Below are 66,676 nucleotides of genomic sequence, written 5' to 3'. Positions count from 1 at the left end.
AACACTCGTGTTTTAAGGACCCCTATTACGATACAGTTGCATAAAATACTAGTATTGTATGAGTGGTGGGTCACAAAGTATGAGTCAGTGAGCCCTTCGGCACGTTTGAGAACCCCTGCCATAGATAACGGAGCGCCCCAACAGTAAGGATCGGAAAAAACGAATTGTTTATGTTTAGAAATGAGTCAGAAAAACAATGCGGGGCGGCATTCCCTATGAGTATTAACAGTGGAATACCTGTTTAGTTTTTTGGGGGTTTTTTATAGATGACATATACCAACTCAATTTATTAACGTACTCGGGTGTCCCTTGTTTTGTCGACAATTTTGTGGGGAATCTTACAAGTTTACATATATTTTATTACCTTAGGCTGCTATTTACTCTTACTAATAATTCTCAAGCAAACTTAGCCGTCATATAGTTTTAATAGCCTGTTACCCACGACTCCGTCCACGTAGAATATGTTTATCGCTATCCCGCCCGCGGACGGGAACTATGCAATTTGCCGGGATAAAGACTATCCTACGTCCTTCCTCGGGACTCAAAATATCTGTGTAAAGAATTTCATCTAAATCGGTTCTGCGGTTTTGACATGATGGAGTAACAAGCAAACAGACTTAGTTACAAAATTTCGCATTTATAATATTCATGGGGCTTATAAGTTTGACTTACTACCAACATGTTTAATTTAATATTTTCAAATCAATAGCTTAGCTTTTAGAGGGGGGAAGGGGACGCTCGATTTTAATGAAAATTTGAAATTTAAAGTTGAATATTCCGCAAACAGATTACTGAATCGAAAATCGTCGCCGCCAAGTCGTTCATGATTTTAAAATACCTATCCAACGATACCCCACACTATAGGGTTGGATGAGAAAAAAAAATGTCTATGGGAGCTTTTCATTTTGTCTGCATCCGTGCAAAATTACAGCTTTCTAGCACTGAGCAAAGCCGCGGACGGACGGACAGACTATAAGGGTTCCGTTTTTGCCATTTTGATTACGGAACCCTAAGAACCAGCAAGGATCGTCATAAGTAGGTACCTAACTATAATAAGGGCTATCACAAGTAACTAAAAACTTAGGGTTGTCACAAATGAATGAAACCATCTAGGACTGCCCCAAAGTCCCAAGTAACAAGTAACTAAAAGCTTGGAATGTTGCAATTGAAGCCAACTAGGGCTGTCACAATTAACTTAAAGCTTAGGGTTGTTACAAATGAATGAAACCAACTAGGGCTGTCACAATTAACTAAAAGTTAAGGGCTATTACAAAACGAGACCGACTCAGCTGTCAATGAAAGCTTGTAAAACGAAAACGAATTAGAAACTACGCAAATCCACCCGGGGGCGGCGAGCGACATGTGTCGCACAAACGGTCACCAGGACCCGAGCGGCTCGCCGCGCATTCCGCGCCCGGAATGTCTACATCGCGCAGTTAAGGCGCAGCGGCTCGAGCGGCAGCAGAGGGAAAAGCCATCATTATCATCATCCAAACTAAGTAAGTAACTAAAAACTTGGATTGTTACAAATGAATGAAACCAACTAGGGCTGTCACAAGTAACTAAAAACTTGAAGCTACCACAAATGATTGAAACCAGCCAGGGCTATTATATAAGGAACTAAATGTGTGTGTGTGTGTCTTAAGCTGTTTGTTTTCCAGAATAAATAAATAAATAAATAAACTAAAACCTTAGGGATATCACAAATAAATGATACCAATTAGGGCTACCACAAATAACTAAAAGCTTAGGGTTGTTACAAATAAAGGAAACCAACTAGGGCTGTCACAAGTAACTAAAAACTTGAAGCTACCACAAATGATTGAAACCAGCTAGGGCTATTTTATAAGTAACTAAAACCTTAGGGCTATCACAAATAAATGCAACCAACTATGGCTACCACAAGTAACTAAAAGCTTATGGTTGTTACAAATAAAGGAAACCAACTGGGGTGTCACAACTAATTCAAAGCTTAGGGTTGTTACACATTAATGAAACCAGCTAGGGCTGTCACAAGTAACTAAAGGCTTGGCCGTTTCAAATGAATGAAACCAATTAGGGTTGTCGCAAGTAACTAAAAGTTTAGGGCGAATAATTTTTTTCCTTTTTTTCTTTCTTTACATTGGCGTCAACTTATAACCCACCCTTTTATTTATCAAAAGACTTAGCTTCGGGGGTTGGAACTATTCGAGCTGCCGCTTAACCGCGTCTTTGTTGGGGCGGTATCGGCTGATTTATCGTCCGTCCGTCCGCCGCCACCCGTGCGGAGATGGCAGCTATGACACTGTGCCACGGGTTTACGGGACGGGAATTACATCCTGGTTAAAGAAGTTTTTTGAGATTTAAAATATATATTTATTTCATCCATATTATTATGGATGATTATCATTGTTATTATTGCGCATTACTATTATTATTATTATTGCGCGGTGAAGACCAAAAAGTTCGCACACCTTAACGCAGGTAGTTAAGAATTACTATTATTATTTTCCATTGTGACACAAAAATGAATCGTACATTGTATGGATAAAACTAGTCTAGCTACGTCTAGCTAGTCCTGGCTACGGCACAATTGATATCCGTCAAAGTTTAGGGTTCCGGAACCGTTGTAGCCATTTGTGTGTGTTGTGTTAGGGTTCACTGTTAATTCACAAAGAGTTACGCGCGACTCCGTCTGCGTAGAACTCTGTTATGCTATCCCGGGAATTATGCAATTTTCCGGGATAAAAACTATCCTATATCCTTCTCCGGGACTCAAACTGTATGCCGAATATAATCTAAATCGGTTCAAGGTTTTGACGTGATGAATTAACAAACAGACAGACTTACAAACTTTCGTATTTATAATATTAGTGGGATAATTGATGCACATGATAAAAGGGCTACAGGTAATTAATATTTGGAGCATATGCCCACAGGTCAACGAACTGGACTGGACCCTTTGCTAAAGATCGATTTCTTACAAATGGACTTTAGGGGATTTCCACAGCGGCGCAAAAAACAACAACAAAAAAGTTTTTATACAAAGAAAAAATTTATTTTAACGTCCTATGTAATATAATAAATATGGTATTTGACTATAAACGCTGACCAGGAATATTTAACCTGACGCGAGGGCAGCACTTCTACCTTTTATATTGTAACATTCTTTACAATTACTATACTAAGTATACCGTTAACGTCCCAGCCTATATACGTCCCACTGCTGGGCACAGGCCTCCTCTCAGAATGAGAGGGCTTGGGCAGTAGTTTCCACGCGGGCCTGGTACGGATTGGGAACTTACTGTACTGTGAGCAGGTTTCCTTACGATGCCTTCCTTCACTAAGTTCGTGATTACGATATAGTAAAGCCTGACCGGGTTTATAAAATACCTGACGCGAGGGCAGCACTTCTACGTTTTATATTGCAACATTCTTTACACTTACTATACGATACCCACCAGTCATATTGACAACGGTGTCGGTGATGTTATTTGAAGGAATATTTTCTAATCTCTCGGACTTTTTCTATGAAAAGTACTTTTATACATTGTGAATTATTTTCCTTCCATGGCTATGGATAATCTTCGGCATTTTAACGCACAAACACACAAAAATAACACTTTAAAATACCACGCGCAAACAACGTTAAACTTTGACAGCAATAGACAGCTGACATTTGAATTTAGTGTTACCAGTGCAAGAAATTAGTTCTATTGGTTTTCCGAAATATGGCGAGGTTTTTTATAATTATGGTCGGCCTTTAGATCATTGTATATGTATGATGATGATTAATTCTCGGTGCACAATTCCGACGCGCACTTGGCAGATTTTTTTTTATTTCCTACGGTATGCACTAAGGCAGTCTCGAACTTCTGCGTGCACGTTATAAGCGTCGCAACTCATCAATCAATCGGACAAAGAACGCATATTATTGACGTGTCAGTAATTACCGAATCAAAAATGGCCGCCAAAATGGCGTTATTAATTATTTAACAAAGGCTTTGATCAAAGCTTAATTTGGAAATTTGTGTTTATTTTTTGGCAATTTTAAATGAGTTTTTGCAAATTAAGTTGTTCATTGTCCGCGCAGTGCCCGGTTTAACCTAAAGGATTATGAGAGTTGGCAGCGCTCTTCATTGCCAACTACGAACGCCGGACTAAAGTGAGGTAGAGGGGAGGGGTGGTCAGATTTTTTTGAACTTTCGGAGTAATTACCTCGCAAAAAAATCACTTTATCGAAAAATGGTTTTGCAAACCCCTATTTATTTTCAATTACCTATCCAACGATACCCCACAACATAGGCTGGAAGTAGAAAAAAAAAATCATCCCCACTTTACGTGTCCATAAACAGGCACCCTATTTTCGCGAAGCTCCTATTCCGCCTAGTTAAGGCGCTTCGCGCCTTGACAAAATACTGACCTAACCTAACCTATAGTTGAGCAATAATGTTACCTGGGTTTTCTTTATTGCGGGGGCTCGGCCCACCTTTACTGTTTCGCCTATCCAAGTACCTATCAAATATTCATTTTGAATAAAAATGCTGTCAGTATTTTAATTTTAGGACATTGAAAATTAGACTGAATAATAATTAGAATTATGAATTTTATGGATTTTGCATTTTATTAATAACATTTTTAGACTAAACAATTATAGACCAAAGGCGCTTTAGGAAAAAAATGTTTGCAAAAAAATAAGTATACCATACAATATTATACCAAACAATTTCGACCAAAAGATTTTAGGAAAAAGAATTTTAGACCTTGCGAAGGGCACCCCACGACACTAGCGCCAAGTGGCCTGGCGCAGAGACAACATAAACAACTTTTTCATGCTATATTTATTATAGAACCACTTGTGTGGCTGGATGTAGTACAATAATACTTGAGAGACTATGACAAATAACACAAGTTATCTGAAGAGGGAATTTTTTGAACTTCGCTTTTTTGGTCGAAACAAGGGATTTTTTTGTCTAAATACATTTTTGATAGGTAGTTTATTTTTTTTTTGCATTTACTTGCATTGTCATCCAAACTACATAATCCGTGCCAAATTTCAAGTCATTTCGATAACATTAAAAAAGTTTTGACTGAAGAAATGTTGGCTGTACTTGTATTGTCACCCAAATTTCATTTGCATGCCAAATTTCAAGTCGATGCCATAACCGTTAAAGTTCCGTCCTTTGGAGACGATCCTGGCTGGACTACCAGGATGTCACTACCAGACTATTGTATTGTCACGCAATTTACATAAGTACACCAAATTTCAAGGTAATTCAACTACTGGTCAAATTGAACTTGCAAGATTTGATTACAGACAGACAACGGGACAGGTGAAACTAAATAAAAGCTTGTAAGTTATGCCTTAAAAAAACTCTAAATTAAAAAGTAAGAAACAAGCCTAAGAAAAACCAGAAAAATAAGACCAGTGCTGGGAATCGAACCCAGGTCCTCGGCATTCCGTGCCACATGCTATACCACTACACCACCACTGGACAGTGATACAGACACGAATTTCTCCTATGCACCACATATCTCAGCTTGTTTGTTTTCTTATTTTTATATAGTCACTTAATAGCGACATCTATGCTGTAGCCCTCATCGAGAAACTTTCAGCACCCCATTGGAACTAACCGCTCACCCGGACAAGAGATGTCGTTATTAAGCAATCAAATTAAGATTGTTTTTTTTGGAATGTTGTATTTTTTATTTCAATACATTTTTTTTTTTATTAAAAAAATAATAATTTGGAATTGAAATAAAAAATACAAAAACCATGGTGTAAGTTTCGGAAATTCCCATGGGAATTAATTTAAGATTGAATATAGTAATAATTGTCAATTAAAAATTGATCTGTTGAAAAAGGTTGCCTGGAAGAGTTCGCTCTAGAGCGATAAGGCCGCCTATTGCTTACTTTGTAATTTTTTCTTTGTTTCTTTTTATAGTACTTTCTTTTTTTGCTTAATATTTCTGGTGTACAATAAAGGGTAATTAATTGTATTGTATTGTATTGTATACCATGTACATTTTATTAAATAAAATTATTACAAAAACCAATTTGCAATAATACTAGTCCAGTAATAAAATTGATCAGAACATCTATAAAATAATCAATAAAATCAACTAACCACAGTAAACAAAAGCCAACCCAAAAACAATATAAATGGTGCATAACCAAACACCATAATTTTATAGAACCATCAATGAACCACCGTGGATCCATAATTCACAGGCCATAAAGATCTATAGATCATATAGATCCTCTGGATCTTTCAAAGAAATCATCGGAAAAAAGTCCAACGAGACACGGTACAATGCATGCCATTGTGCCTATCCCGCTCGCGCCAACGGGAACGCGCGGGTGTGACAAGGACAAACGTATTTCTTATTGAAGTGTCTCTTTCGTAGAACACTCAGTCCCACACGCCGTGTCATACTGAACAGTCGTGTGTCAAAAATTTTACATTTTTCGTCATAATTCTGAAGTGTACTTGTGTCGAGTGCCAGTGTGTGTCAAGTTTTTTGAAAAGGAATTTTTTTTCGAAGGTTGGTACCTTTTTTAACCTATAGTTTTTAAGAGTTTTAAAAATGTGTCAAAATATTATATTTTTGGAATTTGGTCGGTTTATTGAGCCACGAATTATAATGTTAACGAAGTATGTGTAACATAATAAGAACAAGCGGAGGATAGTGGGTTCGAATCCAGGCACGCACTGTTTTGGGAATTTAGCCCAATCCGCACTGGGCCCACGTGGGAACTACGGCCCAAGCCCGAAGAGGCCTGTGCCCAGCAGTGGGACGTATAAAGACAGGATGATACAATTCAAATATTCTTTGTTTCACACCACAAATCTGTAGGTATATAAAAAGTTGGAAAACCCCTAACATTGTCATTTCAGTTCAATATCTTAAAAACGGCTGAAGTAATTTTGATAAAAAAATCTCTAAGAATCATCGCTAGAAAACCTGCTTTCAAATAAAAAAACCGCATTCAAATCTGTCCACCAGTTTAAGAGCTACGGTGCCACAGATAGACACACATAGCGGTCGAACTTAAGACACCCTTTTTTGCGTCGGGGGTTAAAAATGATGATTATGACGTTGATGATAGTACACATAGAAACCGCGACAGGGTGGCTTTCGGACCCTGATGGCCTATTGACATTCCATGCTCCTGTCAAAGGAATTATCGTGAAATTTATTGCGAAAAGGTTGCACATTGTCACGCGATTCAGCCCTCGACTGAATATTTTGAATATCATAGGGATATTGTTATCTTTTGATTTTAACCCCCGACGGAAAAAGAGGGGTGTTCCGAGTATAAGTTTGACCGCTCTGTGCGTGTGTCTGTCCGTGGCCGTTATTGAGAATGGATTTTTCATTTTTTTTCGAATTGTTTAGGTTATTAGACGACAATCTGGTCGCGTTTCATAACTATAAAGAAATTTATTTTCTGTTTTATTTTTCATAAAAAGATCTAAATAATCTACTATACCTATTTAGATGAACATGTTGAAAAATCTAAAATATGGTATCACTATATATACTACGGAAAGAGCAGCAGGTCTGAGCTAATATTTGCGTTAAAACTAAATAGTCAAGTAAAGCTTTACATTATTTATTTAACATTTATTTAAAAAAAAATCACAGCAACAGTTAAAGCAAAAGTACTGCGAGACTGAGATAGAATGTTGATTGTGTTCTATCTATTCACATTCTACAAATAACTTAAGAATAGCTTTAAATACTCCGTTTTATTATTATTATTATTTCGTATGGCTTTATTTCCCGCTTATAGTTTAAAAAATACAAAAGAAACAAAGTTACAACTTAGGCTATAACAAGCACTTATGAATGCCAAAAAAAATCTACCACCGGTTCGGAAAAACCTCTGTTGAGAAGAATCCGGCAAGAAACTCTACGAGGTATATTTTTTTAAACAGATTTACAATATTATCAAATGATATGTATACATCACAAGTATTTAACTGATTGATTTGATTGATCACTTAGTCGTATGTATGAAAAATCACTTTCGAATAAATATTTGAATATCTACAACGCTGTTACCAAAACAGGAAATGCTATTTATTGAATATTTATTGAAGTGGTTTTCAATTCAAATGTATGTTTTTTAATGTTTAAGACGTTGGCAAAAATTATGCAACTCTGAATTCTTTACACATTCGCTTTATTTTAAATTACAAAGCGTGAAATTATTTAAATTAGTCATTTTAAGTCCCCAAAGTGTAAAATCAACTGTAATTTTACAAGCTTTTGTTTAAAACTAGAGTTAGCCCGCGGCTTCGCACGTGTAACGCATTAGAAGTGGCAGTTGATATGACATTCCAATATTTTACTGAAGTCCTATCGGAATACCCAAAAGTTACATCGTGGATTTCATTAACGTTGTATTTAAAGTTGACGCCATATACGCCGACGCCGACGCCGATATTATACAGATCCCCTAGGAATATCGGGATAAAAGTAGCCTATATGTTATTTCAAACGTCCATCTATTTACATACCAAATTTCATCCAAATCCGTCCAGCCGTTTTAGCATGAAGGAGTAACAAATATACATACACACACACGCTTAAAAGCTTTTACATTAATAATATTACAATACAATACAAAGACACTCTATTGTACACCAGAAATAGTAAGCAAATAAGTAAGTATTAGTAGTATTAGTTTGCAAACTGCTCAGCTCTTATAGCAGAGAAAAGTCTGAAAATTTAAATTTTTATGTTAATTTAAGCATGCCAATAACCATTTTAAATGACACCACACTTCGTACATTTTGCTTAGAAGAGGGGCTCTACTGAAACTGAAAATACGAACCGTAAAAATAAGAAAACTTAGATTTTCACGCGTTGATGTCTTTTATATGAAAACCCCTAAAGTCAATTGAAGGTCGTTGACGAAACTTGTCATATCTCAGAAACGGAGCTGAAACAAGAGCTGAGCAGTTTGCAAACTGCTCAGCTCTTATAGCAGAGAAAAGTATGAAAATTTAAATTTTTATGTTAATTTAAGCATGCCAATAACCATTTTAAATGACACCACACTTCGTATATTTTGCTTAGAAGAGGGGCTCTACTGAAACTGAAAATACGAACCGTAAAAATAAGAAAACTTAGATTTTCACGCGTTGATGTCTTTTATATGAAAACCCCCAAAGTCAATTGAAGGTCGTTGACGAAACTTGTCATATCTCAGAAACTACATTACATATTTGAAGTCTGACGCACGGGAGAGATGCAGAAAGCATCTGGCTGCACATGATGGATGACTGCGATGACGATAACGAATGATTTCAATGATAAATGATGATTTTGCGGACAAAGCAAAAGAGGTATGGCCGATGCAAATAATACATAATGCATTTTAGTAAACATCGCCGATTTTAGTTGCATTTAAAATAATACTTAATAAGAGTAACTCATCGTCGTCATCGTATCAGCCATTGGACGTCCAGTGTTGGACATAGACGTCCCCAGACCTCTAGTTGATTCTGTTGGAAGCGGCCTGCATCCACTGTAAGCCCGCGGCTTTAACCATATTATCCGAACAACCTAACCAACAGAAAGTTGGAAAACCCCCGACTTTGTCTCTTCTAAGTTCAATATCTCAAAAACGGCTCAACCGATTTTGATAAAACATGTCAAAGAACCATCGCTAGATAACCTGCTTTCAAATAAAAAAATCTGCATCCAAATCGGTTCACCCGTTTAAGAGTTACGGTGCCACAGATAGACACACATAGCGGTCAAACATATAACACCCCTCTTTTTGCGTCGGGGGTTAAAACTAAAAGTTATCTAACCAAATTACACGACTAGAGTGACGCTGCATCCAACGTTCCAACATGGAGCAATCCCACCTCCCAGCGAACACCCGATACTGTTTCCACTCCTTTGTAATCCGAAAAGGACTGAAGCGCATCGTTCCTCACAATGAGGGCTATCGCGTATGAATTCGCCGCTAGAGGCGCTAGTGTAGCGAGAGGTCTCCGAAATGTCAAATCTCATAGTTTTGGGTGAGCTACGCGGGTTTATTTATAATTAGAATAATTTTGTGAATATTTTGCAATATCTGAAATTAATTATGGCAAATATGCGTTCTGGGGCAATGAATGTCTGTGTTTTGAGACAGTTTTGTCTTTCGGAAACCTTTGTCCCTCCCGAACAAAACGGGGACTATGCAACACTGTGGCATGCTCGATATTTTTATGGTACGGTTTTAAGGTGTATTAAATATGATTTTAATCTAAACTTTGTTTTCACGCCCGTAATAACAGACTTTGAAAGCCATACTTAAAAACCTCACGCAACAGTGCGCCATCTAGTGAGACAAAAAACGATAGCCCTCATTGCATGAAACCCATCACATATTGCTTCCGCAAACATAAATGTCCATGCTAAAGCCAGCTTAAGGGCCAGCTTCTTTTTAAACCCCTGACGCAATAAGAGGGGTGTTAGAAGTTTGACCGCTATGTGCATACGTGTGTCTGTCTGTTGCACCGTAGCTCTTAAACGGGTGGACCAGGATTTGATTGCTGTTTTTTTATTTGCAAGCAGGTTTTGAACTTGGCTGGGCTAGCTGCCGCGTGCCTAGGTTCATGAACTTATCCCGTAAAACGCAAAGTTCCCGAGGGACACGATAAACATGTTCTAGGTCGTTACTTGGTGTTTACGATTGAAACCGTAATGGGCACGTTGACACGTTAGTTCGCACTCAGTGTCACATTTGATGGCACTTTACTAAGTTGGGTAATGGATGTCTCTGAGTGGGAGAAAGAATGTTTTTTTCACTTTTCATGCATGCTCATAAAATGTTACTGTAGTCTCTGCATATCGGGACTAAAGCTCCTTTTTTATTCTCTAGGGATTAAAGTATTTTTTTTAATTTACGTTGGAAACCCCTAAGCAGCCAACACGGTGTTTGTGAATGGAGGATTTTTAGGGCGTGGAAATAACCTCAAAATGACAAATGTGCAAAAATATTTAAAAAAACACGATATAATTTCGCGAAACACAATTAATGATTACGAATATGAGTCTATTCAATTATATTAAGGATTAATTAATTTTATTTTGCATAGTCCAATTAGTTTTAAAATCGTTTACGGCCGAATGTACAGTCACCACCATTAATTATCTGCCACAGCGGAGCGAGCAAAGATATCTGACACGTCCGGCCCTAGAAATAGAGTCGTATCAGATATTTATGCACGCTTGTTGTGTCAGATATTGGTGCTGGTGATTGTACTTTATAAAGCACAGATTATTAATTGAATAAAGAATTCTAAGAAGGTTTTAAGCACTAAGTTTGTTTAAAAATGTCAGGACTCAGGAGGCTGTAAGGGTCTGTCTGTGGCACCGTAGCTCTTAAACGAGTGGACCGATTTGAATGCGGTTATTTTTATTTCTAATCTGGTTTTCTAGCGATTGTTCTTAGTCATGTTTCATCAAAATCGGTTCAGTCATTTTTGAGATATTGAACTTTGAGGTGCCTGGAGAACCCAAAAAATAAATACAAATTCTCATTATTTATTATATTTCAAACAATAAATACTTACTATGCAACTCATATTGCAAAGAGTTATATAGATTTTTTTTAATAAAAGCGTGTGAGGTGAAATCGCCATCGCCTCTCAAGCAGAGGGTCGTGGGTTCAAGCCCCGGCTCGCACCTCTGCGTTTTTCGAAATTCATGTGCGGAGTTACATTTAAAATTTACAACGAGCTTTGCGGTGAAGGAAAAGATCGTGAGGAAACCTGGACAAACCTGCGAAGCAATTCAATGGTGCGTGGGAAATTCCCAATCCGCACTGGGCCCGCGTGGGAATTTATGGCCCAACTTGTTCTGAGAGGAGGCCTGTGCCCAGCAGTGGGCCTTATATAGGCTGGGATTGAAGTGAAAAAAAAGTTTTTTTTAAACCGAACGTCACAAAAACTATCTTAATAAAATCGTGTCATTTCGGTTCGTGACACGGAGTCACGGGTCAAGACGCACAAAGCGTTTTTGACACGAAAGGAAAAAAATGCACGATTCCGTTTATTCGGCGTTACGTACCTTTGCCTGCTGGCCGCGGTCGTGACTTCTGATTGGTTCTTTGGTTATGTGCTTTGTAATGGCTATGAGAGGGTTATGGAAAAAAAATAAGTAGAATAAATGCCTTCATAGAAGCTTAATAATCTTAACAGTAAATAGCAGACATACACACAGACAGACACGCACACAGACACACGTAGCGGTCAAACTTATAACACCACTCTTGACGTCGGGGGTAAAAAAATGAAATGTTGTTAATTTGGTGATACGGTAGCTCTCCCAGCACAACTTTTTTTTTATTCGACTGTATGGCAAACGAGCAAGTGGGTCTCCTGATGGTAAGAGATCACTACCGCCCATAAACATCTGCAACGCCAGGGGTACTACAGATGCGTTGTTAACCTAGAGGCCTAAGATGGGATACCTCACGTGCCAGTAATTTCACCGGCTGTCTTCCTCTCCACGCCGAGACACAACAGTCAACAATCCGTTCATAGACCTACTAGCTGTTGCCCGCGACTCCGTCTGTGTAGAAGTATGAAAAATAGTTTACATCCTATTCTCAGCAGGGCTACTACGAAACTCGAAGTTCGTATCGTACCGTCCCTCTTGCTCTCGTATTAAATAGTATAAGTGTCAGAGGGACCGCACGACACAAACTTCGAGTTTCGAGTTTCGTAGTAGCCCTGCAGACCTACCGAATATACACAAATAATTTCATAAAAATCGGTCAAGCCGTTTCGAAGGAGTTTGGGTCACAACATCTTTGACCCGAGAATTTTATATATAGATAAAATTGTACGGAACTCTCGGTGCGCGAGTCCGACTAACTTAACCGATTTTTTTACTTGGCAATTTGTAACGAATTTACAAGGTACCTGTCTGTCTCATCTCTATATTGAAGTGAATAGACAAGCCAACCGGTTCCATTAAAAAAAGATTTATTTACATAAAAAAACATTGATTTAGTGTCTAAAGTATCTTCATTGGACTACGCACTATTTTTACAACTTCGTATAAATTGACAAGGAGTTCAATAACTCAACTAAGTGTAGATTAGAACCTAACCATCAAAAAGTTGGAAGACCCCCGACTTTGTCTCTTCAAAGTTCAATATCGCAAAAGCGGCTGAACTGATTTTAACTGGAAAACCTGCTTTCAAATAAAAAATCGGCGGGCGAACCCACGCCTCAGCTTGAGAGGCAATGTCAAACTACTAGGAGACCTACAGGCACTATACTGAGGCCCCATGAGGTCCCGGGTTCGATTCCCGGCCGGGGCAGGTATTTGTATGAATAATAGTAATGTTTGTTCTCGGGTTTTGGATGTTTAATATGCATTTAAGTATGTATTTATCTATACCGGGTGGACCCTGTAACAGGAGCAAAAAATTAAAACCCAGGTTCTGCTACTCAAATGGAACTACGTTAGTTCTGCAACTTTCAAAAATTAAGTAATTAACCGACTTCAAAAAAGGAAGAGGTTCTATGTTCCAATGTTTGTATTTTTTTTATGTATGTTCGCCGATTACTCAGTCAATTGTGGACCGATTTTCAAAATTCTTTTTTATCATTAAGTTTATTCCAAACAAATTTAATGGTATTTTCAATGTACGGCATCCAATAGCCTAAATGACATCGCCTGTCACGTAACAAAATGACGGATTTCGCAATACATTACTTGTCCAATTAAACTACCTACTAATTAACTATAATAAAAATCATAATACAAGTTATTATCAAAAGTTGTAGAACTAAATTAGATCAAGATGAAGAGTGGAAGCTGTGGTTTAACTTTTGCTCCTGTTACAGGGCCCACCTTGTATAAGTGTATTTATCCGTTGCTTAGTATCCATAGTACATACAAGCTTTGCTTAGTTTGGGTTTGTCAAGTGTCCCATGATATTTCGTTTACTTGCCCGAATTTCACTTGCCATACCAACGTTTGCCATAAAATATATAGAACCGTGCTGTTTTCAGGATTTTTTAAATGTCATCTTTAAGAATGCAGTAGGTTAGGTTAGGTTAGTTTAATATCAACTCTGAAGAAATGACTATTTCAGAAATAAATTACTTTATGGCTAATGAAAATTGTAGAAAACGATACATTCGGGCAAACGATAGAGAACCATGATATTTATTATTTATTTATTTATACTACGAAAGTGCAAAATTCGAACTTCGTATCTTACCGTCCCGCTGCTGCTGATATTATTTAATAAGAGAGTGAGAGGGACGGTACGATACAAACTTTTCGAATTCCATAGTAGCCCCTCAGGCCGGACATGACGTAAGCGTAACATAATATCTTAAAGTTAAATTTAATTCGTAAAAAGCGCTAAAACAGTTTCATTCGAACCATAAAATGGGTACTAAATGTTAATCTGAATTAATTTAATCCGCATTAAACGCTGTTAATTTATAATGGCTTCATTTAGAGTCGTTAAGACGATCTCGTTTACATATGTTTAACCACCGTGGCATTTGAGTATGAAACAAATTAATTTCGCACTCATAATGGTTGCTAAAATGGGGAATGTTCGCTGAAGGACGCTTTCGTCTGACGATTGTGAGTGAGACTTTAAATTTAATCAAGTGGCAAGAATATAAGACTAGAGTCTATATTCAAATTCATACATATTTAAAAGTCATAATGTAATAATGCCATAATGATCATTGCCATAACTATTTTTCACTCTGCTTGGCCGGTCTACTTCCCGGCCCCGGGCCCAGCCCGGCCTCTACAGTAATGTACTATTAGTTCATTGATATGGACCTCCGTAAAGTAACGCCTGATTCAATAAAAAATTCTTAAGTATTTTGAAGAAAAAAAAACCCTGATTTTAAAGTAAACCTAACCTAACGTATAGAGTAAGTACTGTAGTCCATTTAAAAATTCCTGAAAATTTTGTGGCTTTGAGAAAAAAGAGTTATGGCAAATGATTATTAATCATTACTGCCGAGGCCGGGAAAAAGCAATTCGTGTATGAGTAGAGTTTGCGGACGAAACATAGCGTCTGTAAGGTGTGTACTATGTTTTTCCGAGCATATTGGAGAAAAATAGTCATTATTATAATGATTAGCTAAATCATAATATGATTTAGATAATATAGATCAATCAAAACTGCGTCATAAGTGTCCCGATTAATATTATTAATCGGGACACTTGTGACGCAGTTTTCACTAACAATTAAAATTATGAAGTACCAGGGTGACATAAAGCACAAAGGGGTCAAGCCTTTACGAAGGGGATTACGAAGAAGATGGCAACATACAGTTTAGGCTTGTTAAACAAGCACGACACGATTCCCGTAATACCGTCTGGAATAGAACGGAGAAATTAGAATTTTTAATGTCAACTGCGAATTGGACGAATACTGCTAAGGTTCCGCGGAAGCAAGGATTTTTTTATGCTAAAAACTTTTAATTATGTATATTAAATTATGAAGTTTTGAGATTTAGTTTCACATAGTTTGTAACTTATCTATATTGATTAAATGGATGATTAAGAACCTATATAATAATTAATTGTAACGTTTATATTTAATAAAATAGATAGATAGAGGAATAAATAGATCGACGAAACTTTATTTTTCACAAACAAAACGTGACTCTATGACAAAAAAAGAGAGAATACGAAAGTTAAACTTAAAAAGCAAAACAATAAAACAATGTTAATTATTAATTTCACAATGTTGGTAATTGAATTTCTGGAATAAGATAATCTAACTGCATATTCTGTGATATATATTCCATATTAGCCCGATATTAACACTGATACATTACATAATTACATTAATGTATATGTATATTTTTATTCGTACTTGAAAACCTTTAATATGAGCTTTGCACGGACCCCTAACCAGCCAACAATTAAAAATAAAAAAGCCCGTTCGGAAACCTGAGCCGTCTAAGTGTTCGATTCGCAGAATAAATACTTAGTCGTATACAAAGAGATTCCATCGTCATTAGTCCGGAGTTGGTTTTTGCACGGCATTCCAATTTTGAAATACGTTCTATTTTAAACGCTGGCTGGTTTTCGAAAGAGGTCATGAGGACTCCGAAGAAAAACTGTTGCTCTACGTCTAGGACTAATAGGAATTCGGAACTTTTTTTTTAATTTACGCTAGAAAGGTAAAGGGATGTGGGTTGGCCAGATTGACAGAATTTTATCCCGGTGCATAATGTCCACGGGATAACGACAAGTCGTGGTTTATATAATAGTTTGACCTATGGCCTCTCAAGCAGACGATCGTGGGTTCAAAACCAGACTCGCATCTGAGTTTTTCGAATTTCATGTGCGAAATTACATTTGAAATTTACCACAAGCTTTAACTGTGAAGGAAAACATCGTGAGGAACTGCACAAACTTGTGAAATTCAATGGTGTGTGTGAAGTTCCCACTCGCCCTCAGCTCGCGTGGGAAGTACATCCCAAGCCCTCTCTTTCTGAGCGGAGGCCTGTGCCCTGCAGTGAGACATACCTGCTATAGTAACTAATCATATATCACTAATATAAAGCCTACTACAAGCTCCATATACCCATAGCAGGGACCGGTCCTTCGAACCAGATACAATCGGTCAAATATTTCAAAAATCTCGCTCGGTCAGTAGAACAAAAAAAAAAGATTTTTTTAGAAAGAATGCCTCGCTCATATTTTAAGTTTGTTATTTTTGCTACTGAACTGATGGGTATGGAATTTGGTGTGCAGACAGTTCGTATCTTGGATAATTTGTAAAAAACTTGCTTCCATCTGTAACTGTCATCTGTTGAACGAAAAGGAACTCTTTTAATCGTGCACTGTCCAACCGTCTGTCTGTCCGTGGTCCGTATTAGATAGACAGCTGAAATTATAAACACTGTAATAACCAATAATAGGTATAATTAAAAATTAAAAGGGTCCCGACCAACCAATATGAAGTCATCCCACTCCGTGTACCATTTGCTTAAAAGCAGGGCTCTGCTATTAGCAATGTATTTATTTATTTAATGTATATATATATATAACATTAGAATATCAAATTAGAGTAAAATCAAATATTTATTTCATTACAGAGACACTCAGATATATGAAGAACCAAAAAAAATTAATTAAATTTGTTTATCTTAAACACTGGATACACCTGTATACAGCGTGTATTTTTCTACCTCAAACTTTAAGGATAGTTAGTGAAGGCCCTAATTACTAATTATCACATTTTATTATATCTTAGTAAAAAAAATAGACACAGATAGATAGATAGATAGATAAAAAACTTTATTCACAAACATGCCATAAAAATTCTACATAAACAAACGATTCAAATTGTTACATATTTAAATTAAGTTGTCACGGCACAGCCGCGAAAAGGCGCCGACTCAGCATGTGCTGCGACATTGCTGTCACAGCGCTGACTTATTATTTTCCTTATAAAATTAATTAGCACGCAATGTATCACTACGTGATACTGCTTTGTTTTTGTTCAAAACGTCGCACTTGTTGACGTGACAGCTGTCACAGAACGCTTCTCTCTCGTGTCAAATTATTGTACGCATTACATTGCTGCTCGAAAATATTTCAAAAATTAATTACGCTCTGGTAGTTAATTCTAAATTGAAAATTTGTTTTGATATCGGTTCACAGCACTTAAATCTTCGTCTGGTTACAGTTTGAGGTAGTATCAAAAATACACGCTGTATTTAGACATAAAAAATATGTACGGAACCATTGGTGCGTGAGTCCGACTCGCACTTAGCCGGTTTTTTTATTCAGTCGTTATTTCTAAACACATAACCTAACCTGTCACCCTGCATCGGTTAACCATCAAAACGACAAATTGGATGTTTCCATTACAAGACAAAGTACAGACGTTACCACTATCACTAACGATTAAAACACCTAAATTCAACCTTATACTGATATACATAGAGTATCCACTAACTGAAAAAGTATATTTGCAAGCAACATTCTACCACGCTCTAAATGCGGTTATAAATGATGAAATTCGTTCTTATTTCATTGGGGATAGGGTTGTAGAAGTTGATTTTTAAGTGAATATAGGTGAGGGAAATGATACCGTGAGAGGTCCTTTAAAATAGAAACCGTAAAACTTTTGTCGGGGTAGTTAAGTTACGGTTAAAATTAACTGACGGTAAGAAGGTTTTTGATCGGGTTAAAATACACTTTAGATTAAGGCGTTACATTAAACAAATGTACTATTTCATCACACTTGCTCGTCAATGATGTTATTCCATGCTTGTATACTAAAGGGTTGCCAGCTATCGTTTTTTTTATAATAAAATTCCAAAAAATATTATAAATGAAACGGATACAAAATTCAGAACTATTGTCATGAAGACATTAATATCTAAGGCGTATTATAAAGTTAATGATTATATCATGGACAGGGATATTTGGAAATAATTCCGATCCGCATTAGCGATCCCTTCAAATAGCGAACCTACTGTGTTAAAAATAAAGTTGTGTTAAATACTTGTGATGAATACATATCATTTAATAATATTGTAAATCTGTTTAAAAAAAATATACCTCGTTGAGTTTCTTGCCGGATTCTTCTCAACAGAGGTTTTTCCGAACCGGTGGTAGATTTTTTGACATTCATAAGTGCTTGTTGTAGCCTAAATTGAATAAAGATATTTTGACTTTGACTTTTTGAAAGGACAATGGCTTCAGTTGTTCCCGGGGGAACTATGAATTTACCTACGTGTAGTTTTTCTCCCCAAGGGAGTTATAACTTTAGTTTATAAAAAAATTAGTAAGTACGTCATTTCGGACTAAAGAGTCTGTCTGTGGCACCGTAGCTCTTAAACGGGTGGACCGATTTGAATGCGTTTTTTGTTATTTGAAAGCAGGTTTTCTAGCGATGGTTCTTAGACATTAGCCGTTTTTGAGATGTTGAACTTAGTAGTGACAAAGTCGGTGGTTTTCGTCCTTTGTTGGTTAGGTTATCTGTTTAGTTTTTTTAAGGCAGTCGGGTATATCAGGGGTCGGGTGGGGATATCTGCCCCGGCCGGGGATCGAACCCGGGACCTTAAGCTTCGCAGTCTTCTCTAACCACTTGGCCATCCGGTCGTCATAGTTACGTTGTAGTTAAACTGCAATCTGAAACGCTCCTTAAACTCCAGTTAACAATGCCACCAGGCTCGCGCTTGGCCGTGGATCATGTTACAAGCTGCGCGCGCGCCGGACCCCTTGCGCGAAGCTGACGCTCGTTTCATAAAGTTTGAAGCCACAATAGTACACTTGTATTTATATTTTTAGTGAACTTTGATCGGATTCCCGGTGGTCTATTTGGCAAGACCCTGGCGCGCGACACTGTAGATAGAAAGTGCGGGTTCGAATCCAGTCAGGCGATATAACTTTCTCGTTTTTAAAAAATCCTAGATATCCTTTTGCAAGGCTGCAAGCTCTTTGATCAGATTCCCGGTGGTCTATTTGGCGCGCGACACTGTAGATAGAAAGTGCGGGTTCGAATCCAGTCAGGCGATCCATAAACTTTCTCGTTTTTAAAAAAATCCTAGATATCCTTTTGCAAGGCTGCAAGCTCCTCTCAAAACCTTCGATATCGTAATTTCACACACACACACACAAACATCAAGTCTGTCTTATAATCAAAATTAGCTTTCAAAGCAAAATGGTTCAAACATGTTTATTTATTTACTTTCGCTGAAATCGAATCGTGGATCTATATATTTGAACATGTTTTGAAAAAACAAAATGCAGTTTGATTTGATATTAGAACCAGTTTTAGCAGGCATTTTCTGATCAAATTGTTACATTTACACACACACAAACATCAAGCCTGTATTCCCAAATGGGGTAGGCAGAGCACACGAAACGTTACCGCTTCGGAGCCACTTTTAGCACTTTAGGTTTTAAGTTTGACAAAAACGGTACAATAGTGACAGGTTGCTAGCCTGTCGCCTACGGTATACCTTAACCTATACCCTCAGTCGCCTCTTACGACATCCACAAAAGAAATGGAGGGGTGTATTCTAACCAAACACCACACGGGTCACGGGGGTTGTAATTTCAAAGTCCAATTTCTCAAAAACGGCTGAACCACCGCAAGGAAACTCGCTTTCGCGTGAACTAACTGCATCGAAATTTGACGGTCTATTTGAGAGCTACGATGCCAGAGATAGACATCAGCATCAAACTTGTAACACCATTTTGAGTCGGGGTTTAAAAAAAAACAAATAATATTAATAAGTAGTTTGTTAACAAAATATTTAACACAAAAAAAAAACAATAAAACGCCAATCGATCATATTGGACGGTTACTTAAATAAAAAACCTCATGACGTCTTAATAAGTAGTAACACCACGCAATAAGCATCATTTTCGTTCGACACAACGACATTGCATAACTTTGTAAATTATAGCAAGATTTATAATTCAGTTCTAAAGATTACAACAACTATGCTCATTTCTTTGATTTTAAACTCTCTGCTAAACTTTATAAAGTACAAAATTCAACTCTACATTTGTCAACACAACTTTTCATACAACTATCTGTCAACATTTGCGGACGCACTGAACTTTATAACTTCGGTTCTATGGTACATATTTGCGTATCACGAAATTTTTAACTTGGTAGCGTGTGACAGGTACCAGTTTGACAGCTTGTAAGCCGCATTAATGACATTTGCTGTCAAAATTACGCAGATACGGCTACTGTAGATTGCAGTTCGCGATAGGTGTTTTTTGTGATAAAATAATTATTATTATCAAGGAAGCGTATTACTGCATAACTTTTTTTATAGCCTGTAATGCCCCACTGGTGGGCAAAGGCCTCTCCCCTGGCTTTCCAACTCGCGCTATCGGCACTTATGTCTGGCCAGTCGCTTGAAAACGCGTCTATACTGGGTTTTGATATGTATTTACACTTATGCAACTTGTATCCTCATAAAAAAAATTCTTACTAATAAAATACATACACAAATTGCTTTCGTAAAAAGAACCTACAAACATCACTTGAGAGATACAGATAAAATTAAACTAATAAAGCATAGGACTGGATATGGTAGGAGGAACATTCTATCAGAGGGAGCACGACTATATAATGACCTGCCTGTTGAAGTTAAAAAGTGTAATACATTAGGCATGTTTAAAAGTAAACTTAGAGATTATATTAGTGTTAAGGTAAATTAGATGTTACGATTAGCTGGAAAAATCTTACTAAAGATTGTTCTTTATGAGTAATAAAGTCTTTAAACCTAAACCTATTTAACTAAATGTTAACAAAACAACGCCAATTGGTGTCTTAAATATGGAAATTCCCCATTAAAACTATCTAAAAACATTTACATTTCTGTATTGTTAATGTATTATTGTATCTAAACATTTACATTTCTGTATTGATAATGTATTGTATCTAAACATTTACATTTCTGTATTGATAATGTATTGTATCTAAACATTTACATTTCTGTATTGTTAATGTATGTATTGTTTCTAAACATTTACATTTCTGTATTGTTAATGTATGTATTGTATTTAAACATTTACATTTCTGTATTGATAATGTATTGTATATAAACATTTACATTTCTGTATTGATAATGTATTGTATCTAAACATTTACATTTCTGTATTGATAATGTATTGTATCTAAACATTTACATTTCTGTATTGTTAATGTATTGTATCTAAACATTTACATTTCTGTATTGTTAATGTATTGTATCTAAACATTTACATTTCTGTATTGTTAATGTATTGTATCTAAACATTTACATTTCTGTATTGTTAATGTATTGTATCTAAACATTTACATTTCTGTATTGATAATGTATTGTATCTAAACATTTACATTTCTGTATTGATAATGTATTGTATCTAAACATTTACATTTCTGTATTGTTAATGTATTGTAACTAAACATTTACATTTCTGTATTGATAATGTATTGTATCTAAACATTTACATTTCTGTATTGTTAATGTATTGTATCTAAACATTTATATTTCTGTATTGATAATGTATTGTATCTAAACATTTACATTTCTGTATTGATAATGTATTGTATCTAAACATTTACATTTCTGTATTGTTAATGTATTGTATCTAAACATTTACATTTCTGTATTGATAATGTATTGTATCTAAACATTTACATTTCTGTATTGTTAATTAGAGATGTGCCGATCATGACTTTGGCCGACTAGCCGACTAGCCGATTAGTCGGTTGTAAAGAAGCCGACTAATCGGCCGACTAGTCGGCCAAGCCGATCACAGCTTCGGGGATTTCCGTGACGCATTGTTAACCAGCTGATTTGGGCGGAAGTCGCAACCGACGCCTGTAAGCGTCTCGGAACCTGTTTATTTTATTTTATTCGTATTATTTTATTTCTAGATTTTTGCTTTTGTATCTGTCAAAGCGGTGTTTTTGTGAAAAAAAAATATTGTGTAAAAATAATGCCTACTATTATTGTTCATTAAAGTGAGAGCTAAAAAAATAATAATTAAAATTTAATCATGTCAAAAAGAACGGCATCCGAAAAGGCTATAGAATCGTAGATAACATACATGCGTTGCGGCAGGTTATACAGAAGACCGAAGAGTATAACCTCCCCCTTTGCCTTGCATTTGTAAACTACGAGAAAGCCTTCGATTCGATCGAGACTTGGGCTGTGCTGCAGGCTCTCCAGCGGTGCCAAGTTGACTACCAGTATATCGAAGTGTTGAAGTGTCTGTACGAAAACGCCACTATGTCCGTCCGACTACCGGACTAGAGCACGACGCCTATTCCTCTGCAGCGGGGAGTCAGACAAGGAGATGAGATCTCTCCGAAACTGTTACTGCTGCACTGGAGGATGCTTGCAGGATTCTGAACTGGGAAGGACAAGGCATCAACATTAATGGCGAGTACTTTACTCATCTTCGATTCGCCGACGATATTGTAGTCATGGCTGAGAGACTATGGAGGACTTCAGTGCTATGCTCGCCGACCTCAGCAGTTTCCGACCGAGTTGGCCTGAAAATAAACATAGACAAGATGTAAGTCATGTCTAATGTCCATGTTGTGCCAACTTCCGTAATAGTCGGAGGCTCTGCGCTCGAAGTTGTTAACGACTATGTATACCTGAGACAAACGGTCCAGATAGGTAGATCCAATTTCGAGAAAGAGATCACTCGTCGAATCCGACTCGGCTGGGCAGCGTTCGGGAAGCTTCGCAGTGTCTTTTCTTCCAAATTATCGCAGTGTTTGAAGTCAAAAGTCTTTGACCAATGTGTGTTGCCGTGATGACTTACGGATCTGAGACGTGGTCGCTAACGATGGGCCTCATGAGGAAGCTCAAAGTCACTCAGAGGGCTATGAAGAGGGCTATGCACGGGGTTTCACTGCGGGATAGAATCCGAAATGATGATATCCACAGTAAAACTAAGGTTACCGACATAGCCCGAAGAATTGCGAAACTGAAGTGGCAGTGGGCAGGGCACATTGCTCGCAGAACTGATGGCCGATAGGGTCAGAAGGTTCACGAATGGCGTCCGCGGACCGGGAGACGAGGTGTCGGTAGGCCTCCAACAAGACGGAGCGACGACCCGGTTAAGATCGCGGGATCGCGGTGAATGCGGAAAGCACAAGACGGTCTGAGTGGAGAGAGCCTTGGAGGAGGCCTGTCCATGTGACATGATGATGTCAAACAGAAGTCTCGTGTATGGATTTTTTGAACAATTAGACAATGATTCCGGTAAAGTCAAGTAGGTATAACTAATGACAAAATATAATTTCTCGTGTGGGCAAGGAAACACAGTACTATACTACAAAAATTAACAGCTTAAGGTTTTTATATAATGTAACTCCCCCTCTGTGTACCCATACCTACATGAAAATAAATATTTTATTCAAATTATACGTACAAAGTAAGAAGCCGGATAGTCGGCGCTTTTTGCCGACTATTCGCCGACTAGTCGCCGACTACGAAAGTGGCCGGATAGTCGGCTTTCCCGACTAGTCGGCGACTAGTCGGCACATCTCTATTGTTAATGTATTGTATCTAAACATTTACATTTCTGTATTGGAAGGAAAAAGAAAGAAAGGGAGACAGTGTCGTAGATGGGAGGACGACATCAAAAATATAGCAGCATTACGTGGAGAAGGAAGGCACATGATCGTACTCTATGGACAGCTTTAGGGGAGGCCTATGCTGGGAAAGCAACTTAATCTTCTCGGAACCGGTATCCAGTGAAACTTAATATGTAAGAAAATGTTTAGTGCAAGATTAATGAATAGAGGCTTTTATTATTATTATTGAAATACACTGACAGAAATAGACTAACAGATAGAGGCAAACTGAGAAATAGACCAATTACGAAGTTGGCAAATTACAGTTATGACGAATTAAGTAGACGAATGTCGCTGAGACCGTTTAAGATCCTTGAATGTACCAAATCTGGCGGCTGAAGTTTGTTTACATTTAGTTAATTACCTAAACGTTTCAAGTACTCGTATAGGTCATCTCCCCACCTCCCCCTTGGCCTGCCGCGGCGCCGATAGCCATCCTGGGGCATCCTCTGTGTGGTGACCTGTGCCACCTTCTGGGTGCATAACTTAGCTTTTGCAAAAATTAAGGGGCTGTTTCACCATCCATTGATTAGTGTTAACTGACGGTTAAATGTGATGTCGTCTCCGTCTATTCGAAGAAAAAAAATAGAGACGGCATCACATTTAACCGTCAGTTAACACTAATCAATGGATGGTGAAACAGCCCCTAAATGTGATGTTTTTTCATTTTGATTAACTTTACAACAGGTCAAAGGTAGGTAGTTGTCTCTATAAGAAAGAAAGAAAGAAAGAAAGGTTTATTTTGGCTACCACCTAAAACTAAGACTAGAACTAGCACTAAAACTAAGAAACGATATTATACTTACTCCGCCCGCGTAGAATTCGTTTATCGCTATCCCGCGGAACTATGCAATTTTCCGGGATAAAACTATCCTGTCTCTCCGCGAACGCAAACTATCTGTATACCGAATTTCATCTAAATCGATTTAGCGGTTCAGACGTGAAGGTAACAAACAAACAGACTTACAATTTTCGCATTTATAATATTGGGACCACTCATACTCATACTTATACTCATACTCTTTTATTGGTAATATCGTTATTACATGTCATTTTGTTAAATTATTCTAATATATTCTAAGAACTAATTAATTAAATAATTTTCAGTAAATAATAGCCATTGGCTTATATTTAAGGAACTCATCAAAAGTGTAGAAAGAAGACTATAGTTACTTATAATTAGTTCGCCCAGCAGTCCATGGAATTCGCAATCTCAATCGATTGCATCTAATTTATTTATTAGCGCAATAAGGATATTTGCCGTCCTTTGCCTGTCGTTTGATTCGAGACTATTAAAACCAGTCTGCCCACAGAACTGTTAACAGGTATAGAAATGTAGCTTTTTTTCAGATTGTACTTTTTGTTGTCTGTATTGGCATTGGATTCATTTGCGTATCAAATTTCAAGTCGATGCCAGTAACCGTTTAGGAGTTCCGTCCTCCGGAGGCGATCCTGGCTGGACCACCAGGATGTCACTAGATTATTGTATTGTTACCTGATTTACATAAGTATGTCAAATTTCAATTCAATCTAACCACTGAAAGCGCGTCAAATTTTATTTGCAAGATTTGACCCGTTCATACATACTTACCTATGTACATAAAAGCTTGTAAAAACTAAAAAGTGACTTCATCAATACAACAATGACTCTTTATTGTACACCAGAAATAGTAAGCGATACAGAAAACTGGTACACAGAGAGAAAATTACAAGCTAAGCAATATGCGGGCTCAGAGCGATCTTTTTCAGGCAACCTTTTTATAGAAATAAGTAAAGACTAGATTACAGCAGGAGGTGCCATTTTGAATTTTGAGCATCACAATCGGTCAAACATAGATTGTGGAAGGACGTATACATAGAAACATTTCTATTCTTCTTATGAAGTCTGTGGTAGAGCTACAGTTCTAGCATCATCTAACTGGTTTGCTTTGTTAGCTGACTGTACGTAACTAAGCAACGAGAACATATTAATTGTTGGGATGGGAATACTTCTTGGAATCAATAATCTTCAGTATCTAGTGTACGAACATCTTTATCTTTACATCTTTCATCACCATCACCATCATCCCATAATCTCATGATCTCTCGTCATCCCGGAATGAGAGAGCTTGTGCCGTAGTTCCACACGGCCCAGTGCGGATTGGGAACTTCACTCACACCATCAAAATGTTTCGCAGATCTGTGCTGGTTTCCTCACGTTGTTTTCCTTCACCTTAAAGCTCGTGGTAAATTTCAAATTTCATTTCACACCCTGCGAAGCGATGCCGGGTATGAATCCACGATCACTATGATTTAGTTTTGTTGATAAATATAAAGTTGCGGTTTAAAAAAAAACCTTTTTTTTTCAAGCTGTTAGCACCTGATTTCGTTGGTCTTAGACGAAGATTTTACTTTACGCACTAGACTAGATAGATTGTACTAGTAGATTGTACAACAAGAGCATACAACGAGCCATTTTACCCAAGAGGTTCATACAGCCACCCGAGCCAGTAGGTACGGTGAGGGTGGATAGACACGTCGAGGGGAAAATGGGTTTGATGCTCGAGTTTTACAAAGAAAATGAAATAACAAGAGTGTAACTTTTATTTTTCACGAATTTCTATATTTTTTTTTAGTATTATTGATTTATTTTGATGGATTTGATCGATTTTTTAGTAATAAATAAAAAAATATAAAAAAAAGGTTGGTCTTAGACAAAGATTTTACTTTATGCACTAAATCATAAAAAGTTTTTTTTTATTAGACTGGATGGCAAACGAGCAAGTGGGTCTCCTGATGGTAAGAGATCTCCACCGCCCATAGACATTCTGCCAAGAGCGCAGCCTTTTGTTATGACGATTAAAGTTTCTATCTATCTATCTATCTATCTATCTAAGTATCGCCAATATTTGGAACAATTATATTTTTTCTTTTACAAATATAAAATTTTACTCGCAAATGTGATGAAAAACATTGTATGTCGCACGGGCGGTACTAGAATTACGAACATCGACTCGTTAAAGCCCTCAATCTTCGACTTCGGGTTTCTAATAGACTCTCATTCGTAATTTCTTATTTACCGCCCTTAAGACACAATGTACTATTTAATGCAGTCTACCTCTGTCGAGAATACAAACATAATAAACATAAGCAGTGAAAACGTAGAAGACATAATATTATAGATAGTATATTATATATAGAGTATGTTTAAAAGTAAACCTGTACCTTCTATCAGAGATCATTGTTAGGATAGTTATAGTTACAGTCAAGTATAGAGCAACTAAAATACAGAACGGACAGTGCTCTGTCACAGACTGATCATGATAGAGCTGCCTACCCTCCTAAGGCCCTCCTAAAAATAATTAATTTTGATTAAAAATACCGCATCAAAGTCGGTCAACCCGTTTGCGAGCTACGACGCCACAGACAGACAGACAGAGAAATACATATATTGGCGTCAAACTTATTAACACCCCTATTTTGCGTTGGGGATTACAAACTAATAAATAATCTTTATCAATATGCAGTGCACCTTCTAAACGATTTCTTAGAGAGGTAGATAAATAAAACGTTTGCTACTGCAAACACACACAATCAAGAATATATACATATATAAGGAATTCATTCTAATAAAAAAACACATCGGAATCGGTCCGTCATATTGAGAGCTAGATGCCGCAGACAGACATTGGCGTCAAACACTCCTCTTTTTGCGTCGGGGATTAAAAACTAATTGATAATTTCTTAGTTGCTTTAAGAGTATAATTTAAAACGCGCTGTTTGTCAACGTAAGTATCGTTGCAACCCCGCAACCCTTATGTATAGGCGGAGGTGTTATTTCTTGCGGAAGTTTTGCGGTAACGGACGCGGAGACAAAGTACCTTTACAACCCTATAACTATAACTTTATCGGTTCGGCAACCTACTAGTACAAAAGCTATACAGAATGGCTGTCTGCCCCCCGCCGGTTAAGCTTCCGCCAAGCAGAAGACGGCGTTTTAATAGAAAAAAAAACTATAACTAGTAAGGTATGTAACATACAATGTCTCATCTATTTCACAAAACCGACTTCTTTTACAAAACTACATGTGTCCTCCAGGCAGGTGCATACTCTTTGCCCAACGATTTTATCATTAATCATTTCGAATTAGGAACTCCGAGTCACGGTGACTCGGTGCTTTTAAATTTGGAACCGAACGATTGGACGCTCTTCTATTAAAAAAAAACTGACTTTTTTTAAACCTTAAAGTGTTGCCAGTAAAGCTTAAATTGTCATAGAGTTTATAAGAAACCATTTTGAATTTTAGTCGTTTGTTGATTTTGCTCGCATGAAATGTAGAAATTGTTCGTTCGAAGTTATTTTAACTAACTAGGTTAGGTCGAAGTGATTTCTTGAGAGGATAAGATTTTATTGGTAATACGAACGTCCTCTTGAGTATTCCATTCATCGGGTTATTCCCACCTGTTACCACCTATTTTTACCAGTGGTTACAGCTGGGATTTTTTTCCCATCTACCTTTTAACTACTTTAATTACCACCAATTACTTTAGTGTTAACATATAAGAAAAATATTTGCGATAAGATAAAATAACTCCATAAATATTGAATAGAATAGAACTTTTCTGAATAAGTATACTGAAAATAAACTGCTGAAAATTAAAATGAATGTGGTGGTAACTAATTTGATTTTTTCCCCATCTCATACCCACCAAAGAAATCGGTGGTAACTACTGGAAAAAAAAATCCCAGTTGTTACCACCAATTAGATTAGTGGTAACAGATGGGAATTTTTATTCCCATAAGTTACAAGTGGTAACAGGTTGGGAAAAAAATCCCATCTGTTACCACTGATATCAAATTGGTGGTAACAAGTAGGAATAACCCCATTGATCTTTACAGTTATTTTATTTCTGAAGAGTCAGGCAAGAAAAGTATTTATTTAAATTATTTGAGGAGATGCCACTAGAACAATTCATAGTCGAATAGTGCCGCCAATTAAAACATTAATAATTACAGTAATCATAAAACAATAACCCCTAGATAGAGCGGGTTCTGGAGGGAGTTGTGTGTGCAAAATTAGAGAACCGCATTCTTTGAATAGTTTTGAACTAAGAAAAACTTGCAAATTATGATTCTGAATGTTGCCAGGAGTGGTGGAACAAATATGTACTAAAAACAGAATAAAATAAATATTTAAAGGGGTCTCCCATACAAAAAAACGTGATCGTTTTGCCGTTTTTTGCTTGATATTAATAATCGCAACAGGTAGACGCTTGAAATATTCACAGAATCTCACTTTAAAAATAATTTTTTTTTTATTACTTATACCTCCGTGGGCGTGGAGAGTAAGCCAGCCGGTGAAAATTACTGGCACTTGAGGTATACCATCTTAGGCCTCTAGGTTGGCAACGTATCTGCAATACCCGGGTATTGCAGATGTTTATGGGCGGTGGTGATATCTTACCATCAGGAGACCCACTTGCTCGTTTGCCAACCAGTCGAATAAAAAAATAATAAAAAATTAAAACCTCCAATACATAACAAGTTACTATGGAGGGCTTCCATACAACAACCGTGTTTTTTTTGCTAATGTCTAATGTTGTCTATACAACATGTCATGTCTAATTTGTATGAAAATGGTACGGAACCCTTCGTGCGCGAGTCCGACTCGCACTTATGGGCGGTTTTTTTAATACTAAATTTTGTTATTATGTTTGTTATAATAACACCCAAGCTAAGTGGTTATAACCTTATAACAAGATAGTTTTTGTGTACAGAACACTAAAAGACATAACTGAGGTTTTCAGTTTTCAATATTAACACCTTGTATAGTATTTCGTGTATAGTCCGACAACAATTGCTCCATCGCCTTCCAGAAACCAAGGGTTTACAAATATAAGTCGTGGCCATAATTTAATAAGAGCCCACACACACCGCCCACGGCTGGGCATGTGCGGCGGACACTGTTTGTTTACAATTTAAATTTATGCGGGGGATTGGCTATATCTCAAGTTTTTTTCCGGTGGCATATCTTGGTGGGATGTGGGAATTTTTTTAGGCTCCGTTTCCACCAGAGATGTGCGAGGGGGATCCTTCCGACTGCTATAATTTTATAAGTCATAATGTAATGTTTGTCATAAGTTTTGTTAGTCATAATTTATTTTCCCGCTGAAACCGTACATTTTTCATAATTTTTTAAGTGTTTCAATGGTCGAACTTTTTTTTTTTTTTGTCCGGGTGAGTGGTTAGTTCCAAAGGAATGCCGAAAAAGTTTGAGGGCTTACGGCATAGATGTCGCTAGCGTCGCTGCTTAAGTGACTAAGTAAGAAACACAAGCTGAGATATGAGGTGCATAGGGAAATTCGTGTCGGTACCGTTGACCATCAGTGGTGTAGCGGTATAGCACGCGGTACGGATTACCGAGGACCTGGGTTCGATTCCCAGTGATGGTCTTATTTTTCTGTTTTTTCTGTGCACCTATATTTCAGTTTGTATTTTCAAAAAAGAGTTATGTCAAAAGTTACATTATTACTAACAATTTTCGATCAATCGATATTAGACCCGTCCTTGTCTGTAGTCATATCTTGCAAGTTAAATTCGACCAACTTCCAGTAGTCGGATTGATTTGAAATTTGGTGTACTTATGCAAATTGCGTGTAATCTGGTAGTGACATCCTGGTAGTCCGGTTAGGATCGTCTCCGCAGGACGGAACTCTTCAATGGTTAATAGCATCGACTTGAAATTTGGTTTGGTATGCAAATGTAGTTTGGGTGGCGATGCAAGTGAAGTCAGCAAAAAAGCTGATAGCAAAAATGTTTGTACTTCCCTGCGTATTGAATATAATGTAAATATATGTCGGAGTATAGCCATAGACGATGGCGCTATATAACGCAAGTATAGGTAGATTCATTCACGAAGCCTTGACGAATAACAGTTCAAAAAAGTTGAAACTCACTCTTAACTCTAGCTAATGTTACTCTAATTTTTTGTGGCAATCTTGTTAAAATTCTAACTCATTCACAGTTAACGAATTGGTTCCATTTCCAAGGTTCAGGGTTCCGTGTCACTATATGGTTAAAAAAATGGTTATTGTCATACGACATGGCCTTCAGTACAAATCGGGCCGGGTTCGAACCCATGATCCTCTGCTTGACCATCTTTCGATACCTACATAGTGTGTGAAGTCTCAAATCCGCACAAGACCCGCGTGGGAACTACTAAAAAAATTGAAAATACAAACTGAAATATAGATGCACAGAAAAAACAGAAAAATAAGACCATCACTGGGAATCGAACCCAGGTCCTCGGTAATCCGTACCGCGTGCTATACCGTTACACCACTGATGGTCAACGGTACCGACACGAATTTCCCTATGCACCTCATATCTCAGCTTGTGTTTCTTACTTAGTCACTTAAGCAGCGAGGTCTTATTTTTCTGTTTTTTCTGTGCATCTATATTTCAGTTTGTATTTTCAATTTCGGAATTTTGGAATTGAAAAAAAAATACAAAAAGATTCCAAAAAACCAATCTTACTAAAAAATGTGCGAGTCGTACTCGTACATGAAGGGTTCCGTACCTCCGTACAATGTTTTCAAAATAGTTATAACATGTATAACTTTAGTCCTTCCATGGGACTCAATCTACCTGTATACCGAATTTCATCTAAATCGGTTAAGAGGTTTAGAAGCAAAAATGTAACAAACAAACAGACTTTCAATCTTTCGCATATTTACAGTATTAGTGGGATATACCTCTGAAAAATTCTTTAATACAAGCACATGTCAAAATAAAGTACACAAAGTTTTTTTCTTAACGGCTACGGAACCTTATCCCGGGTGTGTCCGACACGCTCTTGGCCGGTTTCTTCTGTTTCGTTTCGTTTCGCGCCGATTGGATCCGTCGTAACTTCATTATGCGCAGGCGCCGCCCGCCGCGTCTCCGATAGATACCTTTGTATGAGGAAATACGTTCATTCAGAAGCCATCATCATCATCATCAGCCGGAAGACTTCCACAGTTAAAACAAAAAAAAACAATATCATGGTACATTATTGACCCCAATTGACCTAGTCCCAAACTAAGCAAAGCTTGTACTATGGATACTAGGCAGCGGATAAACATACTTATATAGATAAATACATAAATATGTATTTAAATATACATATTAAAAACATCCAAGACCTGAGAACAAACATTCGTATTATTTATACAAGTATCAGCCCCGGCCAGGAATCGAACCCGGGACCTCAAGCTTCGTCGTCAGGTTCTTCAACCACTTAGCCATCCGGCCGTCCAACTTAAACAAATGTATTTTTTTTTTTCAAACCGCGACGTGTATGTGACATGAAATTTTGCACTGATACAGCCGAAGGAAAATATATCTATACAGCCATAGCGTCAAAAATGTGTATCCATCCATCGACCTTATGTTTAGTTATATACATAAGGTTATCTATATAACTAAACATAAGTTGTTAATTAAATAACTGAAAACCAAAAAGTAGTTTGCTCAGAATTGAGAGTAGAATCGATTATACTGTCTTTTAAATTAGGTTGTGTTTGTGTTCTTAAACCCCTTTTTTGTAGTGCCCGGTCTAAAAGTCACGACTGTAACAGGTGCCAATTATAGTACATTGTGTCTTAAGGGCGGTAAATAAGGAATTACGAACGAGAGTCTATTAGAAGCCCGAAGTCGAAGACTGAGGGCTTTAATGAGTCGATGTTGGTAATTCTAGTACCGCCCGTGCGACATAGTTTTTCATCACATTTACGAGTAAATTTTTATATTTCTAAAAGAAAAAAAAAATAATTGTTCCAAATATTGGCGATACCTTAGGCTGCGCTCTTGGTAGCGCCGCCCTCCCCCCCTCCCCTCAGCATTCACCGCAACGTGGATGTGCATGTGGTCCTGCAGCAGCGCGCGCAGCACCATCAGTACGCACACTGATTCATTTACCGACCTTGGGCTTCATGACAAACATTGTATGTCGCACGGGCCGTACTAGAATTACGAACATCGACTCATTAAAGCCCTCAGTCTTAGACTCTCGTTCGTAATTCCTTATTTACCGCCCTTAAGACACAATGTACTATTAAATAGCGAGGTGGCATACTATTTCGATAATTTAATACTGGCCGCTTTGCTGTCAATGTGTGATTTTCTCCTAAAATCTCAAAGCGCAACTGACAAAATTAAATAAAAATCATGAGTGTAGAGTTAGTAATAAAGTAGGATAAAATAACTAACTTGGCAAAACCCACAAATATCTTTTCAAATAATAAAGGTATTAAAAATAAATGCAATCAACTTTTTTTTTTTATTAGCCTATTTTTGTGTCCCACTGCTGGGCAACGGCCTCTCCTCTCTTGCTCCACTCCTGCCTTATCAAAGGCGAGCTCCCGCCATCCCACATTATAGGCATCTAAGTCGTCCCTCCATCTCCTCTTCGGTCTGCCTCTATTACGGTATCCGTCACTAGGGACCCATTCCGTAACAATTTTGGCCCAACGTTCTGGGTTCATTCGACAGACATGTCCAGCCCAGTCCCACTTCAACTTGGCCGTCTTCAACAGATCAACTAACTAAAAATTAAAAAATATTTCTGGTGTGCCTGAGGTTTCCAGTCATTCAATTAACACCTTGTATAAAGGTGTAGAGATATTTTTGACGACTTGGTAACGTACATATATTTATGCCCTTGACTGTATTTAGGTAGTACTTAAAGAAGTAAATGCAAACCACGCTGGAAATCACTTTTGGATATCAATATTTCAGTGCAATTAACGCGTTTGAAACAGCAATAAGTAAGGCTTGTTAGAAAATAAACTACTGTGTGACCACCCCTTTTAAAAAACCAGACCTGAATGTGACACAAATTGAGAAATAAGCTGTATTTGAGGAACACCGAAGCTCATACAAAAAAAGGCCAACGATCCGTGAAATGGAATGTGTTTTACAAAATTCTTACAAACACATATTATAAAACCAAAAAGACACAAAAACCTACGGCAAAACAATACATTTCAACCTTATTAAGAGTAAGCTAAAGTGCGGAATGGATCGACACTGTTTCGAACTTGTTTCTTTTGGTTGGAGTGCGGAGTAAAAAAGGACGAAAAAACTACTTGTATGGTTTTGCCTCGGCGCACTCGTTAACGTTAGGGATTCGTTAGGAGTGGTTATTACCACTTTTTTAAATCTCAATATGAACAGTAAAGGTCTCTACACACTACAACGTATCATACCATGATCGTATTAGGAACGCTTCAGAAACTGCCACGCGACGGCGACGGTTGGTTACGAAACGTGCTAGTGGGCATAGTCTCATACTGTTTAATACAAAGAATATATTTTTGCCTCACACGTTGCTGTTACGGTCATGGTACGATACCCTTAATAAGTTAAAAAAAAAAAAACATTTTTAATACAAGCTTCTTTGTCATCTATACCACGTTTCCGTACCAAATTTCAAGGCGATGCCATTAACCCCCTGCAGAGACGTTCCTCACCGGACTACCAAGTTGTCACTACCAGACTATTCTAAAGTCACCAGATTTACATAAGTATGCCAAATTTCAAGTCAAACCTGGTCCTTGTTTGTTAATTAGATCAGGAAAAATTGTGCAACGTGTCCAGAATGCCTGTGCAAGGTTCTGTTAAATGTACCGCCACGAGCCCACATTACGCCTTTTCTTAATAATGGGAATTTGCTAAATATGGCTGCTCGTAGAAAGCTTCACCTTGCCTGTCTTCTTTTTGATGTAGTGCACAGGGAGGTGCCGTTTATTTATTTAAGAAGCTTAAATGGTCTCAGAGTTATAGGAATAACCAGGCTAGGTTCTGTAGCTGTGTACTTGTATGTCCGCGTCTTCATTCTGCGGCCTTCCGTGGTAGTTTTCGCTATCAGGCAACTAAGTGTTGGAACAATTTTGCCACCGCCCATTAGAGCTGTGCAGTCTAAGTTTTCTTTTAGAAAACGTTTAAAAGCGCATTTATTGGCTATTCAGCAAAATATGCCGTAGCGAAACAAAGTGGGCTGTGTAAATGGGTGAAACTTTGTTCTGTTTGTCTGTTGTTGTTGTGGGTAAATGCATGATGATGTTTGTATCTGTTTATTTTTAGTTGTGTTTCTGTCATGTAATTGTCACCGGTTTTAAACTTATTTCAATTTCTGTCCCGCATTGTTGATAAGTGTTTTAGGTTAAGTTTAGATTTAGTAACCCTTAAGGTTAAGGTTCTGCAGAATATCAGCGTTGCGAGCAATTCGCGACATCGTGCTGAGCCAGATTCCCTTTTTGTGTCCATTCTGCTCTTTTCGCTTTTGTTTTGTTTGTTTTTGGTATGTATTAATGTGACCAAATAAATATATTTTCTTTCTTTCTTTCTTTCTTTCTTTCAAACTGATCACAGGAAATGGGTCAATTTTACCTTCGAGATTTGACCGAAATAAACAAACAGGGCATTATCTTGGTGCAAGCTTCGACGTTGAAACAGTTCCATTTCCTAAAACTTAAGTTATTTATGCCAAATGCACTTTTTATATTGACTCTACCTAGTATTATCCAATCTGCATAATTCAAGTTCGATTACTAAAAGTGGTTACTTACATCACTTTACCTAAAAAACATTAAATCAACTAAAACAAATAAACATAACAAATAAATGGTGCCGAATATGATTTTGTACCTTTCGGTGTCGAGACCCTTGGTCCGTGGGGCCCTGGCACTCTGAGTCTCTTCAAAGATCTCAGAGATAAGAGAGAGACTAAGAGATACCACAGGAGACTGAAGAGCTGGCAGTTTCCTCGCTCAACGCATCAGTCTTGCGATCCAAGGGGGAAATGCTGCCAGCATCTTTGGTCAATGCCGCAGGGCCCATTTTTAGATTTATTATAGTTTTAGCTTGTTTAATTTTATTGATCCTAATATACCTTTTTTTTAGTTGGACCTGTATTGTTCTGGAAATAAATAAAGACCTATTATTAGTTTAAAAAAAATTAAGATGTAATAATAAATAACCATATTAAACAACAGAAAAAAAAACAAAAGGCGGTAATAACAGCGCACACTTGTGGGCGTAAGACAATTAAAACTAATTGAATTACCAACTAACTGAATAATGGTGGGTTGTGGCCGCTCTATACAATTACCGACTTTTTGTTGGCCCCCTGTTTGACTTTTTTGTCATTTTGACTTTTATTTGTGTAGTTTTTTTGGTTTGAATGATTATGTCCAAGGTGGTTGGGTACAAAAAAACCGTATGTTTTCTGAGTTTAGGACATTATGAGGCTTGTATGAATGTTATAATGATTTATTACTTAGTGCACTCAGGGACGTCTCTTTATTTTCAATCGTCATTTTAAGTATTTTGGAATAAATAAAAAATATGTATTACGTTGTAATAAAAACAAAGTCGACCTTCGCTAGTTCTTTTTAAAGTTCCGCAGTTAAAAAGGGAAAAAGGAATCCCTATAGGATCATGTCTGTCTGTCCGTCCGTCTGCCACATCCAATTTACTCAGAAACTACAGAACCGATTGGGTTCAAATTTGGGATGTAAGTTAATTAACCAATTTTTCATTTGTTACAGATATAAAATGAAACCAGTAGCCTAGAAGACAACAAAATGGACAACTACACAGTAGACGACGAAAAGTCAGCTATTTACATAAACAAAATGGCGGAAAGGCTGCCTACTTTAAAAGAAATCAGAACAACTAATGACAATATTATAGACTTCAAGAATCTTTATCCAATATCTAACATAGCATATAACCATTTCGGTCTCAAAGAAGATTTGAAGAGAAGAATGAAGAAGGACCAAAAGTGGTATAACTTATGCTTCATCAGTGTCTGCATAAGCTTCATATTTGGTCTAGCGATAGGAGTAATACTTATGAAATCTCAAACAGTTCATATTAATAGAGTAACCGTCAATACCAGTAGAGATTTAAGAACATTAAATTCCTTAAAAGACGAAAAGACTGATCTTGAAAAACTTGATATGTACGCGTCAGTAACTTTAGCAGAAAACCATAAATATAACAAAGATGTTTATCCTAAAACATTAACAGAAGATATGAAGGAGATATTGAAGGATAACAAATCACACCATAGACATGTTATATCTAATATTTTAAACAAAACCTACGTTCCTAGTGATCAGACTGTGCTATACGACAACATATACTGGGGTCCTGAAGTTGAAGATAATATGCCACAGGGATACGGGGAGAACACAGGAGAGTTATGGGAAGAATATGTAGATCAAAGTGAAGTGGTTAAGATGAAGCCGGGGTGTGGAAGGATGCAGAATAGGCTGGTTGTATTCAAGGATGGAGTGCAAGCTTGTGTGAGATACAGGCAGAATACGGATCAAATACAAGGAGAGATCTTCAGTTTCTATGTGGCGAAGTTGATGAATTTGACAAATTTGGCGCCGTCAGTCCTGAAAGTAGTAGATTTGAAGGATAAACTGTGGAGCAATGTCGCTTCTGATATAGTAGCGGCGCAATGGAACGCTAACAGAGCTGTAGTACTCACTCAATATATACCTAGCTTAGAATCTGCGACGATACCAGACATATTCAAACCTGCGAACCGACATTTAAACAAACATGATGTTTTAAGTATGACTTTAAAAGAAAACGAAACAGCGACTAAAGAAATTTTAATAGAAAAGATAAAAGCGAAGACTGTTAAGGCGAAGAAAGTTGATAGTTTTGACCATATCGATGTTCAGTTGAATAAGAAAAGCATTGATGTTTTTGTTGAGCTTGCTCAGTGGTCTGATCTCATTATATTTGATTATCTAACAGCTAATCTAGATAGGATTGTTAATAATCTATTCAATTACCAATGGAATGTTAATATTATGGATGGTCCTGCGCATAATTTGGCTCGCAAAATGGACAGTGGTCTACTTCTTTTCCTAGACAATGAATCAGGACTCTTACATGGTTATAGACTTTTGAAGAAATACAATGTGTATCATAGTTTGATGTTAGATAACTTATGTGTGTTTAGGAAAACGACGATAGACTCTTTGAAGAGATTGCATGAGATCCAAGGGGTGGGGGTGAAGTTAAGTGATTTATTTCATAAGAAGAATAGTGCAGTGATTAGGGATATTCTTCCTCCGTTGCCGGAGAAGAATGCTAAGATTCTCCACGAGAGAATAGGGAAAGTTTTGAGCCAAGTCGAGAAATGTGAGAAGATGTTTTCTAATAGGTAAAAGGTGTCTCAGAACGAATTCTGGTTGACACAATTGAAGAAATATACTGAGATACAACGCTAATAAAATAATTCTTTATTCTAGCATTCAAAACCAGATTATTTTTAGTTACTTTCTAACAAATCAATAGTTAGTCATTGATGGTTTTTGTGGCAGGTTACTTTAAAGCAAAGTAAAAGTCCATTTTCAGAAAGATACATTTTGATGTTACATAACTTAGCGAAAAATTGAATCACAATTAGACATCTAGATTATGACTTGGTTAGTATTCAGGATGGACTGTTTTCCTTGTTGGTGTATTTTCATTGGCATCTTCTTGGACTTGTAATTCCGGGTTGTCAACTTTTCATCTGTACAGATCCTAGTGAACAATGTTTTTTCATCTTATTTTGTCGTATAAGTTCGTATTTCTCTTTCTTTCTCAATAAACTTTAGTAAGCTAGTTGAGAAAGCAAGATTACACACGTTGCTGCTCGCCAGTTCTGTTAGCTTGAACTTGGCTTGCCACGCTACCGATAAAGACGAACTTTTACGGCAAAATGCGACAGCAAAATATTATTAACTAGATCTATATCAATGACAGTAAATCGATCCCTGATCCTTCTACTCTACTCTGTAAACTATATCAGTCAATAATAACAGTTTTGGTAGCATGTAAGCATTTTTTGATACCAAATATTATTTATTGTAATCACAGTATTGTGAATATTATGTAAAATGTCTGTGCCAGTGTGTTATCGCGTGATATTTATGTTTATAAATTAGCCTAATGATAAATGTAAATAGTGTTTAAGAATAAAATTATGCCATTAAAATATTTTAAAATATTTTTGCATATTTTTTACATACAAGGTGTTAATTAAATAATTGAAGACCTAAGACACCCCAAAATATGTTTTCATTTTCAGTTACTTGATTGCATTTATTTTTAAATATCTTCATTATTTTTAAAGATATTCGTGTGTTTCGCTAAGTTCTAACCAGAGGCGTCTTTACCTATAGTGCAGCGGTGTTAGGGGCGCCGACTGCGGCACTTTGTACCTATTTCATTTTGATCGCGCGCTTCCTAGATGGCGCTAAAGTAATAATTGCACACGGGCGCTACATGGGCTGAAGACGCCGCTGGTTCTAACCTTATCTCTAACTCTAGACTCACAATTTGCAATTGTCAGTTGCGCTTTGACGTTTTAGAAGAAAATCACACATTGACAGCAAAACGGCCAGTATCTAATTATCGAAATAGTGCAACCTCGCTAAAATATTTAACTGACGCCTGTTGCTGTTCAACTTTTAGACGGCGCAATAAAAAGGGATTTAAAAAAACAAACACAACCCGATTCAAAACACAGTGTAATCAAATCTACTCTCAATTCTGAGCAAACGACTTTCTGGTTTTCAGTTATTTAATTAACACCTTGCATAACTGACTCGTAATTTGACCCCTACCTCCCTGATGATAACTGCAGATGAAAGATGTATCTCACTCTACCCGGGTGGAACTCTTTCATAATCAATGCCGCTATGTTTTATTTTTCTTCTTCTCTTTTAAGATATGGCTTTTCTGTCCTAATTAATAGAACAATTTCGCCAGTGTCAAGGTAAACTCTCTTTGAGAGGGACGTTGTACGGTGATTGTAGTTTTTGCAACTTTATAGTAAAATTCCAGAAACCACGTGGAGACAACTTGCGCATTAAAAAATGCCAGGCACGAGAGCAATATAGAATTTTGTGATCACTGTTCACTGTTAAGGTTAATCGCCGCATAAAACACTATCAAAATTATACTTCAACTAGCCAAAGAAACAGAAATAGCAAAATTAGATATTGCCTACATCCGCCATGTTCGAATGCTACAAATCGAATCCGCTATGTTTTCATTGGCAAAAGTATGGGATGTCAGCACAAAGTTTGCAAAGCATTTCTTCCCCGACTGAGCTGAAAGTTGATGTACGAAATTTGATTATAGGCCACCACAGAACTTTATCATTGTGACATTTCATGTCATCCAATAAGCATTGCCATAGACAAACCAAAATTATTTACTAGGGCAAGGTTCTATAGTGGCCTAGGAATCAAATTGGCTGACCGTACTTATGTAAATTTATTGACGATATAAATGATGAGCCAAATTTGGACGTTTATGTGAAACGTTTTTGAGTTATGAGGGGGTCAAAAGTGGTTCCAAATGGTTCGGGTAAAATAACACACGGTGCTGCTCGCCAGCTCTGTTAGCTTGGACTTGGCTCGACACGCTACCGCGTGTCTATAGATCTGGTCGTCAAGTTCTGTTGGTCCGTCCAGTCAGGATCGTCTCCGCAGGAGGAAACTCTTCAACGGTTAATGGCATCGACCTGAAATTTGGTATGGAAATGTAGTTTGGATGATGATGCAAGTACAGTCAGCAAAAAAGCTTGAATTAAAAAGGAAAAACATGGGAAGTATTTCTGTCAAAAGCTATCTTAAATGGAAGATAAATTTTGGTGTCATATAAGTAAGAAGGCTCGGCACGGCAAGCTGAGAGATGTGGGTTCGAACCCTGGCGAGCACCTTAAACATTTTGTTAATTCAATCTTAATGACAACAGCCACGCTTCTAATATTATAAATGAGATAGTATATCTGCCTGTCTATTACATTTTCACGTTTCAGCCGCTGAACTTTGGTATGAAGATATGTAGTTTGAGATCCTGGGAAGGACATAGGATAGTTTTTTATCCCGAAAAATTGAGAATACATGAAGTCTACGCGGACGAAGTCGTGAACAAAAGCTAGTAAACACATAAATTAAGGAAGAGCCGCAAGCTGTTGCCCGCGTATTTATCGGTAACCCGCGGGAACTAAGAATGCGATTCAGAATGGGATAAAAAACTATCCAATGTCCTACTCCGGGACTCGATCTATACCGAATTTAAACTAAATCGGTTAAGCGGTTTATACGCGAAAAGGTAACAAACAAACAAACAAACTTTATTAAACTTTCGTATTAATAATACTAGAGTTCACCCGCGGCTTCGCACGGGTAAACTATTCGATCTGGTAGTTGCAATTGAAATTCCGGGATTTTACAAAATTGATATCGTGAATTCGTGATCTTCATTGAGGTTGTGTTAAGAACAACTTTAAAATTTCATGACTCTATACCCAGCGGTTATTATTTCGAGATTTTATCCCTATCCCATGAGAATATCCAAATAAAAAGTAGCCTATGTGTTAATTCCAAACGTCCAGCTATCTACTACCGAATTTCATCCCAATCCGTCCAGCCATATTAGCGTGAAGGAGTCACAAGCATACACACACACAAACTTTTTCATTTATAACAGAAAAGTAGGAAGTAGGATTAGTGGGATATAGGCATAGTCTTCCAAGTTGGTTTCGATGACGACGACCCTAAAAAAACTATTCTATAAATCATGACGCCTAATGGGCTCTGATTCGGCCGGCGATTTTCGAATTTCGTAGTAGCCCCCTGTGCCCGGCAGAAAGTGTATGTTGACGACAACACACCAATGTTGTCGTCCACATACACTTTCTGCCGGGCTCAGGCAACCCTAAATATCGTAGGCCCGAACGGGATACAGCCATTGTTATTTATATTAGACAGAAGACAGGCAGTCATATTCATGCATTATTAATTGTTAAGGGCACATGCAGCGCTGCAATCTTACCAGCCATCTTTCAGCCTGTACCACCAGATACACTCAATAACCTAACCAACAAAAACCGGCCAAGAGCGTGTTGGACACGCCCAAAATAGGGTTCCGTAGCCATTACGAAAAAATCCTACTAATATTATAAATGCGAAAGTTTTGTGAGTGAGTGAGTATGTTTGTTACTTTTTCACGCTTAAACGGCTGAACGGATTTGGTTGAAATTTGGCGGAAGTTAGTTTATAACCTGGATTAACACATAGGATACTTTTTATCTCGATATTCCCACGGGATAGGGATAAAATCTTGAAATAACAACCGCTAGGCTTAGAGTCATGAAATTTGGTATGTAGGTAGTTGGACGTCTGAAATAAAACATAAGTGACTTTTTGACCCGATATTCCACGGGATACCTAGGGATAAAATCTTAAAATAACAACCGCTGGGCTTTGAGCCATGAAATTTAGTGTGTAGGTAGCTGGACCTCTGGAATAACACATAGGCTACTATTTATTCCGATATTCCCACGGGATAGGGATAAAATCTCGAAATAATAACCGCTGGGCTTAGAGTCATGAAATTTAGTGTGTAGGTAACTGGACATCTGGAATAACACTTAAGTGACTTTTTGACCCGATATTCCCACGGGATAACTAGGGATAACATCTCGAAATAAAAAACCACTGGGCTTAGAGCCATGAAATTTGGTATGTAGGTAGCTGGACCTCTGGATAACACATAGGCTACTTTTTATTCCGATATTCCCACGGGATAGGGATAAAATCTCGAAATAACAACAGCTGGGCTTAGAGGCATGAAATTTGGTATGTAGGTAGCCGGACGTCTGGATAACACATACGCTACTTTTTATCCCGATATTTCCACGGATAGTTTTGTAACTAAGGGACCCCATACATCCGTGTATTATTGTTATTATTATTTTATATTTTTCTTTAATTGTATACTTACTGTAGTTTTAAGTATTTTATTTGTACTTATTTATTTTGAAAAAATGACTTTCTGCCAAGCTTCTTGCGGCGCATTCTTCTTGGCAATGATGGTCTTTCCGAAAGTGCTGGTATTTAAAAAAATGACGTGTAAAAGTGCTCATTGCGGCCTATTTACTGAATAAATGATATGAATTTGAATTTGGATAGGGAAAAATTTTGAAATTTTAGCACTGGGTTCAGAGTCTTGAATTTTGTACAGTTATTCACAACACAACCTCAATGAAGACCACGATATAAATTTTGGAAATTTCCAGGGGAATTTTGTAAAATCCCGAAAATTTCAATTGCAACTACCAGACCGAATAGTTTACGCGTGCGAAGCCGCGGGTAAAAGCTAGTAAGTAATATTTTTCTAAGGATTTCGTATTTTATTTTGAAAATTTGCACTTTAAAGTTGAATATTTCGCAAACAAATCACTGAATCGAAAAATCGTCTTAGCAACCCCCTAATGATTTTAAATATACCAACGATACCCCACACTATAAGGTTGGATGAGAAAAAAAATCACCCTCTTTTTAGGTCTATGGGAGGCACATTAATTTTTTATTTTTTATTTTTTTAATTGTACTATTTTGTCGGCATAGTTTACATACATATTCATGCAAAATTACAGCCTTATAGCATTGATAGTCCCTGAGCAAAGCCGCGGACGGACAGACAGACATGGCGAAACTATAAGGATTCCGTTTTTGCCATTTTGGCTCCGGAACCCTAAAAAGAAAAATGCTACTCATTGACAGTTTTAACAGTTTTTCTCAAACACTGAAGGGAGGGGCGCACCATCAAGGTTTTCGTAAAAAAAATCGTAGATCCGGGGCTGGGTGGTGATCTCTTACCATCAGGATACCCACTTGCTCGTTTTCCAACTAGTCGAATAAAAAAAATTGATAGCGATTGCGAGCATTATAAACATTACGCAATAAACCCTCTGGCTTTTTTCAAAGTCAAAGTCAAAATATCTTTATTCAATTTAGGCTATAACAAGCACTTATGAATGTCAAAAAAAATCTACCACCGGTTCGGAAAAACCCCTGCTGAGAAGAATCCGGCAAGAAACTCAACGAGGTATATATATTTTTTTACTTTACATGGAACAAGAAGACATTGCTGTCCCTTAAAGCAAGTCTCCCGCCCGTATACAAGTAATATATTCGTATCCCCAACCTGCGCCTGCGACGGGCGTGTTTGTTTGTATACTAATTAGTTTGTAAAACTTACTAATACAGTATTTGATATTTTTTATTTACTTTATAAGTTAAAACTTGACAATGCATGAAATCGAACAGAAAAACAATTTTTAAAATATCTTTAAGTATAATAGAGTTTTAAAATGTGTGAATTCAAGATTAGACAGAGAAGACTTACTGGCATTTGACGTCACACGCAAGTAGCGTGTATACTTGCTGCATAGAGAAAAGCGTTTTAGAAAGAGGCAGAAATATAGTTTTTTTTTTAATCGCTATAAATCCAATTTTCAACCGAATTAATTTTTCTCTTCGCTAAACATTGTCTATGTGTGTATATTTTTAGGGTTCCGGAAAATGGCAAAAACGGAACCCTTATAGTTTCGCCATGTCTGTCTGTCCGTCCGTCTGTCTGTCTGTCTGTCTGTCTGTCCGTCCGTCCGCGGCTTAGCTCAGGGACTATCAATGCTAGAAAACTGTAATTTTGCACGAATATATGTAAACTATGCCGACCAAATGGTACAATAAAATATTGAAAAAAAAATATTTTTTAGGGTACCTCCATAGACTTAAAGTGGGGGTGATTTTTTTTCTCATCCAACCCTATAGTGTGGGGTATCGTTGGATAGGTCTTTTAAAACCATTAGGGGTTCGCAAAGACGTTTTTTCGATTCAGCGATTTGTTTGCGAAATATTTCAACTTTAAAGTGCAAATTTTCATTAAAATCGAGCGTCCCTCCCCCCTCTAAAATCTAAGCCGGTGGGTGGAAAAATTTGAAAAAATTCACGATGGTAGTAAGTATATCAATCTTTCAAGGAAAACTATAACGCTTAAGTTTGCTTGAGAATTATTAGTAGTTTAAGAGTAAATAGCAGCCTAAGGTCTAAAATATACCTAAACTATGGAAGATTCCGTTATAAAATACGAAATCCTTAGAAAAATATTACTTAATTTTTTCGTAATGGCTACGGAACCCTATTTCGGGCGTGTCCGACACGCTCTTGGCCTGTTTTTTATTTATTTACTGTCAAGGCATGTTTTATTAACTACCATTACTGAAATTAGATCCAAGCATTTACCTGCTCATTAATAATAGGCCCCGTACTGAAGAAATTCTTTTAGTTCATTGATAAGGACTTCCGCAAAGTAACGCCTGATTCAATAAATTATTTGAATAATAATAAATTCACTTATTTCGGCACTTGGCCCATACAATAAATACCTTTTATCCGATACAAGCAACTTATTACACCAAATATTTATTATATTTACACACACACACACACACACACATATTTATATATAGGAAGTCATTATAAAACCACATTTAATAGCAAATGTACCTAATATTATAATAATCTTAGTTAGGTTATAGTATATAAGCAGTAGCAGGAAGTAAGCGTAGTAGTAGTATATATTAACCGGTCTTATTTCCTACCTGGATCCTGTAACACAGGGACTCCTAGCTCAGGATCCAGAGCCGTAGCTCTTGTTTATAAGTTTTTTATGCAATAAATTATTTTCATTTTTTCATTTTCATTTTCACCTTACAGACTAACATACATATTATAATCGAAATACAAACTGAAATATAGACGCACACATAAACCAGAAAAATAAGACAGCACTGGGAATCGAACCCAGGTCCTCGGCATTCCGTGCCGTGTGCTATACCGCTACACCACTGCTGGACAACGGTACAACGGTACAAACACAAAATTTCCCTATGCCCTCATATCTCAGCTTGTTTTTTCTTATTTAGCCACTTAAGCAGTGACGCTAGCGACATCTAAACCGTAGCCCTCATCGAGAAACTTTCAGCACTCCATTGGACTAACCGCTCACCCGGACAAGAGATATCGTTATTAAGGAATCAAATTAAGATTGGTTTTTGAATCTTTTTGTATTTTTTATTTCAATTCCAAATTTTTACTTTTACGGCCATCCCGTAAAACCTGAACTGAAAATACAAACTGAAATATAGATGCACAGAAAAGCCAGAAAATAAGACCAGCACTGGGAATCGAACCCAGGTCCTCGGCATTCCGTGGCGTGTGCTGCTTAATATTTATAATCAATAATATTTAAAACTAATTTGGTGACAAAACAGCGTGACCCCGTTGAGTCACCGTCCCCGACGTCGCTATCCGCGGCATGGTGCCCCTGAACCGCCAGAACAGCAGCTTCGGGCAGTCGGGTAAAAACACATTTCTCGCAACACCCACGCGGATTGCTACCACCATCTTGCTCGCTAATCCTGCCGTGAAACAGCAGTGCTTGCACTGTTGTGTTTCGGCGTGGAGAGTAAGACAGCCGGTGAAATTACTGGCACTTGAGGTATCCCATCTTAGGCCTCTAGGTTGGCAACGCATCTGCAATCCCCCTGTGTTGCAGTTGTCTATGGGCGGTGGTGATCTCTTATCATCAGGAGACCCACTTGCTCGTTTGCCACCCAGTTGAATTAAAAAAAAAAAAAAAAACAACCCGCCCATTTTCGGTGGAAACGCAGCCCAAGTTACATTTGTGCCAAATGAGGTACGAAACTGAGGCAGGTGGGGTAAGCTCTGTTACTAATTATCTATGCAGTCCTGTGTATTCCGAAATAAAGATTATATTATTAAAACTCTAAAAATGCAAGTTTAAAAATATATCGTCGTTCACAATAACGTTTGACGTGCCACAAAACAGCTGAGCACTCTGACTATCAGTCGTCAGTCCACCTGACAGACCTCCCGCGACTGATCAGCTGAGTACTGCGCGCAGAGCGGTCACTGCTCTGCTGACCTCTTGAAACTACACAATCATCAGCCTATAGCAGTCCACTGCTGGACATAGCTAGTCTTTACCTATAGTGCAGGGTGTGCGTTGCACACGGGCGCAGCGGTGTTAGGGGCGCCGGCACTTTGTACCTATTCCATTTTGACCACGCGCATCCTAGATGACGCTAAAGTAATAATTGCACACGGACGCTACATGGGCTAAAGACGCCGTTGCCATAGGGCTCCCCCAATGAGCTCTGCGTTGTCCTCGGCTCGACGCATCCAGCTTCTACCAGCAGCCTTTCGCAGATCGTCACTCCACCTGAAATAGATTTAGAAATAGAAATATATTTTATTTGCATTAAATGTTGTTACAATAATAGTACATTACTGCAGAGGCCATGAAGTAAGGGATCGATGCCGCGATGGACGAGTTCGGGGTAGACGGGATAAAACGAGTCCAGCAATCCCTGTTCTGGCCGAGGTTTGTATAGTGCTTTGCATCCATCGCATCGCATCGCATCGCATCATCGCAAATGCTTACAGAGTAGTGGTGGTTGGCTGTTCATAATTTTTCCTTTGTCAGTTTAATGTTATTAAGCAAATTTAAAAAGTTAGAGCAGAGGACAATAATGGATTTTCATACAAACTTCATGGCCTAGGCCAAGAAGTTATGTAGGGAGGTGGTAGGGAACCATAAATGAGAAACTTCATGTCTTCATTTCGTGACAGCATGTTTGAGAAAATGATGTTTACAATTAATTTAGGATTCAAACATTTAAACTTAAAAAGTCATGCGAATATTATTATAATCGAACATGCCTATTTATGCCTGGCCTTCCGGAGGAAAAAAACGATCAACGGTTCAACGGTTCAGACGTGATGAGGTAACGAACAAACCGACTTACAAACTTTCGCTACAAATATTACGAGTAGTGGGAAGTTCAGTCGAGTTACCACTCTGCGCTGATTGCTCTGCGCCCGCGCAGTTATCAGCGGCTTAAAGCCCCGATAGCGGTGTGACGCATTCCTTTTTTTATTTCGTTAAAAGTTGCCATTAGGGTCCTAGCGTCTAGGGGTCCGTGGGAAACGGAAACCTTCATTCTTGTAATCTACACTAAAGGACTCTATAGGTACACTCTCACCAGCACCAATATCTGACACAACAAGCGTGCATAAATATCTGATACGACTCTATTTTTAGGGCCGGAAGGACGTGTCAGATATTTTTGCACGCTGTGGCAGATATATTATTGTGGCCGAAATAAATGAATTTATTATTATTATTATTATTATTAATGCTGGTGACTGAACACTACGAGTATTGTCGAGTATATAAGTATCGATCGGTCGTTTCGATCGGTTTTTTATGGTATAGGGGGCAAACGAGCAAACGGATCGACTGATGGTAAACGATTGCCGTCGCCCGTGGACACCTTCAACACCAGAACAGTCACAAGTGCGTTGCCGGCTTTTAGGTAAGAGTACGCTCTTTTTTCGAAAGCTTGAAGTATTGCTCACCCGCGACCTGTACGCTATCAAACATGTGTTCATGCAGCTTCTCCACGCTGTAAGAACACGCAAATCACAAACCCATCTATCACCACCACAGTACACTGACGCGTTTCGAACTCAACCGAGTTCATCCTCAGTGCAACACTTCCGTTCACCATGCTACCAGATGTTACACAATATCTGGTTGGTGGTTGTATGATTTGTGTGTGTCACTGTGTGGAGGTGTAGGAGCTGCATTGCTGCGCTCTTCTACTTCCACATAAATCACCATAATCTCATACAATCATCTCACAAACGGGCGTTTTGAAAAAAAGTGTACCCTTTCTTTTTTTGGAAAAAATATGGTTTTTAACCCCCGACGCAAAAAGAGGGTCGTTATAAGTTTGACCGCTATGTGTGTCTGTGTGTGTGTCTGTCTGTCTGTCTGTGGTACCGTGCACTGGACCGATTTGAATGCGGTTTTTTAAATTTTAAATCAGGTTTCTAGCGATGGTTTCATCAGCGATGTTTCATCAAAATCGGTTCAGCTGTTTTGAGATATTAAACTTTGAAGTGACATAGTCTGGGGTTATCCAACTTTATGTTGGTAAGGTCAGTTATAGAAGCACATAACGGCCATGCCGGAGATGTTTTAACTTCTATTCCTATTTAGATCAAGAGCACAATCGAAGCGGATATTGAATGGTATTAAATCGGATAGTTTAAAAAAAATCCCCAAAAACAATGACAGTTTAGCGACGTTTTTTTCATACCTCATAAAATTTTGTATGATAACCTCCTTCGGGCAGTCGGGTAAAAATCGGGACATTTTTACCCGACTGCCGAAGGAGGGTTATGTTTTTCGAGCGTATATGTATGTATGTAAGTATGTATGTATGTATGCAAGTATGTATGTATGTATTTATTTATGTATGTGGGTATGTATGTCCATTTCTTTGGTCCTCGCTGCAGCCTAAACGGCTAGACGGATTTTAACATATGAGGTATCATTGGATTCGTCATAACTGTCGGAGTGACATAGGCTATATAAAATTTCAATATGGCGTCTGCGAAAAAAAATATGGCGGAGGAATGAAAAAAAATATTTTGTATTGTAACAATATGGGTATCAAATGAAAGCTAATAATTAGCCCATTCTAAATATATATAGGTTATAATACTTTTAATCTCCTATTTCACAGAAATATCAAAAAAGTATAAAATAAAAAACATTAAATTTAAAAAATCAAAAAACCGACTGTCTTAAAAACGAAAAGGAAGAAAATAAGTCTAGTGGTCTAGAACTCTGTCAAGAAGCTCATTTAAGGTTCAACAGTCGGGACGGGACCCATTCAAATCGTAACCTGCACAAAAAATCTTGGTAATGGGCCCCGACTGTTGAACCTTAAATGAGCTTCTTGACAGAGTTCTAGACTACTAGACTTATTTTCTTCCTTTTAGTTTTTAAGGCAGTCGGGTTTTTTGATTTTTTGAAACTATCGAAATCAATTGTGCTCTTGATTCTGAGTAGGAAAAACCAAATTTTCCAAAATTAGAAAAAAGAAAGGACACTTTTTTAACACGCCAAACACCACACAAAATGCCTACACGTTTCGAACTCTTTCCAAGATCGTTTTCAGAACAAAACGAAACGGAACCCGTGGTGGTAACCAGAGCTCTAACTGATCACGTTCGCTCTAAGTGGCGAGCTTAAAACTTAAGCTCAGCTTATCTCGTGCTTTACCGCGTTTAGCGAATGACGTGTGCCATTAACAATCATCATCATCTTCGTCAAGTTCAAGTTTATTTTGTAAGTAAGCCGCAATGGGCTTTTACACGTCATTTTTTAACCCCCGACGCAAAAAGAGGGGTGTTATAAGTTTGACCGCTATGTGTGTCTGTATGTCTGTCTGTGGCACCGTAGCTCTTAAACGGGTGGACCGATCTGAATGCGGTTTTTTTATTTAGGCTTTCTAGCGATGATTCTTAGACATGTTTTATCAAAACCGGTTCAGCTGTTTTTGAGATATTGAGCTTTGAAGTGACAAAGTCGGGGGATTTCCAACTTTTTGTTGGTTAGGTTAGGTTATTAGTATTTGTTGTTATGGCGGCAACAGAAATACATCATGTGAAAATTTCAACTGTCTAGCTATCACGGTTCACGAGATACAGCCTGGTGACAGTCAGACAGACAACGGACGGACAGTGAAGTCTTAGTAATAGGGTCCCGTCTTTACCCTTTGGGTACGGAACCCTAGAAAGGAATAATAATAACCTAACCAACAAAAAGTAGGAAAACCCCCGACTTGTTACTTCAAAGTTCAATATCTCAAAAACGGCTGAATCGATTTTGACGAAACATGACTAAGAACCATTGCTAGTAAACCTGCTTTCAAATAAAAAAAATAAGGGCCCACGTATGTTTTACTGCAGCGAACAAAAGAGCTGATGATCTTGAAACGGCTGAACCGATTTTGATAAAACATGTCTAAGAACCATTGCTAGTAAACCTGCTTTCAAATAAAAAAAACCGCATTCAAATCGGTCGACCCGTTTTAGAGCTACGGTGCCACAGATAGACACACATAGCGGTCAAACTTATAATAACACCCCTCTTTTTGCGTCAGGAGTTAATTAGTACCAGGGCCCTTTTTAACCACTCACACAAAAAGAGGGGTGTTATAAGTTCGACACCAATGTTTGTCTGTCTATGGAATTGTAGCTCTCAAACGGATGAACCGATTTCGAGGCAGTTTTTTACGTGAAAGTGAGTTTTTTTGCAGCGGATCTTAGCTACATTTGATCAAAATCCATTCAGCTGTTTTTAAGATGTTGAACTTTGAAATGACAATGACGGGGGTTCTTCCACTTTTCCGCGTAGAATTCGTTTATAAAACTATCCCATGTCCTTCCCCGGGGCTCAAACTATCTGTGTACCGAATTTCATCTAAATGGGTTCAGAGATTTAGACGTGAAGAGGTAACAAACAAACAAACAGACTTACAAACTTTCGCATTTGTAAAATTAGTGGGATTCTAAGAAATGTTAAAATATTTATGTTTCTAATTTCCGATCACACATTTGCCATGTTCTCGTTTTCTATTCAAGAATTCGGCGTTTGACACCTCTCCACACCACTACCAAAAACAAGAAAAACACTTAAACATCCTTTATTTCAAAGACTTAAAGCTCAAAATAACCCAATGCAACTGCAAACGCTAACTTAGTAATTAGCATATGCCATTTTAATATTTGCTTGTGGGTTAGGTTCTATGACAACGGGATAAGGTTTGTTTTAACTACGGCTGCGTTGTTGGTAACGTGGTAATTAAAATTATTTTTATTGGTTAAAAGTGACACTTTCTGTCATAAATTACACAAAATGGCGGGTCTAATACAAATTATTTGGCTTATATAATTAAGTGGATATATTTGTCTGTATTAGTGGGAGTTATTGGGAATTGACACGTACGACAGAAGTTAATTGAAATTATGTATTATAACATCATAATATTCCAATAAGTATTTTAGGTTTAAGATAGGTAGTTTTATTAACTATTGATTTTATTTCATTAATTTAAAATGCTTATTGTTATACATGAAATTATATTCATTTATTTTCGGAGAACCAACAGCTATAACTTACAGAGTAAACTTATTTTTAACCGTCTTCAAAAAAAGAGGAGGTTAGCTATTCGGTTGTATTTTTTTTTTAATTTTTGTTACCTCAGAACTCCGTCATTTAAGTATGAACCGATTTAAAAAAAATGCGTTCGTCTAGGAATGCTTTCAATTAGGTAAATTAGGTTAAGTTTTCGGTTACAAAATACGTTTCGATCGCGTTTGCGTTAAAATCTCAATTTGTATGCAAACACGAACAGCGCCTCTAGCGAAACGTTTGGGATGTTCGTGTTTCCATACAAATTGAGATTTTTACGCGAACGCGATCGAGACGTACTTTGTACCGAAAACTTACACTAAGGACACTGTGATTGGATCTTAACGAAATCGAGGGAACTCTTCAAATGTTGTAGGGACACCTATGGTAATTTTGATATATTTAGTAGTAACTCGTGCATTTGCTCTTGATAATCATAATTTGGTGAAGTGGAACTGATGATGAAGACCACAGTTGACCATCGGAGTTACTACTCAATAACAAGTATTCCACGGGTTGAATTTCAATTACTTTAACACAGTTGCTAAGCAATTTATGCTCCTCGTATGGTAAATTAAATACCTACATATGGCTTTTAAATTAAATGTCAAAATCCATACCATTCCATTTAGACGACCAGATGGCCTAGTGGTTAGAGAACCTGACTACGAAGCTTGAGGTCCCGGGTTCGATTCCCGTGTCGGGGCAGATATTTGTATGAAAAATACGAATGTTTGTTCTCGGGTCTTGGGTGTTTAATATGTATTTAAGTATGTATCTATATCTATATAATTATATTTATCTGTTGCTTAGTACCCATAACACAAGCCTTGCTAAGCTTACTTTGGGACTAGGTCAATTGGTGTGAATTATCCCGTGATATTTATTTATTTATACCTTCATACCAAATTTCAATAAGTTTCTAGGACAACTGGAAGTGCCCTATAAGTTTTCAGTGCACTGCAATTTGTATGGAAACACGTTGTTCAAAGACCATAACTTTTCATTGCGTTGACTTAGAAGTTTTGATTTTTTCAGGGCTTGAAGGGACCGAAGATTTGAGTAAGCGATGTCAATCTCAGCTCGATACCTTCACGCGTTCTTGAGAAAAAGGGTCATGACAGACAAAGTGATCCTATAAGGGTTCCGATTTTTTTAGATACGGAACCCTAAGAAAGAATAAAACAAGTCTAGTACTCTATGTAGACTAGAACTATGTTAAGAAACATGAAGTTCAACAGTGGGGAACCTTTCAAAATCCCACCCAACTAGTTCAATGTTTTCCAGTATCTACCGGGTCCCGACTGTTATCGTTTATCTTTCAGTTCATCATCATGTCAGCCGAAAGACGTCCACTGCTGGACATAGGCCTCCCCCAAGGCTCTCCGCTCAGACCGGTCTTGTGCTTTCCGCATCCACCGCAATCCCGCGATCTTAACCAGGTCGTGTTATTGAAGCCCAATATAAAGTGCGTAGGTGAGGTAGATGACTATAGGTCCACTCCTGCTGGCTCGTGCTGAGGCACCGACCGACTTCAGAATGGTAGAAAATTATTTTCATGGTTTTTTTGTACTCGGTTAATTTTTTATTTTTTTTCTCAAATAAACAGAATACATTTTAAATAAATTATCTGCCAAATTGTATGACAGTTTGTTGGCAGAAACTTAGCAGAGTTTTAGACTACTTTTTAACTCCCGACGCACATACCTACTATCCTTCGTGTTGTCTATTTGTATCTACTAATAAATAACATTGTTGTCTTGCGTTGCGTTGTGAATAAATGTATTTTCGTTTCTTTTCTTATCAATGTCGAAGATTTTCAATATTTCTAATTTGTTTATTTAATTATTTTTTTAATTCTTAACACTCAATATTTCTAAAACTGTATGTGCCAGCCGGTCAAATATTTGGACACACCGTATATCAGTTTGTGTGTACGCGGCGCCGTAACTGCGAAATTATTCAAATGTTGAATTTAAAGGATAATTTATAGCTGAAATCAATGTGGCGGGAGTTTGTTTTAAGGATGGCGTTATGCTGGAATGAAACAAAACCATTTAATAAGCTAGTGTGCTCAAATTTCTAATTAGTCATTCTATAGAAATAAATTAAACTTGCCTCCATCCTACCTCAAAATTTATTCACACGGTATTTACACCATGTCTGTAAAAGTATATAATAAATTACCTACCCCAAATAAAATCAGAAACAAAAGATAAAACATTTATTAGACTATTAATAGATTTTTTACTTAAAAGTGTTAACTACACTATAAACGAATATTTTTTTTTTATTCGACTGGATGGCAAACGAGCAAGTGGGTCTCCTGATGGTAAGAGATCACCACCGCCCATAAAAATCTGCAACACCAAGGGTATTGCAGATGCGTTGCCAACCAAGAGGCCTGAGATGGGATACCACAAGTTCCAGTAATTTCACCGGCTGTCTTACTCTCCACGCCGAAACACAACAGTGCAAGCACTGCTGCTAGAAGAATAAGAAAAAATAGTTATATCTTAATATTATTATTATATAAAGATGACCTCATTGCACTATAAGCTCATTGTACTTACAACATAAGTTCTAAGTGTGGGTGGAAAAATTTGAAAAAAATCAGGATGGTAGTAAGTATATCAAACTTACAAGGAAAACTATAACGGCTAAGTTTGCTTGAGAATTATTAGTAGTTTAAGAGTAAATAGCAGCCTAAGGTTTGAAATATACCTAAACTTGGAAAATACGACATCCTTAGAAAAATATTACTTAATTCTTTCGGAATGGCTACGGAACCCTATTTTGGGCGTCTCCGACACGCTTTTGGCCGGTTTTTTTATGCGTAAAATATGTTTTGTTAAGTAAACGAAACATTTGACTACATGGAATTTGATAATTTAGCGAGTCATACGTTCACTAGCTAAACATTGGGTTTGCGTTACAATTATTTGTGAAAAGTTTATTTACCATGTAATCATTAACCCCCGACGCAAAAAGAGGGGTTATAAGTTTGACCGCTATGTGTGTTTGTCTGTGGCACCGTAGCTCTTAAACGGGTGGACCGATTTGAATGCGGTTTTTTTTGTTTGAAAGCAGGGCTTTTAGCAATAGTTTTTAAACATGTTTCATCAAAATCGGTTGAGCCGTTTTTGAGATATTGAACTTTGAAGTGACAAAGTCGGGGTTTTCTAACTTTTTGTTGGTTATACATCATTTGGCAAATTAAACTATGAGAATTTTTTTTAGGGAAGTGAGAATTTATCAATTTTTTTGATGAAACAACTGTGGCACTAGCTATATGGTCACTATTGCATAACGCCATCATTTTCTAGCATTTTTTTCTGCGACCGCCAGCGTCGCGCATCCATTAAAAATGCAAATGGCGGCCGATTATCGTCACAACCTCGTATTTCACAGCTTTAGCTAATTAAAAATCAATCTTATTGTAACGTGGCAGTGTTGGTTTCGTGACAACACAATTTGGGTGGCACGACGTTGAGAAAGTGTTAGTCTCCGAATTAGTAGATAACTGTTCTAGGTTTTAGGCGACTTTTTGCTAAAAAGGTTATTTGTCTGTTCACAGTTGGAAAAAGATTTAAATGCAGAATTTTAAGAGATTCTTAGTAGATAATTTTAAAACCTATACGAAGCCCTATACGAAGTGGCAAAATTCAAACTTCTAATCAGCCCGCTGACGCTTATGTAATTTAATACGAGAGTAAAAGGGACGGCACGATACGAATTTCGATTTTCGAATTTCCTAGTAGCTACTGTTAAACAACCTAACCAACCAACCAAAATAGTTGAACCGACTTTTTATCAAACATTAACTAACCCAACCAACAATAAGTGGGAAAGCCCCCGACATTCAAAGTTCAATATCTCACCAGCAAAAATAAAAAAATGCCGCCAAAAAAGACAACTAAAAAGTAAAAAAAAAAATGCACTACCTAGCTGTTGCCAGCGACTTCATCTGCAACTGTTTTCTAGCGATGGTTCTTAGACATGTTGTATCAAAGTCAGTTCAGCCGTTTTTGAGATATTGAACTTTGAAGTGACGAAGTCGGGGGTTTCCCAACTTTTTAGCCGACTGCCCGAAGAAGGGTTATTGTTGGTTAGGTTAGGTTATATAAGTCTACCCTCGACGATGTGCCATCATTGTGGCGGCAGAGCCGTGGATACGGCCGAACATACGCGCGCAGAGTGTCCAGCATGGGCGGAGCCTCGCGCAGTCCTATCCACGGTATTGGAGGAGACCTGTCGCTTCCGGCCCTTATTGAAAAAATGGCAGAAAGCGAAGAGGCCTGGGCGGCACTTTGTGTGTTTGCCGATGATATAATGTCGCAGAAGGAGACGGCGGAGCGGGAGCGGGAGGACGACGTCAACTCGCTTCCGCAACGCCGAGGAGACCAGGTCGGCGGCGACGTGCCTTCGCAGGCCGAATACTGCCGCAATGACGGCGACCAAGGTGAGGTTGGCGGTGGAGCCAGCCTTCTGATCCACCGCGGGCGTTGCCCCCCTGACGCCCAGCCTCCAGTGGTGGACTCGGGGAGTTCGCCACAGAACGCACGGGACGGAGGCAGAGGAGGAAGACACGCCTACCATCATGGCGCGTTTTCGAGGTGGGTCGCCTAACGGCGACAGCCGCTGGCAGGGTCGCAGAAGTAAGCCACAAGCGTTCCTGTGGCTCTGCCGCTATGTGGCGAGGCGGAAATTCCGGGGAGTTTTTAGTGGGTAGGCCGGGGTCTTCTGCTCCGGGAGTCCCACATATCCGTCCCGGTCCCCCAGCCGGGCGGAATGCGTAATTGCATTTTCTCCCCGAAAAAAAAAAAAAAAAGGTTATATAAGTCACCATATTCACAGAAATATCAAAAACAGGATTCGAAAACTCGAGTGTATTAAAAACTAAAAAGTTTTTGACTTTTTAAAGTCAGTTAAAAGGGCTCCAAGCTTAAGTACACTTTCTATGGCTCACATACCTACAACGTTAATTTAACATTTGTGCTCAATCGGCTAACCATCTTGGACATTTCTCGTCCCGCGCTTGCTCCACTCTTTGCCTCGTAAGACATGTATTCAGTCTATATACGCGTCGGAACATCTTTACACGCGCCATTCGCGGTTAATGCTTTATTTTTAGGGTTCCGTAAGCAAATGGTGCTAATCCAACGCCAGCTCTAACCCTTGGTCAAGCTAGAGCGAGTTTACAGCTTCTGCGCCTTTCTAAAGGCCCCATCATACTTTTACTTTGCACTGGCAACTGCAAAATGGCGACCCTTGCCGTCTGGATACCTTTTTTTTGCATTAGAAAAAGGGTAATCAATCTTGACTAGTCTTTATATTGAATAAAGTTTAAGAAAACGGCCAAAAGCGTGTCGGAAACGCCTGAAATAGGGTTCCGTAGCCATTATGAAAAAATTAAGTACTTAAGAATAAGAATAATAATTTATTTGTACATAAGCATGTTACAGTTCACTATACAATAATTAGGTTTGTACATGAGAGTCATTATAGAGTATTCAGAAATTCTGTCCCCTAAACTAGGTATAAAATACCTGTATCTTAGGGGCAAATGATTTCTCCGATTTCGAACATCTTAAATACAATGTTAGGACAAAATGGCAGTACAATAACTTTCTTTAGTACAATGAAAAGCAATTATAGTAACAAGGTAATAATTGGTTTAACCAATAGCAAAACGATGAACACTCAGGGATTATCAGAAAAGAAAAAACTAGATTAGACATACACCAAGTGGAATATGCTCTATAAAAAGGTAAACAATCAGGGATGACCTATATTACAGATACAAGAAGATTCTCAGTATCACTGTACGTCAATTTCAGCAACCAACTTTTAACTTTATTCTTGACTTCATATTGGTTAAAGGTATAGATAGAGATCAATCTATGGATCTTATTATACAGACGCGTAGTTTGAGCAGAAAACTGGCGACGGGCAAACGAAGTGCGTGAAGGGACAATTTTACATACACAATGACTTGGACGTTTTCGAAGTATAGTAACATCTAAAGGCAAAAAGGAGTGCTGACGCAATATAAAATCTAAAATGTTAGTTTATTGGCTGATAAAATAGATAAACATACAGAAACACTGAAAAATACACATCCATACCTATTCCTACCAGCCAAAATGGCCTTAATAATTTTCTAAAGATTTCGTATTTTGTACGGAATATTCCAAGTTTCACGAGCTTTTCGGTAAAGGAAAACATCGTGAGGAAACCTGCACTAACCTGCGAAGCAATTCAATGGTGCGTGTGAAGTTCCCAATCCGCATTGGGCCTGCGTGGGAACTATGGCCCAAGCCCTCTTGTTCTGAGAGGAGCCCTGTGTCCAGCAGTGGGACGTATATAGGCTGGGATGGATTCCAAGTTTAGGTAAGTATATTTCATACCTTAGGCTGCTATTTACTCTTAAACTACTAATAATCCTCAAGAAAACTTAACCGTTATAGTTTCTTTGTAAGTTTGATATACTTACTACCATCCTGAATTTTTCTCCTTGAAAATCCTACTGTATTTTGAACTGTGCTTATGTAGAAATAATCTTATTATTATTATTATCTAAATACTATGCAACCTCACTTGTTGCATAAATTCGTAACTTACCTACAGACAGTAAAAAAGGTATTTAATCGAAGTTCAATATCTCACAAACAGCTGAACCGATATTTGATAAAACATATCTAAGAACCATCGCTAAAAAACCTGCTTTCAAATTTAAAAAAAACTGCATTCTAATTAGGCCCCCCGTTGAAGAGCTATGGTGCCGTAGACAGACTCACATCGGGGGTTAAAAAACTATCACAGCTTAATAGGCTGTACACTTGTACAGCAGATCAAAACTTAATGATGAATATTTACCTTTCCGGCGGCGAATGCACTAGTCCCAAAACGTACTATTAGTCAATACACTCTAATTTCGAAAGCCCCTCTTCTCATAAGAAACTAGGCCCAAAACACCATATTTCCAAAAAGGCTCATTCTCGATTTACACGAGAACCATTGAGAACTAGTCCCTAAATACACCTTTCCCAAAATACCCCAAATTACTATATGTTGGTACGGAACCCTAAACTGTGTTTGGCCGACACGCACTAAGCCAGTTTTTAAATAGCCATAAAACCTATTTAATAGTACGGAACCACGTCCCCCACGCGGATCTAGCCGCGCCTCCTTAGCGTGGATTATTTACATTATGACATTGACAGATGCCTTCGTTTAGTCTATGATGAATTTATTGTCTATGCGCGGTCGAGATAAACATTAAAAAACCGGCTAAGAGCGTGTCGGACACGCCCTAAATAGGGTTCCGTAGCCATTACTAAAAAAATAAGTAATATTTTTCTAAGGATTTCGTATTTTGTACGGAATATTCCAAGTTTAGGTATATTTTATACCTTAGATCAGCCTAAGGTACTCTTAATAATAATTCTAAAGAAAACTTAACCGTTTTAGTTTTCATTGTAAGTTGGATATACTTACTACCATCCTGAATTTTTTTTAAATTTTCCACCCACCGGTTTAGATTTAAAAGGGGGGGGGGACGCTCGATTTTAATGAAAATTTGCACTTTATAGTTGAATATTTTGCAAACAGATAACTGAAACGAAAAATCGTTTTAGCAACCCCCTAATGGTTTTAAAAGACCTATCCAATGATACCCCATTCTACAAGATTGGGTGAGAAAAAAAAATCACCCCCACTTTACATCTATTTTTTTATCTATATTTTTTTTTATTCGACAGGAAGGCAAACGAGCAAGTGGGTCCCCTGATGGTAAGAGATCACCACCGCCCATAAACACCTGCAACACCAGGGGTATTGCAGATGCGTTCCCAACCTAGAGGCAAGACGGGATACCTCAAGTGCCAGTAATTTCACCGGCTGTCTTACTCTCCACACTGAAACACAACAGTGCCAGCAGCAGTGCAGTGCTATGGGAGGTACACTAAAAAAATTTTTTTTTTTTATTGTACCATTTTGTCGGCATAGTTTACATATGTATTCGTGCAAAATTACAGCTTTCTAGCATTGATAGTCCCTGAGCAAAGCCGCGGGCATACAAAGTCAAAGTCGAAGTCAAAATATCTTTATTCAATTTAGGCTATAACAAGCACTTATGAATGTCAAAAAAAATCTACCACCGGTTCGGAAAAACCTCTGCTGAGAAGAATCCGGCAAGAAACTCAATGAGGTTTTATTTTTTTTAACATATTTACAATATTATTAAATGATATGTATACATCACAAGTATGACAGACAGACAGACAGACATGGCGAAACTATAAGGGTTCCGTTCCGCTTAAAACTGGTCAAGAGCGTTTTGGGCTGCGCCGTGTAGGCTTCAGTACTAATAAATATATCATATAAGTATATTTGATATCCTAGCTCTCAAACAAATGGACCAATCTCTATGCAGTTTTATTCACAAGCCTTTATTTAGTTTCACCTGTCCCGTTGTCTGTCTGTCTGTCTGTAATCAAATCTTGCAAGCTAAATTCGACCAACTTCCAGTAGTTGGATTGACTTGAAATTTGGTGTACTTATGTAAATTGCGTGACAATACAATAGTCTGGTAGTGACATCCTGGTAGTCCGGCCAGGATCGTCTCCGCAGGACGGAACTCTTCAACGGTTAATAGCATCGACTTGAAACTTGGCATGCAGATGTAGTTTGGGTGGCAATACAAGTACAGTCAACAAACAGTACAGTCATCAAAAAAAAGCTTGTATTAAAAATATTTTTTTTACCAAAAACATATTTACGCAAAGCATGTTTCCTTGTGACGGTTTTTAGTTACCTATGTTAGTATGTTTCATTAACATCGGTTCAACTGTTAATTAAACAATGGTGGGTGGGTGAAAACCAAAAAGTTGCACACCTTAACGCAGATACCTAGTTAAAATTACTATTAAGTTTTACCATTGTGACATACATACAAATGTCCATCCCAGCCTATATAACTCCCACTGCTGGGCACAGACCTCCTCTGAGAACAAGAGGGCTTGGGCCATGGTTCCCACGCGGGCCCAGTGCGGATTGGGAACTTCACACGCACCATTGAATGTTAGTGCAGGTTTCCTCACGATGTTTTCCTTCACCGCAAAGCTCGTGGTAAATTTCAAATGTAATTCCGCACATGAATTTCGAAAAACTCAGAGGTGCGAGCCGGGGTTTGAACCCACGACCCTCTGCTTGAGAGGCGATAGGTCAAACCACTAGGCCACCACGGCTTCAAACATACAAATGTACCAATGATTAATTTTTGTGTCACAATGGAATAAATAATAGTGATTCTATTACAACTATGTACCTTCGTTAAGGTGTGCAACTTTCGGTCTTCACCCGGGTTCCATTTTGCAATGACTACGGAACCCTAAAAAATCTGTTGTGATTTGAAATGGCTGGAGCGTCGTTTGAAAAGTTCATTTGAATACACGACTTAGTGATTAATTAAGTGATATTTAATAAACAAATACGTGTTGGTACTTATCTTTAAAGAAATAGCTAGAGACAGACAGACAGACGGACACTGTAGCGACGGCGACATTGACTATTAGGGTTCCATTTATCAAAAGTCAAAGTCAAAAATATCTTTATTCAATTTAGGCTATAACAAGCACTTATGAATGTCAATAAAATCTACCACCGGTTCGGAAAACCTCTGTTGAGAAGAATCCGGCAAGAAACTCAACGAGGTATATTTTTTCTTAAGAGATTTAGGGGCTGTTTCACCATCCATTGATTAGTGTTAAGTGACGGTTAAATGTGATGCCGTCTCTATTTGTTTTGTTCGAATAGATAGAGACAGCATCACATTTAACCGTCGGTTAACGCTAATCAATGAATGGTGAAACAGCCCCTTACAATATTATTATATGGTATCTATACATCACAAGTATTAACACAACTTTATTTTTAACACAGTAGGTTCGCTATTTGAAGGGATCGCTAATGCGGATCGGAATTATTTCCAAATATCCCTGTCCATGATATAATCATTAATTTTATAATACGCCTTATGGCACAGAACCAAAGAAACTTATAATGGCACAGAATCAAAAAGCAGGACATATTAGCGCCCGCGACTCCACCGGCGTAGAATTCGTTTATCGCTATCCCGCGGGAACTATGGAATTTTCCAGAATAAAAACTATTCCATGTTCTTCCTCGAGACTCAAAGTATCTGTATACCGAATTTCATCTAAATTGGTTCAGTGGTTTAGACGTGATGAGGTAAGAAACAAACTTACAAACTAATGCAATAAATGGTCAAATACAAGACACGTGCGCACTTAAGCAAGTCCTGTTTATGGTTTTTAAACTAAATATACGAGTGAAAATCACGAAAGTTTAAAACATTGCATTATGCAATTAATGCGCTAGAAGCTAGGCGTGCTCTTAATACTGCTTCTATACTATTTATTATTTTACTCTACATTTAACTTGGCTCTATCTTTTTTTACAACAATATGGCGTTCCGAGTTCTAAAACTTTCTTCTAAATAACCGTCGATTGCACGCTTAAACAGTTTTTCTTTTTAAACGTGTCAAAATCCAATTCTTATTGAGGCTTTGGCGCGAGCTGGCATAAAAGAATCAGCGCCAAAATTAAAAAAAAAAACTCTGGATTAGCATTTACAATAGATTTCAATGCGTTCAAAATTCTATACAAAACCATTTTTTTTTAAACCGCTGTTGAAATAAAATGTAAATGAATTTCAGTCTTATTTGAAGTACATAAGAGGTATCGTGATTTTTTATGGCTGTAGCGGTAAGTTGGAGGAAAGATTCAAATTTCGAGCTTAATAAAAGGTGTGTTATCGGACAAAAGCGGACGGATTCGGAATTAAGTCTTTTCTTGTGAAACCTGCGTTTATTTTTGAAATTCGAAACTGTTGTCGGATTCATTCTATTTTCGAATGTTTCGGGTTTTGACAGATGCTCCGTTTGCATTATAGAAGTATTCAATATTTTAGACTATCGCGGTCATTACATTACGTACGCGGAACAAAACCCGAATTTAATTCGTAAAATTAAGGAAGCATTGTGTGTTTTTCTATTTAAGTAGGTATGTTATACATATTTTTTAAAATATTTATCAAAACAGTAATTTAAAAATTAAGCGTTTAAAGTTGGTACCATCAGCCAAATAAGTGGTCTATCCATTTTTAAACAAGTTCCTATCAAATGAATATGTCGCTAAAGTCGAACTTTCAAGTTGACAGACACGTCTAATGGCCTTATTGTTTTATGACATGCAAAGGATTATCAACTTTAGGGTGGTAGACCACATATTTGGCTGATGGTACAGTCAAGTACAGTTAACAGTAGATCACATCAAAACATTACATGTAAAAAGCTGCAAAACTCGCATCGCAGTTTTTATATTGCTAAAAAGTTTTGGATGCAATGTTTGTACCATTATTATACTATACAATATTATACTATATTCCCACGGGATAGGGATAAAATTATTGAATCTGCTGATGATTTTAGAATCATTAAATTTTGCGCCATTGTTCGTGGTACAACGTCAATGAAGACTACGGTATATTAATTTTTGGAATTCCCAGTACCTAGTGAATCAAAATGGTTTCCGCGTGCAAAGCCGCAGGTAAACTCTAGTATGTATATATATGATAATAAATTCCTACAAACGAGTGTTAGTTTTAGTCGGAACTGTCTTAATGAGACAGACAGACAAACAGACGGCCTCTTCAAACACGTCGCTATCGACTTTTTATAATTGCTCCTTGTGATGCGGCTGTTACACTGTTTCGTTTTCGTTTATAGAGTAGGTGTTGCCCGCGACTCCGTATAGAATTCGTTTATCGCTATCCCGCGGGAACTGTGTAATTTTCCGGGATAAAAACTATCCCATGTCCTTCCCCGGGACTCAAACTATCTGTATACCGAATTTCATCTAAATTGGTGCAGCGGTTTATACGTGAAAAGGTAACAAAGTAACACATAAACAAACAAAAAAACTTACATACTTTCGCGTTTATTATTACACACGAGTTTTCCGGTGAAGGAAAACGTGAGGAAACCTGCACAACCTGCCAGCAATTCAATGCTATGTGTGAAGTACAAATCTGCACTGGGTCCGCGTGGGAACTACCGCCCAAGCCCTCCCAGTATGTGAGGAGGCCTGTGTAATGCTGTGAGTCTCTATAGTCGGGGATGTTGATGCTGATAACCGTCCAGCCGTTTAGGTTATATAGAGAAGCATAATATAACCTTACCAACGAAAAGTTGGAAACCCCCGACTTTGTCACTTCAAAGTTCAATATCTCAAAAACGGCTGAGCCAATTTTGATAAAGCATGTCTAAGAACCATCGCTAGAAAACCTGCTATCAATCATGCTAACCGTTTAAGAGCTACGGTGCCACAGACAGACAGACAGACACACACACACAGACACACATAGCGCTCAAACTTATAACACCCCTCTTTTTACGTCGGGGGTTAAAAAGACATAAATACATACGCGAAAACATAACCCTCCTTTGAGCAGTCGGGTAAAAACAGACAATAGACTTTTAGACCAATGTAAGTACGCCTTAAGCTCAGCCAGACCATAAACTATATTTTAAAAAGTTACAGAATAGATTATGGTTGCAATAAAACAAAAAAGGGACCACCCGACTCAACACATACATGTCAAAAATCACAGGGTGCTCCCAGAAGTGCTTTCAGGGCGAAATGTTTGTTGAACATGGGATTTAATGTTTTCTTTAATTTAAACTGTTTTTTTTTTATTCGACTGGATGGCAAACGAGCAATTGGGTCTCCTGATGGTAAGAGATCACTACCGCCCATAAACATCTGCAACACCAGGGGTATTGCAAATGCGTTGCCAACCTAGAGGTCTAAGATGGGATACCTCAAGTGCCAGTAATTTCACCGGCTGTCTTAATCTCCACACCGAAACACAACAGTGTAAGCACTGCTGCTTCACGGCAGGATTAGCGAGCAAGATGGTGGTAGCAATCCGGGTGGACCTTGCACAAGGTCCTACCACCTGCAACTGTTAACCTATTTCAACGATATTTAGCTGACTTTAAACAAATAGGTTTTTCAATTAGGGCGATAAGTCATCTATATTTACAAACGGATTGAAACTCGGTCAATTCATAATTCTGAAGAGTTTGGCTAATCATTATCTGCTAGTTTGAAGTTTGAAGAAGGCACCGACTTCAAACTAGCAGAATATTATTTTCATAGGTTCTGTAGTCAGTTAAATTTCTCGTTAAAAAATTTTTTTTCGAGTTTCTTTTACTTTTACAAAACGAGCAGTGTTATAAGTTTGACGTCAATGTCTGTCTGTGGCATCGTACCTCTCAAACAAATGGACCGATTTCAATGATTTTTATCTATAATTAAATAAATAAAATAAAATAAAATAAGCCTTTATTGCTGTATGCTTCTAACTTACTTTACAACAATGAGGGCTATCGCGTATGAATTCGCCACTAGAGGCGCTAGTGTAGCGTGAGGTCTCCGAAATGTCAAATCTCATAGTTTTTGGGTGAGCTACACGGGTTTATTTATAATTAGAATAATTTTGTGAATATTTTGAAATATCTGAAATTAATTATGGCAAATATGCGTTCCGGGGCAATTAATGTCTGTGTTTTGAGACAGTTTTGTCTTTCGGAAACCTTTGTCCTCCCTTTTTTCCGAACAAAACGGGGACTATGGAACACTGTGGCATGCTCGATATTTTTATGGCACGGTTTTAAGGTGTATTAAATATGATTTTAATCTAAACTTTGTTTTCACGCCCGTAATAACAGACTTTGAAAGCCATACTTAAAAACCTCACGCAACAGTGCGCCATCTAGTGAGACAAAAAACGATAGCCCATTAGTGTAAGTTGCAAAAGAGGTAAGAAAATACTACTAATACGCAAAATGCGTCGTGTGTATCTACCATTGTTTCGGAAAAACCTGTGTTGAGAAGAACCCCAAGAATCTTTATTTGACACCCTGTATGTGTGTGTTGACACGGCGCGACACGACGTTTCGTCAAACACGCTGCGTCAACACGCGGTTCTAACGCGCGGCGACAACACACTGTTTGCGGGCGCGGGCTCACGACTGGACTAATAAGGGGGGAGGATGATTGTTTGTTTGTTTACTGGGCTCTAGCCGCGGCTTTGCTCTATAAATCAAAAAATCTGAAGTCAAAAAAAACTTTAAACGTTATCACCAAAATTTCAAAGTTCATTATCTCAAAAAAATCCTCTGAACCAACGACATATTTACCTCAAACGAACGCGCTGGTACCAAGAACACAATTACGGCGGGAAAGCGATGCGATTTTTCCAAAATGGCGCCCAAAAAAACCGCCATTCTGAACGTCAAAAGTGCACAGACTGTACAACTTTGCGGTTACTAAGAAGTTCCTAGCGTTCTACTCCCAAATTCGAAATACAATGTTAACATCATACCATCTCTCTCACTTTCCTATTAGATACTATTAGCGCGAGCGGGCCGGCACAATACGAAATTCGAATTCCTGCGTATAAAGACCAGTTTTGTTTTTAAACGTCTTAAATTGTCGCTGGCC

General features: G+C 37.8%; 1 protein-coding gene across 1 annotated transcript; it reads left to right on the top strand.

Moving 5' to 3' along the window:
* The first annotated feature begins 6,409 nt into the window (after positions 1 to 6,409).
* fj (four-jointed box kinase) lies at positions 6,410 to 39,152 on the top strand. The gene is made up of 2 exons (XM_074109426.1): positions 6,410 to 6,525; positions 36,682 to 39,152. Exon 2 carries the CDS (start codon positions 36,718 to 36,720, stop codon positions 38,323 to 38,325), a length of 1,608 nt encoding a protein of 535 aa, XP_073965527.1. The 5' UTR covers positions 6,410 to 6,525; positions 36,682 to 36,717; the 3' UTR covers positions 38,326 to 39,152.
* The last annotated feature ends 27,524 nt before the right edge of the window (positions 39,153 to 66,676 follow it).

Source organism: Choristoneura fumiferana, chromosome 28 (genome assembly GCF_025370935.1).
Source record: "Choristoneura fumiferana chromosome 28, NRCan_CFum_1, whole genome shotgun sequence".
NCBI classification, from domain to species: Eukaryota; Metazoa; Arthropoda; class Insecta; order Lepidoptera; family Tortricidae; genus Choristoneura; species Choristoneura fumiferana.
Note: the sequence above shows the minus strand (reverse complement) of the source record. Positions and strands in the feature narration are given on the sequence as shown.

Excerpts from the sequence above, each read along its gene's own strand:
- fj (XM_074109426.1), top strand. The coding sequence starts at position 36,718 with ATGGACAACTACACAGTAGACGACGAAAAGTCAGCTATTTACATAAAC.